Genomic DNA, 72,089 nt, shown 5'->3' with positions numbered 1-72,089 from the left:
ACCGTAGCGGGCTGGGTTGAGATTTTACGGCCCAGGACCGGACCGTGAAATTCATGGGTTGGGTGGGCTGGTCCGCGGGCTGGCATGAGATATTTTTTTTCAAAATTATTTAATCATTGAAATTATTCATTATTGTTATATAAAATCTTTAAAATGAATAAAAATATATACAATTATTAAAATTAATGAATAATTTCATTATTTTAAAATTTGATTGAATTATAATATATGCAATTTGATTAAAATATATATACTTTGCTTAAAATATACACAAATTGGTTCAATAATAACTTGGACTGAGCTGGTCTGGTTCATGGGTTGGTCTGGACCGCTTTCGTGGTCCGGATTGGGCAGTTTTAGTAGCGGGTTTTAGTGGGATGGGATCAAGAAATCTGGCCCACGGCCCACCCACCAATTTCACGGTCCGAGCTGGGCTGGACCGGGCTTTTTGCGAGCCCGGCCCACACGGCCCACGAGGTGGGCTGGGTTGGATGGGCTGGATTGGCCCGCACTGTTGGCCATCTCTACTAAAAAGGCTAATACCCACCTATCAAATTTTTATTCTGTATTTTAGATTTGAAACTTTTAAAAGTTCGTGTCTAACTCACTAAAACAACAATTTTGGGACAAAAACTAATTATAAAATACTTCTCTTTTTTAAATTGCACCATTTCATTTTTCATGTTTGCCGAGACGCTTTTGTGAACGTCAATATCTCTAATTATGTAAAAATGAAAAAATTATAAAACCTTGATATTTGGAATCCCTTGCCTTGAGAGAATATGAAAAAAAAACCCACTTAGCTATGTTTTTTTTTTTCCTTATAAGTGATGAGAAACATTTAACAAAGTTGGTTGATTGATATTGTCAAAAATGAAATGATGCAATTAAAAAAATGAGGAAGTCTCTAAATTCAATTTAGGATGACGTTGTAAGGTGGGTTATTTTTTCCTTGGTTTTACAAATATTGTAACACTTTACTTTTATACACTATTTATATTCTTTGATCATATCTTTTACTTGTTTGCAAAATAATAATGTTTAAAATTGTGCATTAATAAATTTATAAATATATACTTAAAGGTGTTTCTAAACAAGGAGCAGCATTACATGACACTCTTTCTTAAGTTGCTGCTTTACAACATGTAATCCATATACAACAGAACAAAAAAGATAAGAAGATGGGTTGGATAAGATATGATCTTGTGAATTAAAGTTTATATACGACGCTCTTAACCACTAAATTATATTTATAGTTATCATTTCAAAGTAAAATATTAATAAAGGAAAACTATAATTACATAATAACCGGGGTGAAGCATAGTTTGCACTAAACCTAGGTATGGGCCGAAGTTGGGGAAATGGCGGGTCGGGTCGGACCTGAAATTACCAGATTTTGTCCACGGCCCGTCCCAGCCCAGGTCCACGGGCTCGTGCCACCTGCGGACTGGCCCGTGTTTTATGTTGGTTTTTTGGATTTTTGGCAGTTTTAGGCTAAAAAACAAAGTAAAGAAACGTTTGCGGCCCGCGAGCCAGCCCACGGACCATCGAGGCGGGCTCGTGCCCGTGCGAGCTTGGAATATAATTTCTTGACCGTGAGTCCGTGACAGGCCCGCGGCCCACGTAGCGGACAACGTGTCGGGCCGGGACGGGCATCAAGCGGGCTCGTGCCGAGCCGAACCGGTCCGCGTGCTAGCTTGACCCATGTCCACCTCTAGTTGGGACCTAAGAGGGCCATGACCCCTGCCCCCTACTAGAAGCCCAACTGTACCTATAATATATACTTCCTCCGTTTCAAAATAAGTGCAACATTTGCATAGTGTTTACTATTCACAGTTTAAACTTTAATTAGCTTTGGTGATTTACATTTTAGGAAAAACATAGTCATGTGGGATCTTGTTAGATTCGTCTGAATGTGAATTTTTTTAATATCAACTTTTTATAATTTTTACTTATTGATAATTGAAGATATTAACGGTTAAAATAATGCATTGGCAAACGTGAAAACAAGAAGTGTTGCACTTATTTAGAAACAGAGGAAGTATATAAGAGGTCTAAATAAAAGAAAATTAGAAACCCTAGTAAAGTGATCCCTCGTAATGTAATAATGTTTCAAATTTTTATTAGACGTTGCTATCCTCCTTAACTAAGTCTGGCTTCGTCCTTAATTACAATTAACATGTTGTAATATTTAACTAGTATTTGGTCCCAGGCATTGATCCTGGTTGGTACTGTTTCACGAACTTGATATGCATTTTTTTTCATTCCCATTAAAATATCTTAAGGAAAACTCAACATTTAAAAGGTACAAATATAATAATGTGAACACTTAAGCATGATTAAAAGTTGGTTGAGATGGTAATAGTGTCTTGTATAATAGCAAGAGGTCATGACTCATGAGTTCAAATCTTGTCGGAAGTTAAATTTTACTTTTGTTAATTGACATGTTATGTACACATTGAACAATTCTAATGAAATAACAGAGGTATCACGTGACGTGTATATATTGTCATATATGCCTTTTAATACATATGTATAGATTGTGAAACAGTTAGAATATTTGTGAACAACAATAATACTTCCTCCGTTCTGTTTTAAATGAAACATTGGATGAAATGACACTATTCATTGATCAATTTTAACTCCAATTTATCGCTATTATATAAAGAAAAACATAGTCAAGTGGGATCTTGTTAGATTCGTCTCGATGCATACTATCAAATTATAACTTTTTTATATTTTTTACGTGTACACAACTAAAGATATTAATGACTAAAGAAGCGCGTTGGGTTGCGTGAAAAAGCAAACGTTTCATTTAAAACGGAACGGAGGAAGTAGAAACATTTTAAGACAATACACTAGTCCAAACTTGAAAAGTGGCCACTGGACCGATTAAGTGGCGTACAAGTAACAAAGTACCAACGAACTGACAAAAAATTAATCCAAACAAGCTTATTGCAGAGTCTTCTTGGAATCGCCATTTAAAAACTTTTAATTGCATTGTTAAGGCCATAATCACCACATAATTGGGGTTATTGTAACGTATGCAATGACGAACTTTGAATTTTAGGCCGCATTTAAGTAAAACATGGAAAGATATTGTAGCCACATGCTTGACACGAGTCGGGATTACTTTTGCATTAAATACTTAAGATGCGTATCATGATGGATATGTCTAGATGATCGTAACATGTATTCTAATTTCTAAGTGCAACGGCAAGCGAAAGCTTTTAAAGTTCGTCTTGAGTGTAATATATCACTATATCATAACTTGTTGTGTTATATAATTAATCTTAGAATATAATAGTGTTTCTGGTAAAAACATGTATTAGGTGGGATGGATCGACATTAGGATTACAGATGGCCGGATACTCGGATACAGCTAGAAGGCCTGCACAAGATGAGAGTTAGACTACCTCGGGGGTGGATCCGGGATCGCCTTTCCGATGATCAAGTAAGTTGATATGAATTAATTGGGATTTGTGAGGTGGATTGTCTAGAATTCCTTACCTTAATAAATGAGGATCTGCCCAGTATTTATAGGCGTTGAAATGTGTGAAGATTATCCCTGCCATGCTAGCACGGAATTTAAGGCAGGTGAGTCCCACTGGGGGACTTCCATGCTGGCAGGAGGACTTAGAGCCTTGGATCATGCAGTGGCCCACCAGGCAAGATTGGCCCCAAACATTAGCCCCACGTGAAATATATGGGAGGGGCTCCTTAGTCGATGCCATGTGTTTTGGGGAAACCACGAGGCCGTTGTTTTACTACGAAGGGATAGAGAGGCCTGGCTCGGAACCATTCGGGGATACACGAGCACTGAGTAGCTCAAGGTGGCCTTGTTCGAGGTTACCCTGAGCCCTAGGTAACTCGAGGAAGTTAAGTTACCTTGCTCGAGGTTACCTAGGGGCCAATGAACCCCAGGTAACTCGAGGAAGTTAAGTTACCTTGCTCGGGGTTACCCAGGGGCCAATGAGCCCCAGCTAACTCGAGGAAGTTCAGATACCTTGCTCGAGGTTACCCAGGGGCCAATGAGCCCCAGGTAAGTCGAGGAAGTTCAGAGACCTTGCTCGAGGTTACCCAGGGTCCAATGAGCCCCATTTAACTCGAGGAAGTTAAGAGACCTCGCTCGAGCTTACCTAGTGGCCAATGAGCCCTAGGTAACTCGAGGAAGTTAAGAAACCTCGCTCGAGGTTACCCAGGGGCCAATGAGCCCTAGGTAACTCGAGGAAGTTAAGAAACCTCGCTCGAGGTTACCCAGGGGTTAATGAGCCCCAGGTAACTCGAGGAAGTTAAGTTACCTCGCTCGAGGTTACCCAGGGGCCAATGAGCCCCAGGTAACTCGAGGAAGTTAAGTTACCTCGCTCGAGGTTTCCCAGGGGACAATGAGCCCCAAGGTAACTCGAGGAAGTTATGAGTCCCCGCCCGAGGTTACTCGGGGGCCAAAAAGGCTCGAGCAACTCGGGGAAGCGACCTCGCTTGAGGTTACCCAGGCGTCCCTGGTTCACTCGAGGGGTATGACACCGTAGCGCTTGACGGGTGTCGATCTTAGAGATGGTGGAGGCCGAGATATCCCCCACTTGATATGGGTGAGGTGCCTAGAAGTAGGTCTTCGACCTCCATCTGGGCGCGGATTCCCCAGGGAGTTAGAGCTCCGGCTAGGAGAGGTCTTCACGAAGGTGCAGCCGCACTCCAACACTGGATCCAGCTAGGTTCCAGTTAGTCCTTAGGAGGGCTAGAGGAGACTGGACCAGGAGGCGGGCTTTTATTGGTGTTTTTGATAGGCCCAATGACCTGGTGTCTTGAGGTGGTTCTGAGTCCGTCGGGATATAAACCGTCCTTTTCAGGCAATCTATATAAACGAGGGCAAGTACTTTATTTTCTGATCCTTTTGAGAATCCTCCTTTCTTTCCGTACCATCTCGAGAGCCTTGAAGGTCGATTGCTTCCCCTCAAGCCGTGGACGGACCTCGAGAGTCTTTTCTTAACAAGAACGATCTCTCTTCCTTTATTTCTTTCCTTTTCTTCCTTATGGACCTCTCTAGATGGAGCCCCCCATCGATAGACCTGGGGGGCACCTCTTCTAGCTCGGGGACCCCGCCTCCCTTGCTAGAACCATTGTTCGACGGGATCCTGATTGGAGGGATTCCGGTGGTGTCAGCGACTTTCGAGTGCCTGAACCTTACTCAGGTCCACGATGTCATACCGTACTCGAGCGACGGTGTATCCGTGCTTTCTGGTGGGGAGGGAGAGTTAAACAACCCCCTACTCTGTTACCATTGCTCAACCCCGGGCCGTTAGACGTTACTTAGATGATCTTCTCGATAACCAGGTTATTCGAGTGATGGAAGGGAGCAGTGAGGCTAACTCTGTCACCGCAAGCACGAGTGTTAGAAGTGAGGATGTAGTAGATCTGCCTCGAGGGATAGCCCACTTCCACCTACGAGGGCCATTCATGGACTTTGTATCGGGAAATATCCGGTTCCTCAAGAGCTCTTACTTCGTCAAGCACCCTTATGCCCTCTATATACCAGAGCCTAATGAGACTGTTTGCACCCCACCGACGGGTTATATAGCGTTGTATAAGGCGCACCTCGAGCTAGGACTGATGTTTCTTTTTCACCCTTTTATAGTCGAGGTACTGTCCTCTTATGGCCTGACTCTATGCCAGCTTATGCCCAATAGTGTGGGCTCGATGGTTTGGTTCCTGGCAATCTGCAAGATGATGGTCGTTCGACCGTCCTTAATTCTTTGGAGGAACATGATGAAGCTGGTCGTCATGTTCGCAACCCCGAATGGAGAAGGTTGGGGGAGTTTCGAGGTTCGATACCCTTACAAGGTCGTGGGGTGCTATGCCTAAGAACCATAAATTCTTCCGTACTGAATTTATGTACGTGTATCGAGCAGAACAGTGGGATTTCCTCGTGGTCCCTCTACTCGAGGGTCATAATTTATGGTTGAACAGATACGTGCCTCGAATGGTAGAGGACGAGGCTAGGGTAGCCATTTACTGTCAATGTCTCACCGTCCTCGAGAGGGGTGACAAGAAGCAGGTCCCTCAGTTATAGAACCCCGCTGCGGATGATCTGAGCAATGAGCACTTCCTGTCGGCGATGGGGTTGAGCCCAGCCTATCCCCAGGGTAGGGACTTTTGCATGCTTAAGGCACTCGACCACCATCCTCTCTTTCAAGGCTTTTCTAACTAACCATCTCGTTATTTTTGCAGTTATAACCCGACAAGAACTGAACGAGGAAATGCAGAAGCAACTGACCGCCAACCAGAGGGTTCAGGAGCAGCTCAAGATGAAGCTGTCAAAGGGTGACACCCTGGTCTCTCGAGCCCCAAAGGTAACTCTCGCCTACGAGTGGTTGTGCTTATTATGCTTGTTTCTTTCTAACTCGATTTCTTCTTTTTGCAGGACCCTTCGAAGAGGCCGAAGATCCGACCCCAACCAAATCTGCCATCGTCACCCTTCAGGGGGAGGTCGACAGGAGGACCGTGGGAACGGGGGACACTTCTCGATTGGTGAGGGACACCTCGAAGGCTAAGGGGAAGTCAGTCGCAACAACGGAGATAGAGGGTACTTCTTTGACTCGAGCAGAAGAGCCCCACAACTCGAAGAAGAGGAAGGCGTCAGAGCCCGAGACTGATGCTCGGGACTTCACGCAAAAGACTACTCTCGAGAAGGCCGACCTCTTCGATTCAGTGGTCAATAGGATCATCTTGAAGCCCGACTTGAGGCTGATCCGGGGCTTTACTGAGGAGGAGGAAGTCGAGCAGCTCCACTCCTCTTGGATTGATGTAAGTTACTTCTTCGACTATTAGTTATGTATGGTCGTTGGCTAAGCCGAGGCATATTACTAACATCTCTTTCTTGCAGCACTCGATTCGCATGGCGGTGATGAGCCATCGACGCACCGCCGGCTTTCGCAAGCTCTGAGTGGGTTTGAAGGAGAAAACTAAGCTGGCCGAGGAACAAGCCAAAGAGAACTAGGAGCTAAATAAGGGCTTCGAGGAGGAGAGGCACTCTGGGGCAAGGACAAGGCCATCTTTGAGCAGAGGATCAAAGACTTAACGAGCCAAAGGGACAGTGTCCTGCGAAATCGGGACGAGATCATCGAGGAATGGAAGACCTTCAAGGCTGGTCTGGAGTTTGAAGCCGACATGGGCCTGGAGGCATCCGAGGTGGCCGTTCGACAGGCTATGGAGAGGCTTCATGATGCCTCCAGGAGGGTGTATCCCTAAGCGAGCTGGTCCCCAGTCGAGGCGGAGTACAATATTTTGGTTGAGGTAGCTCTCCACGAGGGCGGTGGGACCGACCCCACGCTCGAGGTGGATGACGCCATCGATATCGGCGAGATCTTTGGGGGAGAGCCCGAACAGGCCGAGAACCCCCAAGCCTCTAGGGCGCCCATTGCTCAAGAGGAGGCGGTCTATGAGGAGAGCTCGAATGACCGGGTGGCCTCGAGTGACAGCTCCTCGGACAGTGAGGACGTCGAGGCGGTATCTGAGACCTCGGAGAGCGACTCCTCGAGCAGTTCTGCTTAGCTTCTTGTATTTAGGCTTTTGGCAGCTTTTTGTTTTTTGTTCTGTACTTAGCCATGCCCTGCGAGGCATTTAGGTTGTTGTCTCTTTTAGGTAGAAATGAAGATTCATTTTTAGCTAAGCCCTGAGCAGCTTTTAGGATGTATTTCGTTCTTAATGAAAATGAAGATTCATTTTTCGCTCATCTTTTGCCTGCTACTTTTATGTCATTCGATGTTGTAAGACATTCGATGTTTGAGGGCCCTCATGGTTAGGACCAGGAGACCAATAATCAGGGCGCGTGAGGCCTCCTTCTCGGCCTTGCCACGTGGGAGCCCATTAGAGGGGAACAATTAATGCCTTTTTGGGAAATTGTAGTCAGTACTGCTTATAAATACGGACAATTAGCCCTGCAGATATCACAATTCTGCTTCCTCTTCTTCTCTCTCTAAACTTGATCCCCCCCATCTTTGTTAACTTCGACCCACGATGTCTACGCCCTTGATAACCGTCGAGGCCCTTCGAGCGGCCAAACGTCGAAGGCTGGCAAAGGCTGGCCTGGGCTTATCCTTGTCCTCGGGGGGGGGGGGGCATAGGATCCCCCGTGGTGAAACTCGAGGCTAATCCCCCCCGTCGAGGGGGGAAGCAACTTCCTTCCTTGACTCCTAAGCTTGAGCCAAAGGAAGTTAAGGCCGAGGCCCTGGGCTCGGTCAAGATCAAGGATCCTCCTACCCCCCTCAGCGCCTGCTACCTCGAATGCTGCCGCGGTTGCGGCGACCTTGCAGAAGAGACTTTGGCCTGAAGAGGCCATGAGACTACCCTTTTCCGCCCTCTCGAGGGCCGAAATGGTCGCGCGCTTCGACAAGGCCTCGGAGCACTTGGTGACGGAGCTGGACGAGAAGGCGTGCCTGACGCCTGATGGCCAGGAGGTCGAGGCTGTTAAGGCGACCATGACCGAGGTATGGTGACTTTCCTTGTTTATACTTAGTCATTTTGGCTTTCGTCTTTCTGTTTGCTAACGTCTTCTTTTATCACCTGTCAATCAGGGTGCTGGCCCTGGCTCGAAAGTCTGCTCCCGGGACAGCTTCGGGGGAGATGTCCTGGGATGAGAGGCAGACTCTCTTCAACCGCCTATGTCTGGCCGAGATGCGGCTCTTGGAGACCGAGGACTCGATGACCAGGTCTCTTAAGGCCTTCGAGGAGAAGAAGATGGAGCTAGAGCAGGCCCTCGATGATGCCCTTAGGCAGAGGGACTCTGCTAGCAGAAGGCATAGGGAGGCGGTTAAGGACCGCAAGAAGGCCGAGGAGCGGGTCGAGAAGGCTCGGAAAGGCGCTGAGGAGGCCATTGCCAAGGCTCGGGAGTGCTGGGAAGCCGTGGTCCAGTATTGGAAGGACTTTGAGGAGGGGAGGGCCTTTCTCGAGGACGCCTCCCTTCAAGCCTCTGAGATAGGGCAGGTTGAAGCCCTCCGCAAGGTGCGGGTGGTCCTCGAGAGGCTTGCCCCCAATCTTCCCTGGTCCGAAGTCGAGGAAGGCGTCAAGGCGCTTTCCCAAGAGGAAGGGTCTGCTGAGGCGGGCCAGGCCGAGGACCAAGTTCCTTCCCCTGCCAATCTCGAGGGGTGACTTGGTGGCTCTTCTCTTCTTCTTCACGGCTTCAGCAGTCTGAGGGGTGGACCGTGACTCTTCTTCTTTTCATGTTGCTCCTCCTTTCTTCTTGTCTTCTTTTAGGTTTTTCTTATGTCTCCTACTAGGGTTAACATTAGACCCTTTAGGCTTTCTTGTTCGATTTAAGCTTTTCCTTTAACTTGTATTGTAGCGACTTCGATAGCTTGTATTATGAGTAATGGAATAAAACTTCCGATTATTTGTTGCTTCATTTTATGTTTGTCTGTTCGAGCTTTTATGCTGTTCATTTTGCATAAGGATTATCGTTATGCCTGAGTAATCTCGAGGCGTTTTACGTTTGTGCTGTACGGTTGCTAAGTGAGCTTGAAGCACTTTATATCACAAGCATTTCACACGAAAGGCAATTTGTTGTAAATAATGCCAAAAAGACAAAAAAGGCAAGTGTCCTGTTATGTTTACAACGATCAACATGCATTTTCAATGCCTTACAAAATGATTACAGGAGTGCCCATATCGTATGCCCCCAAAGCTTGAGGGACAAACCATTTCGACATAAAAATTATGGAGGTTGTCCGCGTTCCATGGTCGAGGAAGGGGACGTCCATCCTGGTCTTTAAGGCAGTAAGTGCCTGGACGGACGATTGAGGTCACGCGATATGGCCCTTCTCAGTTGGGCTGCAATTTTCCCAAACTAGGCTGTCGCCTAGTGGACTCGAACTTCCGGAGCACCCAGTCGTTGACCTGAAAAGGTCGCTGCTTGACTCGACGGTTGAACAACCGGGTGATCTTCAGCTCATAGGAAATGGCCTTGAGGAGGGCTGTTCCTCGAGTTTCTGGGAGGAGGTCGAGGTCAATCTTCTTTTCTTCGTCGTTTATGTCTTGATCATAAAACGTGATCCGGGACGATGGAATGCGTAGCTCGACAGGTTTGACCGCTTCGCTCCCGTATACTAAGTTGAAAGGGGAATGACCTGTTGCTTCTCGAACAGTCGTCCTGGTGGACCAAAGAATTCTTGGTAGGTCATCGATCCACGAGCCTTTTGCTCCTTAGAGCATTGTTTTGAGCCCTTTCAAGACAACTTTGTTGGCTGCTTCAGCCTGCCCGTTGGTCTAAGGTCGACTAACAGCGGAAAATCTGGTCTCAATCCCAAACCTCTAACAGTAGTCGCGAGTACGGCTGCTATGGAACTGTCTGCCGTTGTCTGATATGAGTACTCGAGGGACCCCAAACCGGGTGATCAAGTGTTGCTAGATGAATTGTTGAACTTGCCTATTAGTGATGGAGGCCAGAGGCGCCGCCTCGACCCACTTTGTGAAGTAGTCGACAACAACCAGTAGGAACCTCCGCTGCCCAGATGCTGGGGGGGAAAGGGCCCAGGAGGCCCATTCCCCACATGTCGAAAGGTAAGGGGGCTTGGATAGTGGTTAAGGTGCTTGCAGCTTGATGGGGTAAGTTGGCATGCATTTGGCATTCTTTACATTTTCGAACCATAGCCGAGGCATCTTCCCTCATGGTGGGCCAGTAATACCCTCCTCGAAGTGCCTTGGCGGTAATGGTTCGTGCCCCTTAGTGGCTTCCACATGACCCTCGGTGAGTTTCTCGAAGGACATAGTCCCCCTCGTGGGGAGTGAGGCAACGGAGGAGGGGGTGAGTGAATGATTTTTTATACATTGTCCTTCGTGATAGGCGAACCAAATATAAAGTTAGAACTTATACTTTCGTAAAATACTTGGAGAAACTTAAGGGTATTACCACCAAATATAAATATATTTTGGCAATACTATAACTTGATACAAAATATGCAGCGGAAACTTCTAACTTTATTTATAAAATAATGTTATTATCCAAAAACCACAACACTAATATGAAAAGTCTAAAGACTACTAAAATAGTGATCTAATTATAATGATCCCAAAAGGTTCCTCCCATGCATCATGAATCATCAATAGACCTGCAAACTACTCCCCGTAAGGAAAGTAGGGCAAAGCCAAAACAAATAGGAAATACGAGTTAGTTGAAATACTGAGTACAATTGCGTGCAAGACTTGTAAACTTGTAAATATATAATTCACATACTTTCATAACCATGCTTTATTTCACAATTCTAGTGATAACAAAAGATAAGATCAATCCATTATTAAAATTCACGTTAACACCAAAGAATATACTCCTTTAATAATTCTACTAAAAGTGGAAATTAATATATAAGAACTTAACTTAAACCCCTTTCCTTGATCCTCGGATCCTAAGTGTGCACACCCCCCCAAACTAGTATCCCTTTATGAATACAAAGACATTGGAGTAACCTTGATGCCAACTAGTGGACTTGGAAGAACCCTTCTTGAACAAAGCCAAGTGGTAATTGTAATAAGAATAACATAGGGGTAAACCTTTCCTTTAATTCAAATAAAGAATTAATAAACAAACTTAATATAGGGAATTAAAAAAAAAAGATAATTTAAACTTTTAAAACTAAAACTCATGCTAATATTTTTGAGTTACTCAAAGCCACTGATTTGCAAAAGTGGATTCCTTCACAAAAAAAAAAGGATTATACATGCAAACTAATTTTTTTTATTTACTTTTCTAAAACAAACAAAACAATATTTGGTTGGTTTAGCATATCTACGAGTTAACAAAGCAAGAGAAAATACAAGCTTTAATTTTATCTAGCCTAAATGATAAGAAGGTTTGATTAAACCAATTGCATATACCAATTCATATAATTTATACGAAAACACACATAACTAATGTATACATAATAATTAAAGATCAAGCCACGTAAACGTACCTTGATAATTCACGAAACAAGAAAATCAACTAGTAAGGGAATGTTCACGAACGAAATCCTCCTATTAATTATAAACTAGTTCTAATCAAAACGATGAACAATATATGAACTCTAAAAGAAATTTATGCTAAACTAACTAATTATAGACATGATTATTCATGCTCAAACAATTAAAACATGTTTTTATAAAACTCAAAAAATCAAAAACTAGGAATTAAAACAATTTTAAAAAAATAGAGTACTTACAAAATCTCCCGCTAAAACTCCTCGGTGAAAAACTTAAACTACTCAAAGAGACCACTCAATTTAGGGAAAACTTTATAAGAAACTCTCAATATTTTTTTGTGAAGAGAAAGTGAAGGATTAGAGGGGTATTTATAGTGTAAACTAGGGTAGAAAAGAGGTAAAACATTCCTAAATTATTAAAATTAGGGCAAAAGAATTTAAAAAGTTTTGCAACATTCTACAAAGCTGCCGTGTCAGCAGTTAGATGCAGCAAAATTTAATTTTTTTTTTCTTTTTTTTTTTTTTTAAAAAAACTCTTCCCTTTATTTGTAAAAATTCTTTCCTAAAATCAATTTTGTTTGATTTTAAAGAGATTGTTAAATCTTCCCAAATTAATTAAAATTCCATTCTTTCTAACTCAATATAAATCTCATAAAAATCTGATTTTATAAGATTTAACAAAATATTTTAAATATTTAAAGTTTTTGGTTTTATTTAAAAGAATCAATTTTTCAAAACAACACTTATAAAAAAAATCCGAAAATTACATACAAAAATGTATAATCTAGTTTTATTACCCAAAAATGAATTTTGGATTTTATAAAATTATTTATCAAATATTTGTTTAAATAACTAATGAAATAAATAAGATAATGACAAGAGCAACTATTGTTAAAAAATACTAAAATAACCTTTAAAATTCAAACTATATTTCCCTCCAAATGATTCCCTCCAATGTGATTTTAAAATAGTTTGAAATGAGTTTTGAAGATAATTTTTTTTAAAATAATCTCAATAAATGCCTAAAAATACGGGGTATTACACGGTTACCGTTCCTTAGGTAACACTCATTGATCACATGTTGTGCGTCCCCTTTGCTGGGGGCAGCCTGAGTGGCGCGTCGAGACACCCGTGGTGAGTTCGGGGGATCGAGGGCTATAACCTGGGGTTGTACGAGGTTCTCCGCTTGATTACGGTCGAGCACAAGGTGAGGCATAGCAGGTAGAGGAGGCCTATTCGAGGTACCTTCTCCCCCTACTCGGAAGTTCAGTATCAAAGCTCAGAGGCCACGCTCGAAGTTGTCGCTGAGGCGGTCGACCAGCTGCTGAAGGTCCTGCTGGATGACCGGATTTGGACTGGTCTGCTCAAGTCACGGAGGACCCACCGGGGTTGGAGCTGTCCTAACTTGAGGCGCTCCAAGGTTAACTGCACTTGCAGCCTCTCGAGGGTTGATCTCCTCGAGGATGTGCTGGTTGCGGGCCGAGAGGATAGATGCCTGTCGGGGGTTACCCGCTATCTCGTCGGCCACCTCAGGAGATGGCGCTCTCGAGTGATTAGAGGGGACGTGAGCCTTTGTCTCCTTCGGTCTCTCCGGGTGACGGCCATGGCCTTTAGTTCGATGTCCCCACAGACGGCGCCAACCTGTTTCAGGTAAAAACTTGTATTAGGTGGGATGGATCGAGATTAGGATTGCAAATGGTCGGATACTCGGAGACGGCTAGGAGACCTGCACAAGATGAGGGTTAGACTACCCCGGGGGTGGATCCGGGATCACCCCTCCGACGATCAAGTCAGATGATATGAATTAATTGGAATTTGTGAAGTGGATTGTCTAGAATTCCTTACCTAAATAAATGAGGATCTGCCCAGTATTTATAGGCGTTGAAATGTGTGAAGATTATCCCTGCCATGCTGGCACAAAATTTAAGGCAGATGGGTCCCACTGGGGGACTTCCATGCTGGCAGGAGGACTTAGAAACTTGGATCATGGAGTGGCCCACCAGGCAAGATTGGGCCCAAACAAATAGTATATATTCTAACAAAAATGACATGAACTATAAATAGTGAAATGAACTTATGTGATCATTTTGCTATATATTTTATGTCATTTGAGTTTTTTACATAAAAAAAGGTAGTTTTTGGATAGTTACACCATATAATTTGTAAAGCTTCAATTATTGGAAGATATCTCAGGCCTATTTCATATATATAGATGACAGAGAAAATTATGTTCTACTAAAGCACCACTAGCTACAACTACTCATAAAAATTATCCCCCTTCTCTCTAATATTCTCTCCACCTTAAAAACCTTAAGTAACACAGAGTCGTGCACAGCAGGATACTAGTGACTAACCTGAGAACGCGTTGTTTATCGGTTGTCGGTGACCTACTCCAACACCGCAGCCACCCTCGCTTTTGACGCCCTAGAATCGAGATCCCAATGGCATTTTAATTAGTTCGTTGTTTTGGTTTCTCTGAAGATTTAGTGTGTTTCTCTCCGTCGGCCAAGAAGAAGCTAGAATGAGGACTCTTAGCGATCTTTGTCTCTTGCTTCATGTTAGCTTCAGGTTCTCACCAGGTTTTCGTGGTCTTTTTTCTTCTGTTTTCTTCGGTAGAGAAGAAGGAAGGAGGGGACTTAGCGCACCTTATCTCTCGCTTCACATTAGTCTGGGGTTCTCGCTGAGTTTTCCTTTTAGAGTTTCTGTCAGTTTACCATGTCGTGGTAAGGAGGAACTACTCAGATCTAGTGTTACTTCCTTGGGCAACCTCTCTCCAAAGCTTACCTGAACGTTGTCGTCGATCATCTCGCTGTAAAGGTAAAGTTCAGGGTTTGAGTTTCTTGTTTGTGCTAGGAACACTAGTGCATAAGTGCCCTTAGGTAATACCCAGTAAGTGCTACATAGTAGGGTTAAATGTGTTATTATAGACTATTGGTAACACTTTTGTGGGTGATACATCTGCTCGTGTCGCCTATGCTCTTAGGTATCACTTTTGTAAACCTATGATAAGACTTTTCCATGTGATACCTGGAGTGCTCTTAAGTAACACTTTTAAACACTTATTGTAACATTTTAAAGTGTTATTATAATATCTAACGTAGCACTTTTTTTTTGTCATTAGTAACACTTTTGAATCAACTTTTTTGCTAATAAGTAACAGTTTATTAGACCTTATATATCATTGTCAATTACCTTATGTAACACTTTGTTGTATAATATGTATCACCTTTTTTTAGGTAACATGATAGTAATAATAATAATAATAATAATAATAATAATAATAATAATAATAATAATAATAATAATAATAATAATAATAATAATAATAATAATAATATAATAATAATAATAATAATAATAATAATAATAAAATATAAAAAATAAAAAATAATAATAATATAATAATAATAATAATATAATAATAATAATAATAATAATAATAATAATAATAATAATAATAATAATAATAATAATAATAATTGATATTGTTATGTAGTGCTAAACTCGTAAAACAATACTACTATCCCCAACAATAGGTTCTTTTAATAAGAGACTTGTGCAACAACACCTGAAACCAAACCCGGACCTGAGCTCCGCTTCCGGACCTGCAAAAATGGACCCACCTTGGAGGTTTGGGTGGTATTTGCCCCTCCGAAGCTTAACTCCGATATCAGGAGTAGAAATGAAACTTTTTAGAGCGAGAAAGTATAGGAAGTGAGGGAGTTTATGGCAGAATAAGAGTACACTGCTCTGGAAACCATATTTTTTTTCCTGATTTCAAGGACTATTTATAGTGTCTAAAGTAATTGTTGTACCCTGATGTCACCCTAAATTGGGAGCATCTGATTGGCTGAGCAATAGTTTTATGACACGTGTCGAGCATTGATTGGAGAGTACACAAATCCATTTTACAATAATGCCTCTTGTAGATGTTGGGCCCAAGTATAGATTGGGCCATAAGGTGGGCTAGTACAATTTTTTTATTCAGAGAAGAGTAGTTTAGGCCATACACCTTTTTGAACCCTGTACTTTTATGCAGTAGTGAAGGGACACGTGTAGGAGCAGGATGGAGCCACGTGTCCTATTTATAGCCGTTGATTTTTAGGCTGCAAGATTTGCCCCTGAAAAGAGAATTTTTACCATTAGGCGCCAAGACGGTTGGAATTCTCTTTTAACCAAAGAGAACTGTCCTAACCTTTTCAAAGTCAAGAAGGCGCCAAATTGCCGGTCTCAATAGGTCAACCCATAGAGGTTTTTTGAATGCAACGGTTATCTTCATCGGATGGGAAGGTCATATTTACCTCCCTATAAATACAGACCCTTGTCCTTTCTGGATTCACTTTCACACCTTGAGAGAATTTTTCTAGAGAGAGAGACTTTGCTGAATTTTTTATTGAACTTTTAGAGAGAGAAAGAACATTTGTCCAAGATCTCGATAACCTTCTTCAACCGTCAAAGTAATTTTAACAGGTATCCCTTTCTTATTTTAGTTCTCAATTTGTGTTTTTATTTTTGTTCTTTTTTAAGAAAAAATGGATTCGTCCTCTTCATCGAACAATCTCGACCGCTTAAGGGTTGGCCTTAACCCTACAACGGAGAGCCTTCATCTTCTGCGCATTCTATAGTTGGGCTTATTCTGGCCGGACAAGCATTTTATTTTTATGGACATGGACGACAAAGCTAGACGACCCAGTCTGTACCTGTGCAGGGTAATCTGGCGCGCGTCCGGCAAACTGCTCGCATAAGACGTGGAGTGAATCTCTCGACCTCAAGCTTAGAAATGGAGGCGTCTACAGGCCGAATCCCTAACGAAGGGGGGCGCGAAGTTCAAATCGCTCGGCCAGCAAACATAACTCCTTCTCCTGAAGCGTCTAGGAGGAGAGAACCACTGAGAGGTCTTCCAAGACTAGCCCGTCCGGGCAAGGCATGGCGGTAGACGAGACCAATGAGGCAGAGGCTTCATCTGACCCGTCCAATGATTCGGACGAGCCTTCTACCACCTCTTCCGAGATAAGACGTCACCTAGGTCCTCTGTGAGACCCTAGGTTTATTCTAGCTAACAATAGTTGGTTAGGACGACTAGGTTCAGACCTCAGGCATTTCTCCTCGGCAATACCTATGCCGAGGTATTCCTTCGTTCTGCCGGGCGAGGATACTATTGTTAGTGCCCTGTCCTGCAACTTCACTGTTTATCGACTATCTATGAACGCAGGGTTGCGATTTCCCTTGCACCCATTTATTAGCCACCTTCCAAGCTCGGCCACAACAAAGTAGCCCCTAACTCTTGGCAAGACATATCAATGTCCTTGGCCGTCTGTGAGTTAAAGGGTGTTAACCCTTCTTTGGTTGCCTTTACTCAGATACACTATGTATCGAAGGTCCCCAAAACGGTAGTCAGAGCTTGGTTCAGCGTATGCAACCGTCATGGCTACCTTCCGTCTTGGGATAAAACTTCAAAAATGCACGCATAGAAGGCGAAGTTCTTATTCGTCGAGGCCCCCAACGAAGCAGTGGCCAGATGCTGCCGGTATTCTAGCCGGGCTCCTACCAATACTGGACAGACGACTTCCTACTTAGAGCTGGAGGATAACTCAGCTGAGGAACTAAAGGGAATACTTCCGAATTGCGGAGTATTCCACTCCAAACAAGTCGTCCTTTAAGGGTCCGTCCAACTGGATTCCCTTCAAAGAGATGTTTTATGATGATAACTTTCTGGTTGTCGCGGGCTTGCGGCAGGCCGGGGATAGAGGTATACTTCTCGATTATTCTAGGTAATGGCCTATTCCAATGACTGTAACTTACTAACAATACATTTTTCCTCTATAGCTGCGGCCAAAGCCGTCCTGAAAAAATCTTGGACAGGAGACATAAGCTTTTTGTAATTTTCTAATTATTATAAAGTTTTAGAAGTTGATTTACTCAAATTCATTTTTTCTCATTCGGTTTCAGAATATCCATTCACTCGAAACTGATCCGCGTCCATTTCGACTTTCTTTAAGCGAGCCCGGGCTTTTTCCAGCTGTTCAATGGCCTTTTCGCGTAGTTCTTCTGAAGTTCGAATAGTATTCAAGATCCTTTGTTTTCGATTATCTAATAAATCATTTAATGAAAGTAGATTATATTTCCATTCATTTCAAAATGTCCATGATCCCTTCCCGAACCAAACTTGAATCTTTCAATTCATTTCGCTCTCACGCTCAATTACTTCAATTATTTCAATTATATATGGAAACTTTTCATATCCTTTATTTGAATGTAATGAACCTATCCTCTCTTCTATGTTTATATTCGACAAAAAATGCAAACGGATCATTAATCAAGACTCGAGTATTCGGAGGACTCTTTTGACCGAAACAAAAAAATAGAAATATATAAGTAATTGTCAGCAAAGTTTTTTTTTTCTTCAAATCCAAAATTTTTTCTTACTTTATACGTAGTTAGTTGACTCAGCCTTTAGCATTTATTTACTTAATATTAATAAAAAAAAAGGATAAAAATTTTCCAATAAAAATAAATAAAGGATTCAAATCATTTTATCGACATGAGTGCTATATATCGAAAATTTATAACTATTTTTTATTTAATTTTGAAAACGTCTCGGTATTAAGGATTACGCTAGTGGTAGAAAGAATACCCTGTTGTGCCTGGACTTCAAGCAATTTACGTTTTAACCATGTTAATAATCCTACATTATTGGTTGATAGAGAATCAAAGTATATTTACCAACAAATCAAGAAATGATATGGTTCTTACATATGATTTCTTTATTTATTATTGATTCAGAAGTCATTCGTGAAATCATGCACCTTTCGCCCTAATTATAAAGAAAAAAGAGGTACAGTTGATTGAATCCAACCTATTCTTGAAATAAACAACCCGCACACACCGCCTTTCCAAAAAAGATCAATACACCAAGCACTACACTGAGATTTATTACATTTGTTGCTAATATATCGGTATCAAACCCGAAACTCTCGGCGGATGGCCAGTGACCCAAGAAAACGAAAGAATCGGTTACATTTTTCTTATGATCTCCTCTTATAGATAAACTCCGAAAATCGTTGTATTATTTCACTTCTTTGCTCCTTCTAAATAGAAAAAAAGTTTCAAAATGAATTTTCTTTTTTTTTAATTGAGATTAAAAAATTCCCAATAAGAATAGTACTTAACTTATTGGAATCGAATTACTAATTAGGTACTAGGTTTTGATGTAAATTGTGAAATACCTTCCCTTGTTGCAACACTTCTCCTTCGAATTAAAAAGGGGAAGGAAGGAAGAAAGCGAGTGGGTATGTCTAAGTTCACCAGCTCGTTGTGGAAAGAGTACAGTAATCCGGCTCTGAAAAGAGGACGAATACCTTGGTAGGTTATTGAGTTTTTTTTTATTTTTTTTAAGCCTCTAGACGGACTAGGTTTTGGCAAGCAAGCCGGCTAAAATCCTTTGGCCGACTAGCTTCCTTGAGCCACTTCTGTCCAGAAAATGCAATAACCTCTTATGGACGGACCCTGCTTCAAACCGTATGGCGGCCAGACTTCTTAAGACCGGTCTTCTTCTTCGTGTGAGGTTCGTCAGAGAATTAGTATTCTAATTGATTCTTGGACAAACCCTCCTTTTGCTTTTTATGGATGGTCCTCGCTCCAGGATGGGAGGTGGCCAAGCTATTGAGGCCGGCTTCCTTCTTTGACCAGGCTTCGTCTAGGAACAAATCTTTTGTTGGTTCCTGGACGAACCATTTTTCCTTGGTTAAGTCGCCCTCTTTCTTTAGGCGTGCTTCGTCCTGATGTTATGTTTTACTTTTCTTTGGACGAATCTCTTCAATTGGCGCTTACGTTCCTGACTTGCCCTTTTTTGGCTCTCAGAAAAATGCTCCAACATCCAAAGCGTTGGCGGAAAAGGCGGCCACCAAGAAGAGGCCGACCATAACAGGAGATGCTCCTCCTCTAAAGGAATCCAAAGGCTTCACGGCCAAAAAGTAGAAAGTAGATCTCCCACCTTACCGAAGGTCGAAATTCTACTGACGATAGAGGAGACGGCAATGGTACCGTATGCCGGTGAGATCGGCTTGGCGCCCCCTATAGCCTCTGAACAACCGGACGCAGTTGTAGTTCTTGACGAAGCCGAAGGGGTTCGAAAACAGACTTCTCAGCCGGAGGCGGCTAAGGACGGCTCGTCTTTCTCCGGGCGGGTAGCAAGGTTGGTATCCCAGATGCCCCCTGCCTATAGATCTTCATCTCGGTCTTCTGGTGAGTCCTACTATTTCAACATCGTTAGAACCCTACGTGTGGGTGGACGTCCAATGAGTTCGTCCAACATACTAGCACTGGTCATACCCGTCCGGAATACTGATGACTCTCCTCTTTCAGAAGGCAAAGGGGCAGCTAAAGTAGCTCCTAACGCTTTGCCGATTTTATCGGACGACGAATCCTCGGCCGCTTTTGCGAGGATGACTTCGGCCGATCGCGAGAAGCTCAAACAAGAGCTCTTCAAATACTTTCCCAAGCGTTATATTAAAGGCTCGAGAGGTGCTTCATCTTGGCATGTAGGCTACATGTCTCAACTGGCTGCTGAGGTAGAACAGTTTTTTTCTATGTCGTTCTTCTTTTATACTTGTAAAATAATAGGTCTTTTTTATGATCGTCTTTCACATTTTTAATCTTCCTTCTCTTTTTCATCTTTTTGCTTGCAGCATAATAACAGAAGACTAGGCAAGGGTTCTCAGAAAAGAAAATAAGCAACTCGTCCGGGATGCGACGACGGCTGGAGACAAGACTATGCACGACATGGCTGAGCAGGAAATTTTGCATCGCCAGTCGAGGGAGGCCTGGGAGAGGCGTTCAACTGAACTGGAGTCGGCCAACAAAAGGTATCTCATCTAGCTAACTAAGCTCCTCGACGAGAAGGATGCTTTGAAGTTGGCCCTAACGGATGATCAAGAGAGAAAATAGTTTTCTACGAGCTAAGAACCATGAACTGAAGAAGGAGGCAACTGAAGCCTTCGAGTCTGCCAAAGGGGCCCTGAACGAGGTCATTGATACCTCTAAGTCCTGGGCTGTGAAGGCGTTCAAAATGCTAGCCGAGGCTGACGACGTTCCTCGATACGAACGTCGTCTAGAATTCCAAGAAAGCCTTCACAGAGCTACAATGGCCGGCGAAGAGCTTCCAGTTTTTCAAGAGTCTTAGGACGACGAAGAAAAGGATGAAGTGGTGGACCCAGAGACTTAGGCTAACGACACCAACATTCCTCATGAATAAAGTGTTTATCATTGGGGCCTATAATCGTTGTATCTTGGTCGGAGGCCAATTTGCACGTAGTTTAGTTTTTCTCTTTTTTATAATCTAGGTTGTAATCCTCTTTGAATTTTTATAATAGAATCACTTTTCCAATTATTGTCTCTGCCTCCAAATTTTTCTTATAAAGTGCCTCAGTGCTTTATCCAGTTTAAAATAATCATGCACGAACTAGAATCAAAAATCTATTAACCATCCAAGTGGAAAAGTCGCTCGTATTTGATTGAAGAAACAATTAACGTATAACCAAAATCTGGACGTTCTCCAACTTGGACGAAATGAATCCAAAATTTAATGGACCACCCAAGTGCCTAAGTCATTCGTCCTTGGTCCAGTCACTATGTATTGGCTCTCCCTCCCCCCCCCTATTTCTTGGACGAAGTGAATTTGCTAAATTCTCTTTGTTTCGAGAAGGAGAACGGCCATGCTTAATAGTGACACGTTTTGCAAGGTAAAGCATTCTTATGATATGTGAAATCTGTCTTGCTTTCCTTTATAATAACTTATTCCTTTACTAAGGTGGTTATTACTTAAGTGGCCTTTTGACGGAAAGTAAGATCCCTTTACTAAGGTTTCTTAATTCTGGTCGTCTTATTTTTAGGAGATTGATGTCTACTCTTTGGAGTTTTATCAATTGAGGGCATTCGTCATGTTTCAAACCTTATAGATTTGTAACATGTTTGGTCGATCTTCTAATAGAAGCCTTTCAAGGAAGTTGTCCGTATAGTGTTTATTACTTTTGGATGTCCACGTTTCTTTACACTATTACTTATTATTTTATTTTAGACCACTGTTTGGCAGTTGGTAAGTTGCCCCTAATTAAATAGTAAGCCATAACAGGTAAGGAGACAATCATGGAGCGAAAGTAAATTTATATTATATGAATTTTGCTTGGCCGAGAGCCAAGATACATGTATACATATCTACTTTTTCATTTATGTGCTGTAGCTCTTTTTGGTAGAGAGCAACAAGCTTCTACTTTAATTACATCAGCCATTGTATTTCTTCAAGGTATCTCAGTTCCAAGTCCGAGGAATTGGCCGGCCATCAATGGTTTAAGGACGAAAGGTGCAACTCTGAACTTCTTGGACAATCTTGTAAGGTCTTTCCCAGTTTGGCGTGAGTTTGCCCATTTCTTAGGCTCGACCTACTTTTAGCGGTTGTCTGGCCACTCTTTAGTTAAAGTCTCGCGCCATTCGAAGCTTATATAATTGCATTCTTAATAGACCATTGCCCCTAACTTCTGGAACCTATAGTCCAAGGCCGTGTGAAGGGAAGCCAAGGAGGCTTCCTCTAAATATAACATGACTCTCAAAGTGGGCTCTTCTATATTGAAAAGCAGGACGACTTCAGAGCCATAGAAGACCATAAATGGGGTCTCCCCAGTTGAGTTCTTTGTTGTAGTTCTGATAGACCAGAAAACCAACTGCAGTTCCTCAACCCACAAGCCTCTCGCATTATCCAACTTCTTTTTTATGCCACTTGAGAGAATCTTGGTAAATGCCTCTACTTGTCCGTTTGTCTGAGGGTGAGCTACGGCCGCAAAGTGAGCTTTGATATCTTGCTCGGCCAACCAATCCTTGAGCTTGGGCGTGTCAAATTGTTGTCTGTTGTTGAAGACAATAGACCGAGGCATGCCAAATCTTGTTATGATGCTCTTGTAGATAAAGCCTTTTACAACATTTATGGTGATCCCTCTCATTGCCTCAGCTTCAATCCATTTACTGACGTAGTCCACTACTACTAACATAAACTTCTTCTGGCCGGCTGCCATAGGAAATGGCACCAAAATGTCCATCCCCGACTTGGTGAAGGGAAGTGGGAACAAAATTAGGGTCTGGTTGTAACAACCCGAATTTCCCGACCAGCTTCCAACTCACCGAACAAAATTAGGATTAAGCACAGCGAAAGAGACTCTAGTCGAGGTAACTCGGACTATTAGCATCACACTCACCGAACTATATCGGAGAGTGTGGAGCTCAATTCCCAACTCTATTCAAATAAATTCAACGATTATAACTACGCTCTGATTCTCAGACTCTATTCCCATAAATTTCTATAGAAAATTCGGCAGAGTTTCATTTGAAAATAGGACAACGTTAAAGCAAAAATTTAAACCAGTTTGCCAATTCAATTTATAAAATATTTTCAAATCCCAAAGCTCAACAACCTCAACGCTTTCGCGGAGCAACAATCAATAGAGAATCAGGAGCACTAACGACTCTTAAATGGAAAGATATATTATAAATAATAAACGACTAACTATTACAAAGTCAAACGTCCTCACTTCGATAGCAACTATAATACTGCTCCAGCTTGTATTAGCTTCAACTTGCAAAGGTTAACTTTCGGCTTCACCCTGAAACATTTAGGAAAACTGCCACCCACCAAGTGACAGGCCACAGAAAGGACAAAACAACATATACACATCAGCAAAGCTAAGTACTAACCCATAAACAAGAGTAACACATGCTTTGGTGGTTTTTTACTTGAAAACGACTCTCACACAATCAACATAAGTTCAACAATCACACTAATCATCGCATACTTAGCAGCAAAATTCTTGTTGAACATACATATTACATTTCCAAATTCCACGTTCCATAATATATCATTAATTACATAGTAACGTACAAACACAATAAGGTGGCTCTCAACAATGGCATGTTCCTATATTCTCATTTAATCAACTTTTCAACTCAATTACTATATTTTCACAAAATCAGATCATTTGGCATGAACGTGAGTGGAGAGGGGTACCACGCAGTACCAGCTGTCTCCAAACTACTGAGGGTCGTCACCCTACCTTTTATTGCTCTGCTTGCAAGACTTACCCGGACATGTCCTATAACGCCAGGAATTCGCCCTTCCTGGAAGGCAACAACTACGGACTCTACCCGCCCTAACTCGGGTTGCCTGTTCATGCCTCACTTTCATATTTATAAAATAAGATATTTAATGATTCATACTTGAATCCTCAATACTCATAACATAACACCATATTCGACCTTATCTGGTCTTAACTCATATCTGAATCATTTCCTCATTATCATACCAAATCATATTTTAAGAAACATAGTATTTTTAAAAAACTCCAATGACTGAACAAAAAGAATACTTTTATAATAGTCCAATAGCAATTCACAACTAACTCATAGAGATGCATCTATAATCATGGGCATTACTATAAATGATATATGATATTTAATATTCATATAACGCACACAAGAGCATTTAAATATATATTGCTGAACATAAAGGTTACATCCATTCTATAACAATCATGTGAAACCTCCAAGCATAATGACTTGATTTCCCATATCATCTTGAATTATATACGTCTACATAGCCATCCTCCAACAACCACCTCAAAATAACATCGATAATCAATAACCAAACTTAGACTAATTTGAACTAGAAAACATAATCATAACTAATTCCCGATTTAGAAATTATTAACCTTCAACATCCCAATTCCATAATCATAACTCTAAATTATATAACTAAACCAACTAAACATAACTCACAACCTTACCTAAATGAAGAACATAATTTGGCTACCAACAAATATATTGAGAATATGAAGCTAGCTCGACTCATAAATAAACCTCAATAGACTGATTTCTATCTTGCACTCAAATCCTTACCAATCGAATAACAATTCCAATAGTATAATCTTCTTCATAATTCCGAATAATACTCCATCCCAAAATCATCCTCCAATAATCTAGACTATTAAAGTAATTAACAACTTGTATCCAACCTAGTGATTTCCCCCATAGATAACCATAAACATTTAACATATAACTCTTATAAAGACATATTTCAAATCGACACATATATGCTTTGCAATTCCAATTACCAACATAAACACAACTGCTAGTAATTAATCATGTCAACAAATATCCACAACAATATTACTAAGTCTCTGTTAGAATTAACTAACGAGAGTTAACCAAAAACATACGACTCAAGTTTTATTGATCGTAGGTTGATTATAAGTAACAAAATATGATCCAAGTTATACTCTTAGCTGAATTCTTATTAACATAATCAGTAATAAAACCAAGTACAGATCATACTCATGGTCATACATAGCGAGTTTATCTCATTAAAACAATTTCATTATCTAAGTGGAACTTCTTCAAAGTAATTCATAACTTACTTTGATTTATGTAGTTAAACACACACACTAATTCGCTTTAGTGAGTCACTAGTCAAATAAGCCGACTTTATTATCTTATTCCGTTTATAGTTATCAAACTAAAATACTTTATTAACCACATCTTCATAATCGAATCCATAGTTAATAAAACTAACTCAAGTACTCTTCACATTACTACTAAGGACTAATTAATTCTCTTTCTAACTTAATAGGAGAAAACTAATTAAACACATGAGCATCATACACTTCTTAATTACTATTCTTTTAACTTATACTTCAACCACAAACTTGGATCACTACCACATTTATTGGTAATTTTCTATCAACATTAAACTAAAGAGACTTGAACTACTTCTTACTAAATCATATCATCACAAGTCTAGTCAACCTCCCATATATAATTCATCTATCACTTATAATAACAACTTCTTAATATATAAACTAGATTGCAACTATTAATGGAATTATTCCTTCAATACACATGAGCCTAAATTTAATAATACTAATAACATTTCGTTCGTAGAGATCTGCACGCTTATGTAACTCAGTTGCGTTAAGAGTTTCAATTTGCATCTTTCTTTTCCTTCTCAAAGTTAAGGTGGACACGGGTTGCAAATAAACTATGTTAAAAACTAAGAGACACAACTCAATTTAGAGAATAAAGCTCAATTCAATAACTTATTTCAATTGTAATTTAACCAAAACAGAACTATAATTAGATTTAATCATAAGAGGACTCAAAGGGAAACTTGGGCAGTGTTAAAATCGAACCCACAATCAATAACACATAATCATACAACTACAACCTCAACAACAAATCTTGAAATGAAACAAAATCCAATTCTAGGTTAACTCACTAAAATCTGATTTAGTTTCAACTTGAAAGAAATTAACAACGTAATTAAACTTGTATGTAATCAGAATTTTAGGGGGAAAAAATACAGAGGTGCGGGTGTACCTCTGCTCTTGTGAACAGCAAAGAACAGAGAAGCAGAAGGATGGAGGGGTTTTCGAGCTTCGGCACCCAGCGGTGGGGCACCGACAAACTACTAAGCACCAATGAGAAGAGGAGAACGACGGCAACAGGAGCACCAGCGACGGCAAGGTGGCGCGGGATGACGCGAGGGCAGCGTTGAGCAGCGCGAGCAAGGGAGGGAATCAAACCTTAAGGAGAGCGAAGAAAGGACGCAGCAGCATCGAAACAGAGAAAGGAACGGCGCGAAACTTCGGCAGGCTCAGAAAACGCCGGCGAGGCGCGACGCAGGTGAGAAAGAAACTTAGGGGTCGAGGTTTCACCGAGAGAGGAGAGAGAGTGTGAGGTTTTTGAAATTTTGGGGTTTCACAGGTTTGGGTTTTGGTTTTCGTGGGTTTTCTCATGGGAAAATGACGAGGAAGATCAAGATAAGGATGGGTTTTATTTCTTTTTGGGTTTGCACTTATAAACCGACAAGGGAAAGAAAATTGAAGAGAAATCGACTTTGACTTCCTATTTGACTAGATACCACACAATTTAATCGCACATAAGACCCAAAATAATTTTAATAATAATAATAATAATAAAAATAATCTCATATAATTAAATAAATAAATACATTATAGCACGACAAAATAATTCATACTCCAACTCAAATAAAATAAGAATTTTCGAAACATAATTAACTTAATAAATATAATTAATATTTTATAAACGCTCTTAAAAATAGGGCTATTACACTGGTAGTTGGACGACTTTTGATGTATATTGCCATGCCGCTGACAACTGTCGCATTTCTTGGCATAAACTAGGGCGTCTTCCTTTAAGGTGGGCCACTACTACCTAGTCCTTAATACCTTCTCTCCCAACGCTCTACCCCCAATGTGAGAGGCACAAGCTCCTTTGTGTAATTCTTTTAAAACTTCCAACCCATCCTCGTTGGTGATACACTTAAGAAGTGGACGATTAGACGCTTTCTTGTACAGGGTCTCGTCGAAGAGCTAAAACCACTTGTCCCTTGCCTTCACATACTTGGCTTTCAATAGGTTAGATGGCAGACGTCCTGTCTTCTTGAAGTCAATAATGGGATCCATCCAGACGTTTCTTCGATTGAGAAATAAGACTTGTTCTTGATCAATGCTTTTTGTTGGTTTTACTTCCCAAAACACAGTTCGTGGCACATCTCCCTCGGCCGAGCTGGCTAATTTTGAAAGAGCATCAACCTGATGGTTCTCAAATCTTGGAACCTGGTCGAGCACAAACCGCTTCAAGGTTTTGATTTCTTCTTGAATTAACTGCATATATTTACTCATCGAGGTTTCCTTGCACTCAAAATCTCCATTCACGTGATTGACGACTAGCGGGAATCTGTCTTGGCCTCAATCTCCAAAGCCTCCACTGCCTTGCACATTCTAATGCCCGCTAGAAGTACTTCATATTCGGCTTCATTATTTGATGCCTAGAATTTAATCTGAGAGCATACTCAAACTTGTCCCCTTCTGGCGATTGGAAAATTATCCTGGGCCCGCAGCCATTACTAGTGGAAGATCCATCGACCATGAGTGTTAAATTTCTTTAACCCCCAGATGGATCTTGGACGGGTTGAACTGTAGGCCGAGTAAGCTATATGATGAAATCAGCCTAGGCTTGTCTTTTGATCGCTTTTCTGGGTTCAAATGCTAAATCAAACATGTTCAGCTCCACTTCCCACTTGAGCATTCATCCAGAAGCATCTATCTTGTGCACAACTTGCTTTAAAGGCTGGTCGGTATATATAAGTATGCTATGAACCAAAAAATATTCCCTCAATGTGAGAAGCGTAAGGCCGAACTTCTCTACTAATGAGCATCTGAATTTCGCATCCTTCAACACATGGCTTACAAAGTAGATGGAGACCTGCACCGACTCCCTTTTAGCCAGGAGAACTACGCAAACTGCTGGCGGCGAGACAGTTAAACAGTTTCACCCCCTCAGCCGGACTGACCAAGCGAGGCAACTACCACAGATGTTCCTTTACTTGTTGGAGAGCTTGCTCTGCTTCTTCCGTCCACTCAAATTTTGCCTTCTTCTTGATAGTTGAGAAGAAATGGTGACATTTGTCCCCAGATTTAGAAAGAAATCATCCTAAGGCAGCCAAACACCCTGTAAGACGTTGAACTTCCTTGACTTTGGACGGTGATGTCATATTTAGAATTGCTTGAATCTTGTCAGGGTTTGCTTCAATCCCTCTCTAGCCGACCAAGAATCCCAAGAACTTTCCTGCCACCACCCCGAACATGCATTCTTTAGGATTTAACTTTAGCTTGAATTTTCTAAGTGCTACAAAGGTTTCTCGAAGATTATCAATATGATTCGACTCCTCCCGGCTTTTGACAATCATGTCATCAATATAAGCCTCCATGTTTTGCCCCAATTGAGGCTGAAAAACAATGTTTATTCGCCATTGCAAGGTAGTTGGTGCATTATGAAGGCCGAATGACATCTTCAGCCAACCATAGAGCCTCTTCTGAGTGATAAAATATTTCTTATCTTGATCTTCTAGGCACATCGGAATTTGATGGAAACTAGAATAGGCGTCCTTGAAGCTTAATAGAGCATGCCCATCTGTGGAATCGACTAAGCAATCTATTTTTGGCAGAGGAAACTGTCCTTGGGACAAGACTTATTTAGATCATTATAGTCTACACACATCCTCTTGGTTCCGTTCAGCTTGGGGACCATGACCACATTTGTCATCCAGTCCGGATAAAAAGTCTCTCGGATGAATTTGGATTTTAACAACTTCTGCATTTCTTGGTGTACGACTTGATTTTTGGCCGGACCCAATTGTCTTTTCTTTTGCCGAATTGGCTTTTGATTAGGATCTATGTTCAACTTGTGAACAGCAACCTCGGGATCAATTCCCGACATTTCCTGTACGGTATATGCAAAAACATTTTCAAATTCTTTCAACAGCTTAACCAGGTCGTCCTTTATCTTTGGATCTAGGACAGACCCAACTTTCAGCGTCCTCTCAGAAAGTCTTTCATCCAAGCAGATCTCCATTGGTACTTCTCTCGGTTCTGGCCATTCTAGTCCAATTCCTATGATGGCCATTACTTCTTCCGATGAAGCTTTTTATTCTTTGAGGGCCATACACTTCCTCTTCTTCCTCGGCAAGATAATGGACAGTTTGCTCATTTGAGGGACATTCGCCTGAGATCTATGCACCATAGTCTCTAGATCATCTACCTTGCGTTTCATTATCTCGGCTGCTTCATTATCTACTGCCTTTGGCTGTTCTGATTTTGCTCCCTCCCATGATGAAGGTTTTAAAGTAGTGAGGTTGCATTCTCTTGCTGCTTGCTGATCTCCATATAGGGATCCAAATTTTCCCCCCCATCACACTCGAACTTCATTAGCATCAAATGAGTAACAATCACTGCTTTGATGTGGTTCAAGGTGGGTCGCCCAACAATGACATTGTAAGCCGTAAAATATCGTACCACCAAGAAATTAACGAACAACGTTCTGGATGCTTCCTTGTCCCCTACCCTGACGGGTAAGGTAACAGTTCCTATAGGGTGGATTACTCCTCTCTCAAAACCATTTATGGGGTGATGGAGCGGGACCAAGTCATTCTCATTGAACTTCAATATTGACAAATAGTATGCGCTTATGATATGCGTTGAGCTCCCGGTATCAATCAAGATCCTTCTTACTCTCAAATTCGCAATCTTCATCTCCGCAAACAAGGGGTCGTCATTAGGGGTTCTCAATTTCCCACGATCCAGCTCGTTGACAACTACCTTTGGAAAGGGATCAGACTCTGCTTGATTAGTAAGCATGATCTGGCCGAGTTCCCTCTAATAATTTTTTATGCCCCCGGCTGGTTGGACCTCCTGCTGCAAAACCTCCAGATATGACAAGCACCATATCCTCGTCAGTACTTTCACTTTATTTTCTCTTGTTTTGACGATCATCCCTTTTCTAAAACTTTCTTTACCCTTGGGGCAGGAATGAATTCATCTTCCCTTTGTGAGCCAAATCTTCCAGGCCACTCTTCATATGCTTGCATTCATTTGTTTCATGGCCACAATCTTTATGGAAGTGACAATATTTGTTCTTGTCACTATTCCGATAAAGGAGTTTTCATTTCAGCTGACGCCTTTAATTCATGCTGATTTTTATCTCCATAAGAATGGAGTATTGATCTTTACTTAATTCTATAGGTTTCGCCGATGCTGCTGGTTCACTTCTTTTACTTCTCCTAGAGGTCGTCATTGAAGTCAACAACCAAGTTTCAGCTTTCTTGGGATTGTTCTTTTTTTTTTGCTGAACTACTTCTTCAATCTTTTTTGTTTCCGGATGTTTTGCCTCTGTACATACTTATGTTGTGTGGATGAATGCTTGTGCCTCCCGGAGGGCTTCGGCAAGAGGGGTGATTTTTTTTCTTTACCGGATCAAATTTGAAACTTCCTGGCCTCAGACCCCTGATGAAGGCATCAAAAGCAACTCATGCATTCAGATCTTCAATCTGCAATGCCTCTAGATTAGATCTCTTAACAAAACTTCTTAAAGCCTCCTTTGGTCCTTGGATAACCTTCCAAAAATGCATGCTAGTTTTATGCTCCTGCCGATTTGCTGCAAAATGGCTAGTGAACAGAACACTAAGCTCCGTGAAATTATTCACTGAGTTAGGATGAAGATTATTGAACCACTTTTACGCTACCCCTTTCAAAGTAGCTGGAAAAGTCTTACACTAAGTAGCATCGTCGACTGTCTGAACATACATTTGATGCTTGTATGCCGATATGTGATCGTCTGGATCGATAGTTTCGTCGAAGGGTTCTATCGTGGGTAGCTTAACCTTTAGGAACGGAGGAGACTCCATCATTCTGGCCGAGAATGGAGTCGGCCAGTTAATCTTGAGTGCTCCCGAAGGTCCCTCGATGGTTATGTGCTCACGATGATATTCCCTTAGCACAGGATTATAATAGGTGTTAGATAGGCCTAGACGCCTATACAACATAGGTTACAATACATTTTTTTCTTGCCTTGGCTGGACAGGAGATGGTCCGTGACTCCTTCCTGCAGTTTTGGATGGTAGCCTTAATGGAAAATCTCTCATGTAGGGTGTGGACCCTGATGCTGAGCGTTGTATAGCTGCTGACTTCTTTGCCTCTAGATACTCCCTAGCATCGTCTCCATTTTATGACCACTAAGAGGTAAGTTGTCCCCCTAGCCGGACCACCAACTTCTAGGCCATTTTCCTCCGCTGCTCACTAACTGCCGCATGCTTTCCTTTTAAGACCCGTCTGGACACTTCCTACCGAGGAGGCCTGCTTGGCCCTGGCCGGCCTTCTTGCGACTGTCCCTTAGGTGGAGTTACAACAGCTACATCAAGATTGACCTGGAAAAACAGCATGTTATTCTTGATTTTCTCCTCAACGACAACAGCCATCCTAGTACGAAAATCATTTAAAACGTTTTCTAGATAGGGAGCTGTCACCGGACACTCAAGGTTTTCCTGAATGATAGGCTTCCTGCTTCGTACACAGAGGTTGGCAAAAGCAACAATAGGGGGTCTATCTCTTCCTCTTGCTGGCCTTTCATCGTCCACCGTATCTTCCACCCGAATCTTAAAACTCATGTTGGTGACAACATTGGATGAGTGACAATCAGTCATTGTTACGTCTCCCACAGACGGCGCTAAATGTTACGTAGTGCTAAACTCGTAAAACAATACTACTATCCCCAACAGTAGGTTCTTTTAATAGTAGACTTGTGCAACAACACTTGAATCCAAACACGGACCTAAGCTCCGCTTTATTTCAAGTTCAACTTTTGATTAAAACCAAGGACAAACACAAGGAGAAATGAGAAGAATAAATCGATTAAAACCAAGGGAACTCGCCGGACAACTGTCAAAAACCTACGCGACGCTCGAACTCTGGTGAGTTCCTATGGTTAGGGTTTTGCGAAAAGGTTGTGTTTAGAGAGAAGGCAAATTAAAGCTTTTTTAGAAAGAGAGGTTGTATTGTAATTTTTGCATTGAATATTCGTGGAGATGTAGAAGAAAGGATAGTGGCGCGTTTTAATTATATGAGCCATGGTCATAAAAAAGAATCAATCCAAAATGATGTAATCTATAGAAGAAAGAGGATAATTTTCAATATTAATGATTCACGAACGACAGAATATTGTAGGCATCAAACTCAAAGTTGGGTGTACCACAGAATAAAAATTAACTTAAAAGTTTATATTTAGAAAAGCCAATACTAGAAGCCATAAGGGTAACATCATATGACAATTTGTCTTAGTTAATTAACTAGTTTTTATGATTTGCTTTGGTCTTCATATTGCACGACTCAAATAAGAAAATTAATCTATTATTACCAGTGATTTAATTTTTATAAACTTATGATAGATTTTTGCTATATGATTCCTATATATAATCAAGTACTGTTTAACATTATATTATATTGTATTTATTTCAAGTTCAACTTTTGATTGTTAAAAATCCTATTGTGATGAAATTATAAAAAAATCAATAATTCTTAAATAATATATCAATTAACGAAAAAAATTAATTACTTAAAATAGAATTTCTAATAAACATAAATACATAATGTTCCGACATAATATATATGACAAATGAAATAAATTTTTAGACTGAATAGAAGATTAAACATGAAACATTGAATTGATTGATGCATCATATTGACTAAACACGTTCGACGTACCACCATTGGAAAAGTTTGTATGTGAAAAGCAATCTATATACTTCCTGTCTTTTTTAAATAGATGCAGCATATTGACTAACACAATTGACGACGCACATATTTGACTACCAATATCTTTAATAATATATTATCAAAACTTATATAAAAAAATATTTTTAGATATATACATCGAGATTAACCCATAAGCAATTAAAATTATGACATTTATCTTTATAAATTAGTAATTAAAGATAGACAAAGCTTATATCCAAATAGTGTGAAAACTCAATATGATGCATCTATTAAAAAACAGAAAAAGTATATTATTAAAACGTGTATGTAAGCATTGTACACAACTAGATATTATCCCACCTCATATGTTGATATGCTGACATGTCGCCACTTTACCACATCCATATGCTAACATGACATCATCTTATAAAATATTTTTAAAATATATAGCCATACCATTTTAATTTATAATTTTATGATCTTATCAATTAACTACGACTCGTAATAATTGTGATATAATATCAACTCTAACTATATATCTTTTTTATCTTATTTTTTTTTATCCATATGAACCACGAAGGGGGTACAAAGTACAAAGAAGGGGAGGGGGGATTCGAACCTGTGACCTATCGTTCACAGTACCTCAATCTTCACCACTAGGCCAAGACACCTTTGGTTATTTTTTTTATCTTATAAAATCGAGACATTGCCGATGACAAAACAACTAGTTTTACTTGAAAAGCTGATGTAATAAGTTACGTTACATAAAGTGTTCTAACTCACTATGGGAGTTGGTATAAATTAATCCTTCTGAGATAGCAGCTGGCTCATACACTTACGACGCTGGCGGACTACTTTCAAGTGCATTGAGACATCAGTAGCCTCATGCGGCCTCACCACGTTGGCTGGCCGCTGGCATGCAGGTGCAACCGTGCAACCCCTCCCCCCCAGGCCCCCACGCCCTATTTTCATTTGTACGTATAAACCGAGTTCGTGTCATGTTCCCATTGAATTTAGATATCAACCTTACATATTATAATGTAATCTTTTTATTAGTTTTATTGACAATATTATTTATAATTTTATTGTACTCTTCTTTGGTTACCGCCCTTATCAACCACCACGTAATCATGATAAAAAAAAACACAAATTCCTACAATTTCGGCGCACAAGAAGGAATAATTTATAACATTCCATTTCCCGCCCTCTATTCTTGGATCATAATCGAATAATGGACACCTGCCACCAAAAATAGCCACAAAAATTTCTTGGAATTCAACCATAGGTCTCCATTTTTCTTCCCCATGCTTATATGTTTGTGGTCTGCTTTTTTCCAAGGTGGCTTTGCCTTTTCCATTTTTAACAAGGCGGACAAAATAAAGCACCTATATTCTCTAGAGACTTCTTCTGTTTTATCTTGGTCTTAGTCCTAGGCCTGATACATCATATGTACTTATAAGTTATTATAATGGAACTTATAATTGTGTGCTGAACGAATATGATGATTGGAATATGCATCATGAAAGATACGAAAAGTATGATGTCACTACGTTAGGCGGTAGAAATTAATCATACTCCATATCGATCTTAAGTATTAGCTCCATTATTCCTAGTCAAAAGCAAATAACATTAACAAAAGCTTATTCTATACCTAACTGGGTGATTATCTTGTACCTAAAGTAATTACAAGATAGGGTTAGTATTATCTTTGTGTTTGAGATTTGACTGAACTAGTGTTTGGGCATATATTAGGATAGACCAAGTTTTGGGTGAAAATACTAAAATATATATATACATAAAATATTAAGAACATGATTCTCTCTATGCTTGGTAGCTAGGTCATTTGTAATTTAGATTTTCTCTCACTAATTTCTCATTCTCAGTACAATCATTTTTTAAGTATCATATTTCTCTACTAAGGTATAGAAGAGACGTTTATAGGCATACCCTTGGGCCAACTAATTATTTTTTCTTACACACTGCTGGATCCTACGTGATGTGGATGTTGACTCAATGCAAGCTATAGTTTCTTTAATGTACTCCCTCTGAGTTTTTATAGTTGCTATATTTTGGCCTTGGGCATTATTCTCATGATAATTTTGATTGCCTTTTAGTTTATATACATGTGAAAAAAACATAGTTATGTTGGTTCTTATTTGATGATTATCAATTTGTATTTTTTAAAAATATAATTTTTATAATTTTTTCATATATGTAGCTCAAGATATTGGAGTTTAATGTTGCATTTCGTTTGTGAAAAAGTAAATGTTACAACTAAAAAAAAGATAGGAGTATATCATTGAATTATTTAAGTGTTACGTGTGATGAAACAACCGTAATGTATTCTTACAATTATTGTTTGTCATTTAAAGTTGTGTCAAAATATTTTACCCAATATTTTAAGCGAATTAGGTCCACTTATGAAAAAATTTAGGATTTTTCTACATTATACCCTTGTCTTTTTACAATTTTTATGTTGTACTCTAACATTTAAAAATTACACACAGTATCCTCAAACTTATCTTTATTAATGCAGGATGCCCAAGCTTTTTTTTTTTTTTTTTTTTTTTTTTGCTAATGTGAGAAATATATATTGCTTAACTAAACATCATACGACCTAGAGCAACATCCAATGAGAACAAACCAACTAGGTTGGACTCCCCTCAGAAGATAGGCTCACAGACACTAGTTACAAACTTCTAGAGTTAGTTCTCTTAGCCACTCTTTATCTCTTCTAGTTACAGACTTTGGTAGAACAGCATAACACCTTTCTATGATACATATCTTGATTCTATGAACCAGCCTCATACATGTAATGACTCTCTGATTCCACAAAATATCATTTCTAGCCCACCAGATATGATAGACCATAGCAGCAACACTTGTAGTATAGGCCTGCTTTCTAAAAATGGAGACTCTACTCTTGAAAATTCTCTGGATTATCCTCTGAACAGATATGTTGGTGTTAATCCACCCAAGCCAATTACCAATTTCCTGTAAAACAGCAGAACTAAAGCAACAGCTAAAAAACAAGTGCTCTTGAGTCTCATCTTCAGAGCCACATATCAGATGTCTTGAACTTTGACAAACTCCAAATCTCTAAAGCCTCTCCCCAGTTTATATCCTATTATGCATTACTAGCCATAGAAAGAACCTGTGTTTTGGAATAACCAATCTAAACCAAATGAATTTATCCTAGTGAACCTTATCATAATCTCCTGTCAACTTTGTGTATATATATTCCTTTTACAGAGTATTGATTGAATAAACCAAGTTGAGCTTCATTCACAACACTTTTCAATTTGTCTTTCACTTCACAAACTTTTTTCCAATACCAACTACTATCCATAGGTGGTTTATATGACCACCAATCTTACTCCTGTATGTACACTGCATTAACCCATCTAATTCATAAATTATCTTTCTTTATTGAGATTGCCCAAGTATATATGCCCATGGCTGCAATATTCCACTGAATGATGTTCAAGATCCCCAGACCACCAGCATATTTAGGTATACAAACCATTGGCCAAGCAACATAACCACCCTTTGAACTGAAGTTTTCACCTGTCCAAAGTTAGGATTTACAGATCATCTCTATCTCATGTAGGACACTTATAGGTAAGATAAAATCTAAGCCCAGTAAACATGAATGCTACACAATACTGAATTTACCAAGACAAGCCTTCCCTGATATGAGAGATTCCTACTACGCAAGGTTCATACCCTTGTTGTCATTTTCTCCACCAAAATCATACATTCTTTAGCAGATAACCTTTTGTGACTTATTGGAACACCAAGGTATCTAAATGGTAGTTTACTAATTTTAAAACTAGAAACATCTACTAATCTTGTGACTTCCTCTTGCTTCATCCCAGTGGTGTACAATTCAGACTTACTTTCATTTACTTCAAGGCCAGACACATCAGAGAAGTGTTTAAAACCTTGAAGCATCATATACACTTATCTGTACTCTCCCTTGCTGCACATTATGATGTCATCAGCAAAACAAAGATGATTTAATTTCACCCCCAAACACCTAGGATGGTATCTGATTAATGAGTTATTCCCCACCATTAATCTCAAAGTTCTTGTTAGATACTCCATACATATGACAAATAGGAATGGTGACATTGGATCACCCTGCCTCAAACCCTTTTTCCCATGGAAAAAACCACTACAATTCCCATTTACTAGCAAGCTAAATCTAGGGGTCCTCACACATTCCATAATAAGCTGCACCATCTTATCAGGGAATAACAAAGCTTTGAGCATATCCTCCATAAACCTCCAGTCTATTGAATCACACTAGGGAAAAAAAGGAAAGGCTGCGCAGGAAGGGTTGCGCTTTCTTCAAAACGCAACCCTTCTTTATTGTAAGGTTGCGATTTTTATTGTCAAAAGAAACTTCATGTCTGGATCTCAGACCTTCACAAGCAGGGGTTTATTGTCAAAGAAATTCAAGTTTCTTGCCAATATCTTGTCTCGCATCTCCATTGTCAAGAATCGAACAATACACACTCCCTTCTTCAATAAAACTACCTTCTCAACATTATTACTTTGCCAAATTCTCCTAATATATCCTTCCATAACCATTGGAGGAGGATTAGCTCCTACAACGTAACAAACAATCGAGGACTTCCAGAAATCAACCTCTGGTTGAATATCTTCAGCATCAATTTTAATCACAGTTCTACCAATATTTTCACCACCATTAACACCGGACATAGATTGATGAGTTTGTGGATTTACCTCTTCATCATCAGAGAACTGGAGGATTGGTATTGGATCCACCATTCTTCCACCTTGCGTTCTATCAGCCCAGCTGATCCTCATACTCTCTTGATTACTTGCCAGAGAGTGGATGGATGATAACCATTCAGAAAACATTCGATGTGTTTGTTGACTCTGTTTCAATTCCCTAACATCATCTTTTGGTGATCTCACATTCGCATCCAATTCCATCGCTACTACACCAAGCAATTCATCCATGGATTTTGTCTTCTTTGCCTTAGAATTCGAAAATGGACCTTTAGGCTTGCTATTAGACTTATGTCTCTTTGAGTTTCTTGCCACGGCTACGAATTTCTTCGAGAGAGAACTCTTAGAGAGAGAAAGCCTACTACACTATTCACTTCTCCCTTTTTTTCATGATGTCCAAGCTGTTGATTATATGTCATTATGTCATTTATTTTTTTTTAACTTATTGGAACTAATTTGACTTATACATAGACTATGTTCTATTCACCTTATTTTTGCTTATTTCAGATCTAATCAGATCAGATCAGATCCAGAAAAATAAGTTCAAATAAGATTAAATCAGTTCAGATCAGATCATGCTTATACTTAAAAGCTCATTATTACTATTAATACTATACTTTACTAGTACATTTGTTCAAAAGGATTATTATTGTTGTTGTTGTACTTATTAATTATTAATATTGGTAATTATTATTAATCTCGTTGTTATCATTATAAATGTCATTGTTATCATTATTTTAAGTTATTTTGTTGTTCTTAAATAATAGAAAATTAAAAGCCGCGTGTTCAGAACATAAGATTGGCGCAAAATAAGAAATATATAAAATATGATAGCTCAAATTCTTGACAACGAAACTACTAAGTTTGGGTCATATTTCAAAATAAGCTAAGTGCGAGATACAAATTATAAATTTAGATCTGGTATGCCTTTTCCTACCGAATTCCAAATCTCTCTAGCTATTGGAAGGTGCAAGCTATCCATTTCTTTCTTGTGCAAGTCATAGTTTTTTGCATATCTTATCTTATTTTATACTTCCTCTGTTTCTTTTTACTTGCAACAGTTTGACTTTCACGCTTGCCAATGCATAATTTCAACCATCAATAAGTGTAATTACCGATAAATAAAAATTATGAAAAGTATATATTTAGAAAATATATATTCATACGAATCTAACAAGATCCCACATGAATATGTTTTTCCTTAACTATAAATCACCAAACATAAACTAAGTAGAGTTGGTGAATAGTGCAAAAGTCAAACCGTTGCAAGTAAAAAGAAACGGAGGAAGTATGAAAGAAAGAGTTGAGTCTGCCGACTTCTCAAGTGTGAAACATTTTTTTAAAGGGAAAGTGTGAAACATTTTATAAGCGCTCTAACAAATTAATGACTTGGGTTATATAATTAATTTTAGTAATAATAATAATTATTATGATTATAATTATTATTGTTGTTATTATAATAATGATAATAATAATTATTATTAATTGATAAAAAATTGTGTAAAAGTTGTGATAGAAATAAAATGATAATAATAGTAATACTAAATAAGATATTATAATGTATTGTAAAATAATGAATTACAAAGTAATAATATAATAGTAATAATATATTTTATAAAAGATAATATCTTTTAAATCAAATCAGATAAGACCAGATCAGAAAAAATAAGTTCAGATCAGATTAGGAAAAATAAGTTCAGATCAGATCAGATTAGATTAAATAAGTTCAGGTCAGAGAATTTCAGGTGAACTAAACATAGCCATAGTTTAACCCTTAAATGGATTAATCACTAATTAGATTCGTTCCAATGGATTATAAAAAGTAGACGAAATTAATGATGTATAATTAGCGTAGGGGCATTGTGTATTAAAAAATGTACGCTTGAGAGTACCATGTGGAATTTTTAAAAGCTTGAAGTACAACGTAGAAATTGAAAAAATTACAAGGGTATAACGTAAAAAAATCCAAAAATCTATAATAATAAATCCAAAATTTCAATGTTTGTCACACGAATACATAATAATACTTACACTAGGACTTGTTAAATTTTTTGTAGTAGTTCCAACAATATCGCTACGCCAAAAGTCCACCTCAACTACTATAAGCTATTCATTTTGTGTCAAACCAGTTTAGTAAAATATTGAGAGACCAAAAAAATCTATAATGGTAAATCCAAAATTCAAACTTTTGGGTGGATACACATAGATAGTGGTGTCAGAAACAGATCTTAACGCTGAGTCAACCTGATTCTGACCTAACTTGAACCTGGTTCGATATGTGATGGTCAATCCCCAGTCCTGACCGAAACCTAACCTGGGATTACCCAGACCTGACCGGCACCTGACAAGGTTATATGCTGACCTGACCAGACAGACCTGCATTTAAACTCGAACCCGACTGTACTCAACCCGATATTACTAAAATTCAATTATTTTTATATCTATAAAATCATTTAAATATATAAATTTATAAATTTTCTTACATTTATAATTAATTAAATAAAAAAATGCATTACATTTAATTTAAGGGTTAAACTTTAGATATCATGTAATTGTTATATTTTCATTTAATTACCTAATGGCCCCATTTTCAAATAATATGAAAAAAAATACAAGATTAAATCCTATACTCCAAATTTATTATCCTATTTTAATATTCTACAAAATTATCCGCATTTTTTCTACCATTTTTTCGACCAAATATTCTACCAAATTATCCCATTTTAATATTCTACCAAATAATATCGAAAATGCTCGTAACCTTATACTAAACAACAATATATGAGCTCATAAAAAATTTGCAATTATAATATAGTACACAAAAAATAAAGATTTAGTGAAATTACATAAAAATCACAAAAAAAGAAATAAATGTGGAATTATATAAATTACACAAAATTTAATAAATCTGGGGACCAAATTGAACAATATTACACAAAAACAAAATTAATCAACAAAAAAATTAACAAATTAAACTAAAAAATGGAAAAAAAAATCTTGATCCTTTTTAGATTGAGACTATGGTCATTATGCATATGTATCTAAGATACGTGCACGAGTCAGCGATACTAAGGGCTAAGAGAACCACGACGAAATAAAATTGTCAAATCAGAAGAATAAAAATGAATCAAATTGAACAAACAATATAGGCGCAACACAATTATGATACATAAGTTCTTTGTCGGACTACTAGTTGCCACCAAACTATAAAACACACAGAAACAGAACTTAAAAACTATTCACAACATGTTTTGTTCTTCTTCACAACTAACAGATGAAACCAGTCAAAATGTCCAAATACCAAACAAAAATTCGACGATAGATGGAGTGGAAGCGGGTAGTGCAGTCTTCGACGACCAATGTCGTGGGGTGGTTGAGAGTGTGGCGAGAGAGGAGTGGGTGGTTGAGAGTTGCCGAGAGAGGAGTAGGTGGTTGAGGGGGTGGTAGGCTGAGGAGAGAGAATGACAGAAGGAAGAGGAGATGGTTGAATGAGAGAAGGATGGAGATTAAGGATTTTGATCCTTCTCAAATAAAGGGTTCTAATTCCAAGATATTAATCTTTGGCCAATAGGAAAAGAGAATGATTTAACACATGGATTGATTACTTATCACATGATTTATAATCTTATATTTTTTTTATCCTACTAATTCTTGTCTTGGTTTAGTAACTTCTAACTTTAATAATTAGTCAATTATTTTATTAATTTGAAACTTTGGTTATTTTTATTGAAATTATTATGGTCAGTGTTTAAGTATTATTTAATTAAGAGTTATGAATTGAGTTTCTAAATTTTGATTAGACTCTTTACATTGTTACTTATACAACTATCACTCTATTACTCAATTAAGTAATAGTATAATTATATTTGCTTAAGTCAACTTATATGAGGAAATTCTGAGGTGAATGTGTGTCTCCGGTTCAAGACTTACTCATTAGGAGTGGTGAATGTGTGTCTTTTTTTCAATTCTGAGGAAATTCTTGGCTTATCATTTCTCTACATTGTTCTCTAGGTACATATGTAGATAAGCAATTATCTACATTGTGTACTTGGAGAAATGTAGGGAAATGCTGCCGGTTTTTCCTTAGAATTGAAAAGTTGGCATATATTCACTAGTTAGATTAGACGTCCAAGGATGGGTTAGGTTGGAGTGATAAGGACCTTCGGCTGCATGCATACAATTGAACATGTCACTATCTATTAGCTTGCTTTATACGTGTGTGATTTCAATATGTGAGTGTATGTACTTTAATCATGATTGATGCATTATAATGAATGGATGTGTTTAATTATTAGAGATGGTCTTCTTGAATGAGATGGATCGTACTTGGATGTATGGTAGTCGTGAATCGATTGAGTTTGTGAATGGGGTCTCGGAATTCCGTACAACTGCATTAGAATATCAAACATCCTCTGGAGCAGTCGACTTTTATTGTCCTTGTTTCGATTGTAGAAATGTGAGCAAGGTTAGTAGTATACATGTGGTTAGGGAGCATATCTTTCGCCGTGGGTCCCTCAATACCACGTATGGGTTTGGCATGGTGATCAGGGGAGGTATATAGGAAGCTCTAGAGTAAAGAATGAAGTATGTGAAGAAAAGAAGGATGATGATGAGTTAGGGGATGAGAATATGGATGATGAATTTGGAGATGACGATAGAGATCGGATAGACGAGATGATACACGAAGTTGAAGATCAATCGTGTAAAGACCTCGTATTTTTGAGTCTATGTCTAAGGCTGCTGAAAAGCCGTTGTATCCAGGTTGTACAAAGTACACCAAACTTTCCGTGGTAGTAACACTGTTCAACATTAAGTCAAACGCTGGTTGGACGGACTCTAGTTTCACATCGTTTTTGGAAGTTTTAGCTGAGATGCTCCCTGATGGAAATGAACTGCTAAAGTCGTACCATTATGCGAAGAAGCTGGTGTGTCCTTTCGATTTAGAGTACGAGCGGATCCATGCTTGTCTTAACGATTGTGTGCTTCATCGTAATGAGTATGAGCATTTACATGAGTGTCCACGTTGTGGATTGTCGAGGTACATGTGTGAAGGAGCTGGAGGTAGTGAAGGACCACCAACTAAGGTGTTGTGGTATCTATCCATAATACCTAGATTTAAGCGCATGTTCTCTATTAAAGAAGATGCGAAGAATTTAAGGTGGCATGCAGATCATAGGAATAAAGATGGTCTGCTCAAACATGCGGCTGATTCGCCTGAGTAGAAAATTATCAACAGGGTGCATAAGTCATTTGGTAATGAGGATACGAATCTGAGGCTTGGATTATGTACGGATGGCATGAACGCTTTTGGCAATCTCAGTTCGCAGCATAGTACATGGCTAGTAGTTTGGCCAAAACAACCTGGAAATGACATAGATGTATACCTCCAGCCGCTTGTTGAAGATTTACAGACGATGTGGAACGAAGGAGTGTTAGTATTTGATGCATATGCTAATGAGATGTTTACTCTGCGTGCCATGCTTTTTTGTACTATGAACGATTATCCAGCTTATGGGAACTTATCTGGGTATAAGACTAAAATAAAAAAACATTGCCCGATTTGTTTAGATGACATGAAATCAACACACCTTAAGGGCTGCAAACATGTGTATATGCGCACACGAAGGCTCCTCGGCCGCGACCATCCCTATCGGTTTAAGAAGAAGGCATTCGATGGGACGGTTGAAGAAGAAGTTGGTCATCGACCATTAACTGGTACTGAAGTTTATAATCAGGTGAAGGGCATTGAAACAATCTTTGGTAAACCTGCTAGTGAGGTTGATCGACCTATAGGGTTATGGAAAAAGCAGTCCATTTTTGGGACACTCCCATATTGGAAAGATCTAAAGGTCGGACATTGTTTGGATGTCATGCACATAGAGAAGAATGTTTATGAAGCTATTCTCGCGACACTTATGAATATTCCGGGCAAGACAAAAGATGTTAAGGCGTCACCACTTTACATGGAAAAACAGGGGTTTCCACTAGAGTTGTGGGCTCAGAAAAGGGACGGAAGGAAGAAGAAAAATAGCAGAGGTGTATTTTGGCCTTTTCGCTCCTAAATCGTACTTATCGAGTCATTTAACCCCAAATTTTCTTTGAACAAGATTAAATGAGGTATAATGTAACTAGTATGTAGAGTTATAGGCTTTCATTTGTTGTTGGTTGCATTTCGGGAACGAAAAGGCCATTTCGGGCCTATTTTGGCCTTTTCGCTCTCAAATCGTACTTATCGAGTCATTTAACCCCAAATTTTCTTTGAACATGCTTATATGAGGTTCAATGTAATTAGTGTGTAGAGTTATAGGCTTTCATTTGTTGTTGGTTGCATTTCGGGAACAAAAATTCCATTTCGGGCCTATTTTGGCCTTTTCGCTCCCAAATCGTACTTATCGAGTCATTTAACCCCAAATTTTCTTTGAACATGCTTATATGAGGTATAATGTAACTAGTGTGTAGAGTTATAGGCTTTCATTTTTTGTTGGTTGCATTTCGGGAACGAAAATGCCATTTCGGGCCTATTTTGGCCTTTTCGCTCCCAAATCGTACTTATCAAGTCATTTAACCCCAAATTTTCTATATGAGGTTCAATGTAACTAGTGTGTAGAGTTATAGGCTTTCATTTGTTGTTGGTTGCATTTGGGAACGAAAATGCCATTTCGGGCCTATTTTGGCCTTTTCGCTCCCAAATCGTACTTATCGAGTCATTTAACCCCAAATTTTCTTTGAACATGATTATATGAGGTTTGATGTAACTAGTGTGTATACTTATAGGCTTTCATTTGTTGTTGTTGCATTTCGGGAACGAAAAGGCCATTTCGGGCCTATTTTGGCCTTTTCGCTCCCAAATCGTACTTATCGAGTCATTTAACCCCAAATTTTCTTTGAACATGATTATATGAGGTATAATTTAACTAGTTGGTGGAGTTATAGGCTTTAATTTGTTTTTGGTTTCATTTCGGGAATGAAAAGGCTATTTCGGGTCTATTTTGGCCTTTTCGCTCTCAAATCGTACTTATCGAGTCATTTAACACCAAATTTTCTTTGAACATGATTATATAAGGTATAATGTAACTAGTGTGTAGAGTTACAGGATTTCATTTGTTGTTGGTTGCATTTCGGGAACGAAAAGGCCATTTCAGGCCTATTTTGGCTTTTTCGCTCCCACATCGTACTTATCTAGTTATTTAACACCAAATTTTCTTTGAACATGCTTATATGAGGAATAATGTAACTAGTTTGTAGAGTTATAGTCATGCATTTGTTGTTGGTTCCATTTCGAGAACGAAAATGGAATCATGGTCTATGGCTAACTTTTACTTTGTTTAAGTTTTAATACCCCCCCTCCCCCACTTCTGCCCTCCCCTCCCCCCACCACTACTGCCCTCCCCTCCGCTCCCCACACCCTGCTGCACACCTTCCCCACAGCCTGCTGCCCCCCCCCCATACTTTGCTGCACAGCCACTGCACCTCCCACTGCCCCTCTGCGACCCTCCCACTGCCCCCTCCCACACCCCCCGTCCACTGCCCCCTCCACTGCCGTTGCACCTCAAGCCCGCCTGCCCCTCCCCTGCTCCCCCTCCCTCTGCACACCCCCTCCCACAGCCCCCCTTCTACCACCCCTCCCACTGCTGCCCCTCCCCACTGTCCTCCTCCCACTGCTCGCTCCCTCACCACTGCACAGCCCTCCCTCCTAAATGTGAATTTATTTTTATTAATGCGTATATTTGTACAATTTCAGGGACATGGCGGAGTGTATACGGATACGAGTGCGGAATCACTCGAGGTGAGTTTTCATTACCAAAAGGAGCGGGGTAAATTGGTTAGCTCGCCGTGAAGAAAAAGATGCACAAAGGGATAGGAAGTCATATGGCGACGAAAAAGAGAAAGGAAGGGGCCTACAAAGTCACTAGGGAAACCCACCTAATGACTTTGGAGTACGATCATTTGGGGCAACTTGTGGAAAATGGCGTCAAAAGTATGCCATGCAAAGTTAGGATTTGCATGCATAAGCTCTCCATTCTCCACTCATGGAAAGAGGTGCCCGAGTCTTTGAAAAAGATGATTTGGGAAGATAATATGGTAAGCTTCGCGTACAATTACGTTTAATTACTTAACAGTTTAGTTAAATATACTATGTAATATTTACCAATTTGTGAAATGCGTTTTTTGTAGAATCAATTCAATATTGAAAATGATGAAGCCAAGAAGAATGTGTTTCTATCCGCGGTTGTCCAGAGATTCAGAGATTTCAAGGCCAAGTTAGTGTCGGGGTGGATACTAAGCAGAGAAAGTCGTGGGTAAAAGAAGAAGAAAATCTACGGCGGAGAAACACAACCGGTTCTGAGGCTTCACCGGACACATCATTGAGGCATCTCCAAGTTACCATATCAGATATGGAGGCATATCAACCTGAGGAGTGGCAAGCATTTGTTGCACAAAAACAACCCCGAAGCTGTTGTAAGAATATTTTATAGCTAAGATTTAATACTCTTAGATCCATATTATTGTATAACACATACCTAACCTTTGTTTATAATTGTGTGTTTCAGGCACTCGTGAGAAAAGTAGCGCGAATGCAAAAGCTAGGAAGTACTATCACCATCTGGGTGCTCAGTCGTACGGCAGGCGAGAGATACGTGGATGTATAGCCATTACCCCACGATTGGGTCGACAACGGCAACGGGCACTAGCTCTACGACGACAGTTGCCAGCCTCGGCAACCAGATAGAGTGCTCGATTAGTGGTGTTCGATGCATGGGGTTGATGCAAAGGGACAGAGAGTCTTGCCTGATCCGGAACAAAACAAATAGCTAATGCCATTGTAAGTACATATTATAAGTTTTTGATAAGGTATATATAATATAACTTGTGCGCTCACGAGCATTTCTCTCTTATCCTTATGTAGATTGGCTTGAAGGAAAAGGAGGCAACTGGTGAGTTCACTCCTAAAGGACAATTGATGCCTTACACGAGACTTTAGGAGGGACCAATATGGACGTGTGAGGGGCGTAGGAGGTGTCCGCCTCGGGGTGAGAAAGGTGTATGGTGATAATACACTCTACGTCAAAATCCAGTGCCCAGTGTGAATTCGGCAGCTTCATAGATGTGGAGGCTATGAAAGCTGCAATTGGGAGGAGCTCAGAGAGGAGATGACTCAAATTTCAACGCCTTTTGGCGCAAATGGGCTTACCGACTTTTGGTGCTTTCAGCAGGGCAGTGTTTTACACCTACGCACCTGATCCAGTTCCGGAGTTCACGGTAATCACTTAATATCACAACTATTGTTCTTAAATGCATGAAATTCTTACTATATATTGTTGTTTCATAGACTAACTATGAATAGAGTTTTTTTTAAAGGAAGAGACACCATGTGAGCTATTAGCTGAGAGATGGTCATGGCAGTTTCATTCTCGTTGCTTATGGCCAAGCACAACCCCTAGGGACCGGGTACGATTGCACAACCAGCAGTGCTGATATTCACTATGTGGTCAGCGTTTCAGAGATTTGCCTGGTTTCGAAGAACTACCTCTTCCGCTGCCGAAGTTGGTCTACATTCAGTGACTGATGCCCTTGGCAGTTATGTTCTATGGATGCGTGCATTGGTGCGGTTATCAGATGAGGTACAATGATTAACATAATATATATATATATATATATATATATATATATATATATATATATATATATATATATATATATATATATATATATATATATATATATATATATATATATATATATTATATTGTTTTGTTTTATAGTTCCTATATATGATTGTCAGTAATATCTTTTAATTTAACTAATTACTAGGTTTCGGGGAAGGCCGACAAGAAGGGAAAGAAGGCATGTTCACCTCAGGAAGGCCGACGTGATGAAGTGGAGAAAGAAAATGTTTCTATGGCAAAGTGTCCACTCATTACGGAGATCGAGGTGGTGCAAGGCCTTAGTTCTCCGGCTTTTGGCTACATGAGTGCGCTAGCGATGTAGCGATGAAGCAATATTGAGATTCAGTTGTCGCACCACAATTCCACTACTTTGAGGATACATCGACCTTCATTTCTAAGGTTGATATTAAAGAATTCTTAGTGGGGAAGAGTTGAATGTTTCCATGATACAAACATTCATGAGGTAATACTTTAGTATATAAATTAAATATCATTATATATACATATGCCTTAAGTATTTTCAATTCAACTAACTTCCATAATAAGTAAGTTTTCTTTTAATCAATATGATTTCTCAGGTATTATACAATAATTGATTGCATCTAGTGAGCCAATGTTTGGTTGGTTATGTCCAAGCATAGTACGAGATACAGTTGCTTAAGAAACAAAAGGAGTTGAAAGAGTATCTCAAGCTTCTTTGAAAGCATGTTCTCGTCTTGGATATAAGATCATTCTTCTTCCTTATATTGAAACGTATGCTTCTTAAACTCACTTTACTTTAATTAAATTGACCTATTATTGTTCTACGATTAATAATAACTATATTTTATTATTGTAGGAATCATTGGACACTAATTGCGATATGTTTGTCACGTAACGAAGCCTACCACTTTGATTCTTTGCGTAAACAACCACCACGGCCCTTACTAGTCAAATCATTGTTAAATAGGTAGCCTAATCGAAACTCAATATATGCGCACTTAATAATATTAAATGTATATCTAATCTTATAATAATGTATTGATGTAGTGTGATGAAGGATTTTAATGCAATAGGACTTCGATCACCAAATTCTCCTGTTTGGCATTCAGTCAAGGTAATACACATCTAACATCAATGTCATTTATTGCATCCTTTGGTGAATTTAGTGTCCGCAACAAGAAGGTGGACTTGCGTGTGGGTATTACGTCAAGAGGTTCATGTTCGATATCGTCAACCGTTGCACTACAGTTGATGATCTTCAAAATGTATGTAACTTATTAATTAGTATATATGTTAGTTTCTGCCTATTTTTGCCTTTTACGCTTCCAAATCGTATTTATTAATTCATTTAACCCCAAATTCATTTTGAACATGATTATATGAGGCATAATGTAACTATTGTGTAGATTTTTAGGTTTCCAATTGTAGTTTGTTGCATTTCGGGAACGAAAAGGTCAATTTAGGCCTATTTTTGCCTTTTCGCTCCCAAATCGTACTTATCGAGTCATTTAACCCAAAATTCTCTTTGAACATGTTTATATGAGGTATAATGTAACTATTGTATAGAGTTATAGGCTTGCATTTGTTGTTTGTTGCATATCGGGAACGAAAAGATCAATTTAGGCCTATTTTCGCCTTTTTCGCTCCCAAATCGTACTTATCGAGTCATTTAACCCCAAATTTTCTTTGAACATGATTATATGAGGTACAATGTAACTATTGTTTAGATTTTTAGGCTTGCATTTGTTGTTGGTTGTATATCGGGAATATAAACGTGATTTTAGGCCTATTTATGTCTTTTTGCGTCCAATTCCTATTTCTCGAGTCATTTAACTTCATTTTCTTTTGAATATGATAAAATGAGATATATTATAACTAGTGTGTAGAGTTTTAGGCTTGCATTTGTTTTTGATTGAATTTCGGGAAGGTATAGGTCATTTTTAGAACTACTAACTACGATAAAATGATTGAATTCTTATATATGTGTTTATTCCTTGGTTGTTTTGCAAGGTTTATAAGAAGAATTCCACACCAAGTTCGAGGAACTTCACCAAAGAAGAAATAGATGAAGTTCGGGATAAGTTGGCGTCCCACATTACCGATGATTGCTTATGATACATTTTAGCTCGAATCTACTAGTTTGTATCAATTCTATGTACACTTTTTACATTATTAAATAATGAAGTTATTAATTATTACCTTTCTCCACTTGTCATATATTATTGCATATTTCATCGGGTTTATTTTTGTGTCGAAGGGAGGTTTTGGGTGGGGGGTGGGGGCTGCTGGGTGGAGGGGGTGTAGCTGGGGTGTGGCAGTGTGGGAAGGGGGTGTGCAGGGGTGGGCAGGGGGTGGGCAGGGGTGTGCAGGGGTGGGCTGGGGGGTGTGCAGGGGTGGGCAGGGGCGTGTGTAGGGGGGATTGGCAGGGCTAGGCAGGGGGTGTGCAGTGGGGGTGGGCAGGGGGTGTGCATGGGTAGGATGGGTGGGCAGGGGGTGTGGAAGGGTGGGCAAGGGGCTGGCAGTGTGGGGGTGGGAAGGGCTGGGTGGGCAGTGTGGGGGTGTGCTGGGTGTGGGGCAGGAAGGGTGGGAAGGGCAGGCTGGCAGGGTGTGGGGGTGGGAAGGGCTGGGGTGGGCTGGGGGGTGTGCAGGGGTGGGATGTGAATTAATTTTCAAAAAAAAAAATTAAAACAAGAAGGGTTGCGCGTTTTTCAACAAGCGCAACCCTTCTAAGCATGAAGGGTTGCTCTTGTTGAAAAAGCGCATCCCTTCATAGTAAGAAGGTTGCGCTTGTTGAAAAACGCGCAACCCTTCATGCTTAGAACGGCTGCATTTTTTAAAAACGCAGCCCTTCAACCTTAGAAGGGCTGCACTTTTACCTAAAAAGCGTAGCCCTTCAAGCTTAGAAGGGCTGCGCTTTTACCTAAAAAGCGCAACCCTTCTAAGCTTGAAGGGTTGCGCTTTTTAGGTAAAAGCGCAGCCCTTTGTTGTGAAGGGCTGCGTTTGAAAAGCGCAGCCCTACTTAAAGGTGAAGGGCGGTTATTGAAGGGGCTGCTGTCAAAAAGCACAGCCCTTCCTTATTTTTCCACTAGTGTCATAGGCTTTTTTCATGTCCATTTTTATTATGCAACCAGGGCTTGAGTTCTTTCTGCCATAACTTTTAACCATATCCTGACACACCATCACATTATTAGCAATGAATCTGCCATGAATAAAGGCCCCTTGATTTCCAGCTATGAATTATGGCAAGATGTCTCTCATTCTATTACAAATGATCTTTGTAATACATTTATATGTAAACCACATCGCAACAAGCAATTGGTCTGAACTCAGTCACACTACTAGGACATTTGACTTTTGGGCTTAAAGTAATTAAGGTGTTATTTACTTCTTTTAAGAGTTTCCCATTAAGGAAGAAATCTTTAATTGCAGAAGTAATATCATTACTTATTACCTCCCAAGCTTTTTTGTAAAATGCAGTGCCAAAACCATCCGGACCTGGGGACTTGTCTTTAGGTATTGAGAATAAACCTGCTTGGATTTCAGCATCTGTGACATGTCTCATCATTGCTACGTGTTGATCAGAGTTGAGGCAAGGGCCTTGAGCAATAATATCGGGGCATTTTTCTGCTGATGCTCTCTTTTGCTGTTCCCAGGAGCTGCTTATAATATTCAATGAAAGCATCTGCCACCAACTCACCTCCCTTCCATTCACCATTCACATTATTGATACCATACACTGTGTTATGAAGCCTTCTCTGCTTAATTGCTTGATGAAACATAGCTGAATTTGTATCTCCCTCCTTTAACCAAGCAATCTTGGCCTTTTGTTGTAAGAAAATATATTTAGCATGCACCACCTTAGACACCACAGCAGCATATCTTTCATTTGCACTTGTTACCTCATTATGATTTCCATGAAGTTTCTTTTGACATTCAATCAGTTCATTATAAGCTTTTATGTCAGCTATATGAATATCATTGAAGCCCTCCTTATTCAACTTCTTCATGACTTTTCAACCATTTTCAGCTTTTGCATCACACAAAACATTGTTGTACCTCTCAGATTACTTCCCCAGACCTCACTAACTTTCTTTAAGAAATCAGGGTCTGAACACCACATCTTATAGAACCTGAAAGGACTAGCCCCTCCACTTCTTACTTGGTGCACCTGTACTAGCATTGGAGTGTGATCAAACATTTCTTCTGGTAAGAACCAGGTTTCAGCTGTAGGAAACATGTCACTCCATCTTTCATTACATAGAGCTCTATCAATTTTGCAATAAACACGATGCTCTCCACCTTGCTTGTCATTCCATGTGTAGAAACATCCAATGGATTTCATATCATCAAGGCCACACTTTGAGACACATCTTCTAAAAGGAACAATTTCATAATCTCTTACTGTTGTACCAATTCTTTCCTCCTTATTTAACACGCAGATGAAATCACCAAGTACAACCCATGGTTCAGTCACACCCTCAGCTAGACCCTCCAGATCACTCCATAGATCTTCCCTCTAGGCCGCAGTATTATATGCATACACAAATTTACACCATAACTCCTTTTTGCTACTTATAGAGCATACATGACAATGTATCAATTGAGCTGTGATATAACAAATGTTCACTTGGAAAGGCCAGTCATTCCAAGCCACTATCACTCTTCCCCAGAATTAAACTGAGAGTTAGAGTAAAAGCACCAACCACTGAATAAGTTTTGATACATTTTCCCCATCTTATTTGTTTTTACCTTAGTCTCAAGGAGACTAACCAATCTTAGGGACCTAGTACCAAGCATCTTCTTTACCTCCTTTGCTTGCTTCTACTAGTGACGCCCCTGACATTCCAGCACATAATATTATCCATTTGCCCGAGGGGAGTTCCCTTCCTCACATCTTATCTCACCCACTTTTGCACATACCACATTTCCAATCTAAATACCTTCACCTTCCAAAGATCCTAACACCTCAAAAGTATTGTGCAGTGTTGAATCCGTAATTTGTGCCTGATCTGCATTGTCTCTATGAACCTGCCTCACCATTTTGTCACCAGCTACATCCCCAGTCACCTGAACAACTGGCAGCTGTTGTGCCTCAATAGACACATTTGCTTGTGGGAGGCATTCAGCCTCCTGTTGTCTAGGTTTCCATGCATACTTGCTTCCCTGGTTCCTTTTGGACCTTTCTCCTGCAATCATCCTTAGAATGCCCAAGTGTCTTACATTCAGTGCAATAGATTGGCTTCCATTCATAATGTATATCAAAGGTAACTTCAACACCTTTTTCATTAATGAATGTCAACTGATCTGGAAACTCCTGATTCACCTTCACTTCTAACAAGACTCGAGCATACGACAATCTATCACGTTTTGCAGTAGCTTGATCAACTCTCACAAACTTACCTATTGGTTCAACTAATTTCATCGAACACCTTTCATGCCAATATTTAAAATCAATTTTAAGCTGAATCTAGGTTGGGAGGACATTAGAATCCTCCTTCGTAACTTCATGTCTGGATCCCAGACCTTCACAAGCAGGGGTTTATTGTCAAAGAAATTCAAGTTTCTTGCCAATATCTTGTCTCGCATCTCCATTGTCAAGAATCGAACAATACACACTCCCTTCTTCAATAAAACTACCTTCTCAACATTATTACTTTGCCAAATTCTCCTAATATATCCTTACATAACCATTGGAGGAGGATTAGCTCCTACAACGTAACAAACAATCGAGGACTTCCAGAAATCAACCTCTGGTTGAATATCTTCAGCATCAATTTTAATCACAGTTCTACCAATATTTTCAACACCATTAACACCGGACATAGATTGATGAGTTTGTGGATTTACCTCTTCATCATCAGAGAACTGGAGGATTGGTATTGGATCCACCATTTTTCCACCTTGCGTTCTATCAGCCCAGCTGATCCTCATACTCTCTTGATTACTTGCCAGAGAGTGAATGGATGATAACCATTCAGAAAACATTCGATGTGTTTGTTGACTCTGTTTCAATTCCCTAACATCATCTTCTGGTGATCTCACATTCGCATCCAATTCCATCGCTACTACACCAAGCAATTCATCCATGGATTTTGTCTTCTTTGCCTTAGAATTCGAAAATGGACCTTTAGGCTTGCTATTAGACTTATGTCTCTTTGAGTTTCTTGCCATGGCTACGAATTTCTTCGAGAGAGAACTCTTAGAGAGAGAAAGCCTACTACACTATTCACTTCTCCCTTTTTTTCATGATGTCCAAGCTGTTGATTATATGTCATTATGTCATTTATTTTTTTTAACTTATTGGAACTAATTTGACTTATACATAGGCTATGTTCTATTCACCTTATTATTGCTTATTTCAGATCTAATCAGATCAGATCAGATCCAGAAAAATAAGTTCAAATAAGATTAAATCAGTTCAGATCAGGTCATGCTTATACTTAAAAGCTCATTATTACTATTAATACTATAATTTACTAGTACATTTGTTCAAAAGGATTATTATTGTTGTTGTTGTACTTATTAATTATTAATATTGGTAATTATTATTAATCTCGTTGTTATCATTATAAATGTCATTGTTATCATTATTTTAAGTTATTTTGTTGTTCTTAAATAATAGAAAATTAAAAGCCGCGTGTTCAGAACATAAGATTGGCGCAAAATAAGAAATATATAAAATATGATAGCTCAAATTCTTGACAACGAAACTACTAAGTTTGGGTCATATTTCAAAATAAGCTAAGTGCGAGATACAAATTATAAATTTAGATCTGGTATGCCTTTTCCTACCGAATTCCAAATCTCTCTAGCTATTGGAAGGTGCAAGCTATCCATTTCTTTCTTGTGCAAGTCATAGTTTTTTGCATATCTTATCTTATTTTATATGAAAGAAAGAGTTGAGTCTGCCGACTTCTCAAGTGTGAAACATTTTTTTAAAGGGAAAGTGTGAAACATTTTATAAGCGCTCTAACAAATTAATGACTTGGGTTATATATTTAATTTTAGTAATAATAATAATTATTATGATTATAATTATTATTGTTGTTATTATAATAATGATAATAATAATTATTATTAATTGATAAAAAATTGTGTAAAAGTTGTGATAGAAATAAATGATAATAATAGTAATACTAAATAAGATATTATAATGTATTGTAAAATAATGAATTACAAAGTAATAATATAATAGTAATAATATATTTTATAAAAGATAATATCTTTTAAATCAAATCAGATAAGACCAGATCAGAAAAAATAAGTTCAGATCAGATTAGGAAAAATAAGTTCAGATCAGATCAAATTAGATTAAATAAGTTCAGGTCAGAAAATTTCAGGTGAACTAAACATAGCCATAGTTTAACCCTTAAATGGATTAATCACTAATTAGATTCGTTCCAATGGATTATAAAAAGTAGACGAAATTAATGATGTATAATTAGCGTAGGGGCATTGTGTATTAAAAAATGTACGCTTGAGAGTACCATGTGGAATTTTTAAAAGCTTGAAGTACAACGTAGAAATTAAAAAATTACAAGGGTATAACGTAAAAAAATCCAAAAATCTATAATAGTGAATCCAAAATTTCAATGTTTGTCACACGAATACATAATAATACTTACACTAGGACTTGTTAAATTTTTTGTAGTAGTTCCAACAATATCGCTACGCCAAAAGTCCACCTCAACTACTATAAGCTATTCATTTTGTGTCAAACCAGTTTAGTAAAATATTGAGAGACCAAAAAAATCTATAATGGTAAATCCAAAATTCAAACTTTTGGGTGGATACACATAGATAGTGGTGTCAGAAACAGATCTTAACGCTGAGTCAACCTGATTCTGACCTAACTTGAACCTGGTTCGATCTGTGATGGTCAATCCCCAGACCTGACCGAAACCTAACCTGGGATTATCCAGACCTGACCGGCACCTGACAAGGTTATATGCTGACCTGACCAAACAGACCTGCATTTAAACTCGAACCCGACTGTACTCAACCCGATATTACTAAAATTCAATTATTTTTTTATATCTATAAAATCATTTAAATATATAAATTTATAAATTTTCTTACATTTATTATTAATTAAATAAAAAAATGCATTACATTTAATTTAAGGGTTAAACTTTAGATATCATGTAATTGTTATATTTTCATTTAATTACCTAATGGCCCCATTTTCAAATAATATGAAAAAAAATACAAGATTAAATCCTATACTCCAAATTTATTATCCTATTTTAATATTCTACAAAATTATCCGCATTTTTTCTACCATTTTTTCGACCAAATATTCTACCAAATTATCCCATTTTAATATTCTACCAAATAATATCGAAAATGCTCGTAAACTTATACTAAACAACAATATATGAGCTCATAAAAAATTTGCAATTATAATATAGTACACAAAAAATAAAGATTTAGTGAAATTACATAAAAATCACACAAAAAGAAATAAATGTGGAATTATATAAAATTACACAAAATTTAATAAATCTGGGGACCAAATTGAACAATATTACACAAAAACAAAATTAATCAACAAAAAAATTAACAAATTAAACTAAAAAATGGAAAAAAAAATCTTGATCCTTTTTAGATTGAGACTATGGTCATTATGCATATGTATCTAAGATACGTGCATGAGTCAGCGATACTAAGGGCTAAGAGAACCACGACGAAATAAAATTGTCAAATCAGAAGAATAAAAATGAATCAAATTGAACAAACAATATAGGCGCAACACAATTATGATACAAAATTCTTTGTCGGACTACTAGTTGCCACCAAACTATAAAACACACAGAAACAGAACTTAAAAACTATTCACAACATGTTTTGTTCTTCTTCACAACTAACAGATGAAACCAGTCAAAATGTCCAAATACCAAACAAAAATTCGACGATAGATGGAGTGGAAGCGGGTAGTGCAGTCTTCGACGACCAATGTCGTGGGGTGGTTGAGAGTGTGGCGAGAGAGGAGTGGGTGGTTGAGAGTTGCCGAGAGAGGAGTAGGTGGTTGAGGGGGTGGTAGGCTGAGGAGAGAGAATGACAGAAGGAAGAGGAGATGGTTGAATGAGAGAAGGATGGAGATTAAGGATTTTGATCCTTCTCAAATAAAGGGTTCTAATTCCAAGATATTAATCTTTGGCCAATAGGAAAAGAGAATGATTTAACACATGGATTGATTACTTATCACATGATTTATAATCTTATATTTTTTTATCCTACTAATTCTTGTCTTGGTTTAGTAACTTCTAACTTTAATAATTAGTCAATTATTTTATTAATTTGAAACTTTGGTTATTTTTATTGAAATTATTATGGTCAGTGTTTAAGTATTATTTAATTAAGAGATATGAATTGAGTTTCTAAATTTTGATTAGACTCTTTACATTATTACTTATACAACTATCACTCTATTACTCAATTAAGTAATAGTATAATTATATTTGCTTAAGTAAACTTATATGTAGTGTTGTTGTAGCCTAAAAATCAACGGCTATAAATCGGACATGTGGCTCCATCTTGCTCCTACACGTGTCCCTTCACTACTGTAGAAAAGTACAGGGTCCAAAAAGGTGTATGGCCCAAAGTACACTTTTCTGAATAAAAGAATTATACTAGCCCTCCTTTTAGTCCAATTTGTACTTAGGCCCAGCATCTACAAAAGGCATTATTGTAAAATGGATGATGTTTACTCTCCAATCAATGCTCGCCACGTGTCACAAAACTATTGCTCAGCCAATCTGATGCTCCCAAATTAGGGTGACATCAGGGTACAACAATTACTTCAAACACCATAAATAGTCCTCGAAATCAGGGAAAAGGTACGTTTTCCAGAGCTGTATGCTTTATTCTGCCATAATTTCTCTCTCTAAAAAGTTTCTTTTCAACTCCTGATACCCGACTTAAGCTTTGGAGGGGGAAATACCCCCCAAACTTCCAGGTTGGGTCCCTTTTTGCAGGTCCGGAAGCGGAGCTCAGGTCCGAGTTTGGATTCAGGTGTTGTTGCACAATTCTCCTATTAAAAGAACCAATTGTTGCGGATAATAATACTATTTTATGATTTTAGCACTACGTAACATCTGGCGCCGTCTGTAGGGAGACTCAACAACGGCTGATTGCCACTCATCCAATGTTACCAGGATCAGGAGTTTTGAGATTCGGGTGGAAGATATGGTGGACGATGAAAGGCCACCAAGAGGAAGAGGTAGCCCGTGCTGTTACTATTGTCAACCTCTTTGGACGAGGCAGGGAGCCTGTCATTCAGGAAAACCTTGAGTGTCCGGTGACAGATGCCCATCTGGAATGTTTTAATGATTTTAAGACTAAGATGGCGGCTATCGTTTAGGAGCAAATTTAGAAGAACATAATGTTTTTCCATGTCAATCCAGACCTAGCTACTGTAACTCCACCCAAGGGACAGTCCCGAGAACGCTCAAGATACGGCTAGGGGACAACTTAGCTCCTAGTGGTCATAAAATGGCGACGGATGCTAGGGAGTATCTAGAGGCAAAAAAGGCAGCAGCTCTATAGCGCTCAAGATCATGAGGGTTCACACCCTACAAGAGAGATCATCCATTAAGGCTACCATACACAACTGCAGGAAGGAGTCAAGGACTATCTGCTGTCCAGCCAAGGCAAGAAAAAGTTGTATTGCGACCTATGGTGTATAGGCTTCCAGGCCTAGCTAACACCTCTTCTAATCCTGTGCTAAGGGAATATCCTCGGGAGCACATACCCATCGAGGGACCTTCGGGGGCACTCGCGATTAACTGGCCGACTCCATTCTCGGCCAGAATCATGGAGTCTCCTCTGTTCCCAAAGGTGAAGCTACTCACGATAGAACCCTTCGATGGAACTACCGATCCAGATGATCACCTATCGGCATACAAGCATCAAATGTATGTCTAGGCAATCGATGATGCTACTTGGTGTAAGAATTTTCCAGCTACTTTGAAAGGGGTAGCGCAAAAGTGGTTCAATAATCTTCCTCCTAACTCAGTGAATAATTTCACGGAGCTTAGTATTCTGTTCACTAGCCCATTCTGTAGCAAATCGGCAGAAGCATAAAACTAGCATGCATTAGGGAAAGGTTATCCAGGGACCAAAGGAGGCTTTAAGAAGTTTTGTTAAGATATTTAATCTAGAGGCATTGCAGATTCAAGATCTGAATGTAGGAGTGGCCTTTGACGCCTTCATAAGGGGTCTGAGGCTAGGAAGTTTCGAATTTGATCCGGTAAATAAAAAGATCACCATTCTTGCCGAAGCCCTTCGGGAGGCTGAAGCATTCATCCACGCAACAGAATTATGTGCAGAGGCAAAACATCGAAAACAAAAAAGACTTAAGAAGTAGTTCAGCTAAAAAGAGCAATCCCAAGAAAGATGAAACTTTGGCGTTGACTTCAATGACGACCTCATCTAGGAGAAGTAAAAGAAGTGAACCAGCAGCATCGGCGGAACCTATGGAGATAAAAGATCAGCATGAACTGAAGGCGCCAGCTGAAATGAAAACTCCTTTTTAAAATAAGGATAAGAGCAAATATTGTTACTTCCATAAAGATTGTCGCGATGAAATAAATGAATGCAAGCATCTGAAGAGGGCCCTTCAAGATTTGGCTCGCAAAGGGAAGATGAATTCATACCTGCCCTAAGGGTGAAGAAAGTTTCGGAAAAGGGATGACCCACTACAAAAAAAAACTTCATATAGGGGCAATCTAAAATTGCATCTAAATATATATTTGTAACCTCTAATGGTGATTAGAAGCAATTTTCTCGCTGCCTCTAATTAGTCCGTCGCTAATTATAGGTTGCCCCTAATGCCACCTTTTAGTGGCAGACAAGTTATGGTGCCGCTAAAGACACTTCTGTTTAGAGGCAACCATATGCCTGTCGCTAATTGTTGGTTGCCCCTAATGCCACCTTTTTGGGGCACACATGTTACATTGGTGGTAAGGCCATTTATATTTAGAGGCAACCATAAGTTCGTCTCTAATTTTAAGTTGCATCTAATGCAACCATAAGTCTGTCGCTAAAGGATGTTTTTAGATGCAACAACAACTAGAATTTCCACATTTTCGATAATTTTTTTGGGATTTTTTGACGTTTATAAGCATCAAAATAAAAAATTATCGACTCCCTAAAGGAGCAGCGAACATTTAGCCACCGATAATTAACGACACTCATAGGTTTCGAAAATGTTGAGGCTTTTTAGCATCATTGCGATTGAAGATGTCAGAATTTGAAGCTACTATATAGACATTGTAAGCGTCAACATTGTGTTATTAGTACAGTAACAGTTACAAGCACATTCTTACATCAACAAGAAAAAATAACATTATAAATTAATGAAGGAAACTAGAAGTATAATCTTATTACTAACAATTTTGACGAATTGATACAAACATTCAGAAGAGGAAATTAAAAAAATAAAAAATATGTAGAAATTCCATCTTCAACCGACATTCAACCTTCACTGAATCTTCAACATAAAACTTCAACTTGAACTCAATTCAATTTGCAAATTCAACCCAAAAAAAAGATCAATATGAACACAATCCTAGGTTATTATGGTATTGAAAGAAGGTTACTTCCCTATATGAAAGCAAACACCACGCTAAAAAAACAACAATAACTTAGACTCGCTAAAAGAAAAAAAGGAAATAATGAACAGCAAAGTAATAGTTACCTACTATCGGGACCTTCCTAACAAAAGTAACTCAATTCACTGCATTGAGTAGTAGTAAAACAGTAGAACCCCTCAACAATAATGAAAAGACAGGGTGGTTCGAGCTCGACTGCATAACTAAGCTATAACAACGCTTCAATAACGTTGCTATAAGGTATAAAAACGTTGCAAAAGATCAAATACTAAAAAGTTACCTTGTACAAAACCATAGAGTTGCAAATGCATCATTGAGCAATATATATTCACCTTCTAGAAAGGGTACCATCAAAGCCCTAATCACTTGTAGAAACACCTGTAAAAAAACAACAAAGACCAAGAGACAATAGACTCACATACAATCAGCTAAGCCAGAGTACAATTGAACTAGTCCTTATCTATGCAGCTGGATTTTTAGGCATTACAGAGCTAATTCTAGCATATACATCGTGTTTAACATTCTGAACTAAAATATCAGGGCTGCCGACAGTAGTCTGGTTCCACTTCGATTAATTTCTTTAGCTCTAAATATGATATAGCATGGCTATACTACAACATCGAATAACACTCTTCTTGAAACTACATCTAGTAGGTTTACACAACTATCTAGAACAAGAATTAAGTGATTGGAAAACATAGTCAATCCACAACATATTAGCAGATCATACTCCCTCACTTCCATAATTTTCAGGGCATTTACTGTTTGGGGAGAAAACTAGGAATGATGTATTATATTGATAAAAGCATAAAGCAGAAAAATTGAGCAGGAAAGAGAAAATATATTAACAAAATTAAGTAAGGTAATTAGCACAACTACTAACACCCATCCCATTGACCAACCACCAGCAACACCACCTCACTGCCACGTCTACCACCACCGTCTAAACACCACCGTCTGAACACCACCGCCGCCGCCGCCACCAACGTCTGAACACCATCGCCACCATTGAATAGTTAGAAACAGTTAAATAATAAAAAAAAAACAGAAAATCAAAGAATCACAACCAAAACTCTCATACAAATCCCAAGAAATCATAAATCAAACAATCACCACCAAAACTTACAAAAGATAAAATCGAAAACAAAGAAAAACGAAATTTGTTAAAAACGAAAATGATCCCAGATCTTAAAAAACTGAAAATGAAAATTATAAAACAGAAACTCAGAAACTGAAAATGTTAGTTCTTAAAAACTGAAAATTGAGAAAATGTTGTTAGAAACTGAAAATGTTGTTAAAAACGAAAATGATCCCAGATCTTAAAAAATGTTAGTTCTTAAAAACTGAAAATTAAGAAAGAGAAACTCAGAAAAAAATCGAAAAAACAAAAAAGAACATGAATCAGATATGGAAATGAAATTAGAAACAAAAAAGCGAAAAAAAATCAACAAAAAAATTAGAACCAAAATTCGAAGAGATAAGAAGAAAAACTCGAACAATCAAAGCAAAATATCGAAAAAAATCACAGCAAAATTTTTGAAGAAAAAGATAAGAACAAAAATTTGAACAACAAATCAGAATAAAAGATTGAGAAAAAATTCTGAACAAAAATTAGCCTAAAAATTCGAACAAACGAAAATCATAGTAACATACCTTACATCGAAATTTATTCAAGATCCATAGACATAATCCAACGGTTCTTCAGAGATAGATAGTGAAGAAGAAATGAGAAGGAAGTGAGGGGGAGAGAGAAAACATAGGAGAGAGAGAGATGAAGAAATGAGAGTTAAATGAAAACCAGAATGAAAAATCAGAATGACATGAGGGCGGGGCTTTAAACTTTTGACGAAAATTTTCAAAATATTGAAGGGCGGGGGCTTTAAACATTTTTGATGAAAAAATGTATAACTTCAAAAAATCAAATCAGATCTCATTAAATCCTTTAAAAATATTAAGTTTTAAAAATTATTATACTTTGACCAAAGAAGTCAACTTAAATATGTAATAGGGCACAAAGGAAGTACTACTATAATTTTGTTTGACTCAAAATTGTTTTAATTTAATTTTTAGCTTTGATGTCTTTGTTTTCCTGGTTGATAGTACAAGAGTTTCCAATGAACTAGGGGCTGGACGACCACATTTAGCTCGATTAGCGGTATGCGTATCGACAATCATGGTGGGAATTAGAAGTATAATTATTTATTTTATTCAAAACTCAAATTATCTATATTTTTATTATGAAATTACTCGATAATTTAGATGTTATTAGATTATGGGAAAAAAACAACACAAATTTATCTTTTTTTTTTAACGCCCAACAATACAACTATCATCAGGGAGTGAGGGGCAAGAGATTCTGCCAAAATATATAATTCTTCTGTATCTAAATCACTACAACAGATTGACTTTCATGTTTGCCAATACACAATTTTCACCATTAATATTTCTAATTAGGTAATTTGTAAAAGTTATATAAAATTGATATTATGAATATATTTATTAAAACAAACCGAGCACCTTTATATCATATTTTTATGGAAAAATTGTGAACAACCACCTGCTAGATACCCTTGTTTCAAAATAACCACCCCAATTTCATTTGCATTTAAATAACCACCTCTACTTAGTTTCACGTTTTTAGATACCCACCTCTTAACAGAAAAAGGTGACTCCGTTACAGTGGGGCCCAATTATTTTTGACTGACCTAATCTCCCTCCAACAAACCATGCATTTTATACTTTTCTTCCTATTCTCTCTTTCCTCTCTCCTCTTTCTTCTTCAAACTTCAATTATTGTTTCACCTTCCCCTCCCCATTTTAAATTCTTCATTCAATTTTCTGGACAAGATTCTTTCTCTCTCTAATCTGCAACTCAGTTTTTTACAGTGAGAAGAAGGTGTGAGTTATGGTGGTATTACTGCATTGTGTCGTGAAGTTTGGGCCCAGTGAAGTTGATTATATGCCCTAAACAAGGTAAAAAAAACTAAAACTTTAACCTTTATACTATACTAATCTATGTATAAATTATTCAATTAAGTAATTAGAAGCTTGGTTAAGCAATTGCTTTTTCGTTTTTGATTGATTTTTAATTGATGTTGATTGCCTTATGAAATTGGTAGAATCCTAATTTCAGTTTTGCCCTTGCTAGAATGTCAAAATCACAGTGGAATTGAAGTAAATCATTGCCAAATTTGTTTAGATTAGGTTTGTCAATGTTAGAGATATATATATAGGTCAAAGTCAAGGAAAATTGGCGGGAAATTTAATGAAAAGCGTGTCAACAGGCCTCAGAGGTAACAGAGTCACCTTTTTCGGTTAAGAGGTGTGTATTTAAAAACGTTAAGCTAAGTAGAGGTGGTTATTTAAACGCAAATGAAATTGGGGTGGTTATTTTGAAATAAGGGTATCTGGCAGGTGGTTATTCACAATTTTTCCTATTTTTATTTTTATATATTAAGAAAAAAATAGAGTCAAAGTATATATGTGCATAATAGCTAGCAAAATCAAAGTATTACACTTAAAAAGAAACAAATGTGGTAGTTATCACTTGCAGAAATGATAGTTATCACTGTTGGTGTAGAAAAGGATAGTGTTTTTATTCCTAGCTAGTAAAGATGCACACTAAATACATGTTTTTTATTTGTGGAACTTGTGAGTGTGTCGCTATGAAATATTATATGACACTAAATACATGGCTTTAGAGACAACTAACTAAATATGATGCTAAAAATATTGGATTTAGAGACAACTAAATTCATGTGATGTTAAATACATCGCTTTAGAGACAACTAACTACAGTTGATGCTGAAAAAATATCTTTAAAGACAACTAAAGTCATGTGACGCTAAATACATGGCTTTAGAGACAACTAACTACAGTTGATGCTAAAAAAAATGGCTTTAGAGACAACTAAATTCATGTGATGCTAAAAATATGGATTTAGAGACAACCAATATTCATGTGATGCTAAAAACATGATTTTAGAGGCAACCAACATTCATCTGATGCTGAAACGTATCTTTAGAGACACCAGAATATACTTGACACTGAAAACCATATACTTTAGAGGCAACCATGTTTATGTGATGGTGAAAGGGGGTTTTAGAGGCAAGTCGGCCAAATGATGTGCCTCTATAGCCAATTTTTTTTGTAGTGACCATCAAAGCAAGGGAACAGAAAGTGAAAGTACTGATGAGGATGTGGTGCTTGTCATATCTGGAGTTTTTGCAGTAGGAGGTCCAACCAGTCGGGGGAATAAAAATTACCTGAGGGAACTCGGCCAGATCATGCTTACCAATCAAGTAGAGTTTGATCCTTTTCCAAAGGTAGTCGTCAACGAGCTAGATCGTGGGAAATTGAGAACCTCTCATGACGAACCCTTGGTTGTGGAGATGAAGATTGCCAATTTGAGAGTAATAAGGATCTTGATTGATACCAGGAGCTCGACGGATATCATAAGCGCAGACTATTTGTTAAGATTGAAGTTCAATGAGAATGACTTGGTCCCAGTCAGGGTAGGGGACAAGGAAGCACCCAGAACGTTGTTTGTTAAGTTCTTGGTGGTATGAGAGTTGACGGCTTACAATGTCATTCTTGGGCGACCCACCTGGAACCGCATCAAAGCAGTGATTGTTACTCATTTGATGCTAATGAAATTCGAGTGTGATGGGGGAAAATTGGATCCCTATATGGAGATCCGCAAGCAGCAAGAGAATGTTACCTCACTACTTTAAAACCTTCATCATGAACGGGAGAAAAAACAAAACAGCCAAAGGCAGTAGATAATGAAGTGGCCGAGATAATGAAAATGATCTGAAGATTGTAATGGATAGATCTCAGGTGAAGGTCCCTCCATTGAGCAAACCATCCATTCTCTTGCCGAGCAAGAAGAGGAAGTGTATGGACATCAAACAAGAAAAAGCTTAGTTAGAAGAAGTAATGGCCCTCATGGGAATTGGACTAGAACGACCATAACTGGTAGAATTACCAATGGAGATCTGCTTGGATGAAAAATGTCCGGAGAGAACGCTGAAAGTTGGGTATGTCCTAGAACCAAAGATAGAGGAAGAGTTTATTAAGATGTTGAAATAATTTGAAGATGTTTTTGCATATACCGTAGAGGCAATGCCGGGAATTGATCCCGAGGTGGCTGTTCACAAGTTGAACATAGATCTTAATCAAAAGCCAATTCGGCGGAAGAAAAGACACTTGGGTCTGGCCAGAAATGAAGCCGTCGACCAAGAAGTGCAAAAGTTGTTGAAATCCAAATTCATCCGAGAGACTTATTATCCAGAGCGGATAGCAAATGTGGTTATGGTTCCTAAGCCGAACGGAACCTGGAGGATGGGTGTAGACTATACTGATCTAAAAAAGGCTTGTCCCAAGGACAATTCCATTCTAGTTTCCATCAAATTCCGATGTGCTCAGAAGATCAAGATAATACCTCGTTCATCACTCAGAAGGGGCTCTATATGGATGAGGATGACATTCGGCCTTCGCAATGCGCCAACTACCTTCCAACGGCTAATAAACACTATTTTTCAGCCTCAGCTAGGGCGAAACATGGAGGCTTATATTGATAACATGATTGTCAAAAGACGGGAGGATCGAATCATATTGATGATCTTCGAGAAACCTTTGTAACACTTAGAATTTTCAAGCTGAAGTTACATCCTCAAAAATGTGTGTTCGAAGTGGTGGCAGGAAAGTTCTTGGGATTCTTGGTCGACAAGAGAGGGATTGAAGAATTCCCTGACAAGATTCAAGCAATTCTAAATATGACATCACCGTCCAAAGTCAAGGATGTTCAACGTTTGACAGGGTGTTTGGCTGCGCTAGGATGATTTCTTTCTAAATCTGGGGACAAATGTCACCATTTCTTCTCAACTATCAAGAAGAAGGCAAAATTTGAGTGAACGAAAGCAGCAGAGCAAGCTCTCCAACAACTAAAGGAACATATGCGGCAGTTGCCTTGCTTGGTCAGTCCGGCCGAGGGGGAGAAACTGTTGGTGTACTTAGTTGTCTTGCCTGAAGCAGTAAGCGCAATTCTCCTGGCTGAAAGGGAGTCGGTGCAGGTCCACTGTCTACTTTGTAAGCCCTATGTTGAAGGATGCGGAATGCAAATACGCATTAGTAGAGAAGTTCGTCCTAACCCTTCTCATGGCTAGCAGGAAATCGAGGCCATATTTTCTGGCTCATAACATACTTATTTATACCGACCAGCCCTTAAAGCAAGTTTTGCACAAGATGGGTGCTTTTGGATGAATGCTGATGTGGCCAGTGGCGCTGAACATGTTTGATTTTAGCATTTGAACCCAAAAAAGCGATCAAAGGACAATCCTAGGCTGATTTCATCGTAGAGCTTACTCGGCCTACGGTTGAACTTGTCCAAGATCCAGCTGAGGGTAGAAGACATTATACGCTCATGGTCGATGGATCTTCCACTAGTAATGGCTGGGGGGGCTGGGATAATTTTCCAACACCAAAAGGGGACAAGTTTGAGTATGTTCTCAGATTTAAATTCCAGGCATCAAATAATCAAGCCGAATATGAAGCATTTGTAGCAGGCATTAAAATGTGCAAGGCAAACGGGGTTTTGGAAATTGAGGCTAAGACAGATTCCCTGCTGGTCGTCAGTCAAGTGAATGAAGATTTTGAGTGCAAGGAACCCTCCATGAGTAAATATATGCAATTAATTCAAGAAGAAATTAACACCATGAAGCGGTTCCAAGATCTAAGAACCATCAGGCCGATGCTCTTTCAAAATTGGCCACCGAAGGAGATGTGCCACGGACTCTGTTTTGGGAAGTAAAACCAACAAAAAGCATTGATCAAGAACAAGTCTTATTTCTCAGGCGAGGAAACGTCTGGATGGATCCCATTATTGAATTTAAGAAGACATGACGTATGCCATCGGACCCGTTGGATGCCAAGTATGTGAAAGCGTTTGAGCTCTTGGATGAAACCATTTACAAGAAAGAGTTCAATCGTCCACTTCTTAAGTGTATCACCAGGGAGGACGGGTTGGACGTGTTATTAATTGAATTGCACGAAGGAGCTTGTGCCTCTCACATTGGGGGAAGAGCGCTGGGAGAGAAGGCATTAAGGACTGGGTATTATTGGCACACCTTAAAGGAAGACACCCTAGTTTATGCTAAGAAATGCGACAACTGTCTGCGGCATGGCAATATACATCAAAAGCCGTCCAACTACGTGACCCCAATTTTGTTCCCACTTCCCTTCGCCAAATGGGGGAAGGGCATTTTGGAGCCATTTCCTGTGTGGCAGCCGGCCAGAAGAAATTTGTGTTAGTAAGAGTGGACTACTTCAATAAATGAATTAAAGTTGAGGCAATGAGAGGGATCACCACAAATGATGTAAAAGGCTTTATCTGGAAAAACATCATAACAAGATTTGGCATGCCCCAGTCTATTGTCTTCGACAACGGACCACAATTTGAGATGCCCAAGCTCAAGGATTGGTTGTCTGAGCAAGATATCAAAGCTCACTTTGCGGTCCTAGCTCACCCTCAGGTAAACGGACAAGTAGAAGCATTTAACAAGATTATCTCAAGCGGCATAAAAAAAGTTGGATAATGCGAAAGGCTTGTGGGTTAAGGAACTGAAGTTGGTTCTGTGGTCTATCAGAACTACATCCAAGAACTCAACTGGGAAGACCCCATTTATGCTCGTCTATGGCTCTGAAGTCGTCCTGCCTACCGAAATAGAAGAGCACACTTTGAGAATCATGTTATATTCAGAGGAAGCCAACTAGGCTGCCCTTCGCACGGCCTTGGACCAGGTTCTATAAGCTATGAATGGTGCAATACTTTAAAAAAGAGTGGTTAGACGACCGATAAAGTAGGGGATGTCCTAAGAAAAATGGAAGTGACAGGTCGAGCCAAAGAAATGGGCAAACTCACGCCAAACTGGGAAGGACTTTACAAGATAGCCCAGGAAGTTCATAGTGGCAGCTTTCGTCTTTAAACCATGGATGGCCGGCCAATTCCTCAGACTTGGAACTTACATACCTTGAAGAAATAGAATGTCTAATGTAATGAAAGTAGAAGCTTGTTGCTCTCTACCAAAAAGTGCTACAACACATAAATGAAAAAGTAGATATGTATACATGTATCTCGGCTCTTGGCCAAGAAAAATTCATATAATACAAATTTACTTTCGCTCCATGAATGTCTCCTTATTTGTTATAGCTTATTATTTAATTAGGGGCATCTTACCACCGTAAAACAGTGGTTTAAAACAAAATAATAAGTAACATTATGAAGAAATGTGGACGTCCAAAAGTAATAAATACTATACGGACAACTTCTTTAAAAGGCTTCTATTAGGTGATCAGCCAAACATGTTACAAATCTATAAGGTGTGAAACATGACGAATGCCCTCAATTGATAGAACTCCAAAGAGTAGACATCAATCTCCTAACAAGAAAACGACCAGAATTAAGAAACCTTAGTAAAGGGATATTACTTTCCGTCAAAAGACCACTTAAGTAATAACCACCTTAGTAAAGGAATAAGTTATTACAAAGGAAAGCAAGACGGATTTCACATATCCTAAGAACGCTTCACCTTGCAAAACATGTCACTATTAAGCATGGTCGTTCTCCTTATCGGAACAAAGAGAATTTACCAAATTCACTTCGTCCCAGAAGGGGTGGAGAGAGCCAATAGATAGTGACTAGACCAAGGACAAATGACTTGGGCACTTGGGTGGTCAATTAAATTTTGGATTTAATTCGTCCAAGTTGGAGAACATTCAGATTTTGGTTATAAGTTAATCGTCTCTTCAATCAAAGATGAGCGACTTATGCATTTGGATGGTTAATAGAATTTTGATTCTAATTCGTTCATGATTATTCTAAACTGGATAAAGAACTGAGGCACTTTATAAGAAAAATTTGGAGGCAGAGACAATAATTGGAAAAGTGATTCTATTATAAAAATTCAAAGAGGATTACAACCTAGATTACAAAAAAGAGAAAAACTAAACTAATTACAAAAAGGCCTCCGGCCAAGATACAACGGCAATACGCCCCAAGGCTAAACACTCCATTCAGGAGGGAGGTTGGTGTCGTCAGCCTGAGTCTCTCGGTCGGCCGCTTCATCCTTGATATGATTATCAAACTAAGAAGTCTAATAATCAGTTTATGAACACCAAACTTTCGAACCAAACTCAAAGAACTCGAACAAAGGATATGAATTTATCCAAGATCACTCCTGAAACTTGAATAAAGACTCTAAACACTCTTAAAAACACTCCTGAATTTAAGATGTTTAACACTAAGTATTCAACACTCCTGAAGAATAATTAATGGTTTCAATTGTAAGCACTAAGCACACAATCAAGAAGAAGAATTAACTCTAAAAATCTGTAAGTTTATTGATAAATTCGGCCCTTATATATAGGCTACAACTATTCTACTTCAACTAGGAAAACATAAAGAAAGTTATCCTACTCCTACTCTGATTTAGACTCCTAAAGATAACATGTACAAGTCACATGTTTATCTTTTTAACAACTTTACTACTTAATTATAAAACAATAAAGATAAACATAGCAATCCTAATTCAACTAGGATTCTATGTAGCAAGCAAGGAGTAATCCTAATTAGAGTAGGACTCCTCTTCACTTCCCTTCCACACGCCAAAGCTAATCCTAATTAGATTAGGATTCTTCTTTACCTCCTTTCCACACGCCAAAGCTAATCCTAATTAGATTAGGATTCCTCTTCATCTAGCTTCCATGTTAGCACACAAGCTAGGACTTGATTTTTGTTCTTGACTTGGAACCCTAAAGTCTCCATGTCAAGTCAATAGGCTCTTGGTTGACCAATGCCTTTGCATCCACATCATTCTCCCCCTCCACAAAAGAATTTGCCCTCAAATTCTCATCATCATAGTAAGGAGATAGATCACCCACATTGAAAGTAGCACTTACACTTCCATACTCATCTGGTAAATCAATCTTGTAAGCACTATCTCCAATGACTCCAACCACCTCAAATGGTCCATCAGCTCGAGGCATTAGCTTGTTTTTCCTTTTGCTAGGAAACCTTTCCTTCCTTAAGTGTATCCATACAAGATCACCAACCTTGAAGCTAGGTTGTTTGCGCCCCTTGTTTGCTCTAGTCTTGTATTGGATGTTCATCTTTTCAATCCTTGTTTTAACTTGCTCACAAGTTTTGTTGAATGCTTCCAATCTCTTCTTTGCATCCATATGTATCTCATGTTTAGGCAATGCAACAAAATCAATAGGAAGTAAAGGATTAATACCATACACTACCTCAAATGGTGAATGAGAAGTAGTAGAAGAATGTGCCCTATTATAAGCAAATTCAGCATGAGCAAGCTTGATATCCCAATCCTTTTGAGTCTTACTCACCAATCCCCTTAGCAAAGTCCCCAAAGTGCGATTAGTTACCTCAGTTTGGCCATCTGTTTGAGGATGATGACTTGTACTAAAGAGTAACTTAGTCCCTAGCATGCGCCATAAGCACCTCCAAAAATGACTTAGGAATTTAGAATCCCTATCCGAAACAATACTCCTTGGAATGCCATGTAGTTTGATGATCTCTCTAAAGTATAAATCAGCTACATGTGATGCATCATCAGTTTTATGCATAGGAACAAAGTGAGCCATCTTAGAGAAACGATCTACTACCACCATAATAGCATCTTTCCCTCTTTGAGTTCTAGGCAATCCCACTATAAAATCCATGCTCACACTATCCCATGGTTGATTAGGCACAGGTAAAGGTGTATAGAGACCTTTATGGAATGTACTCTTAGATTATGACAAGTAGCACAATGAGTAACTACTAAGTGAACATCCTTAACCATATGTGGCCAATAGAAGTTTTCTTGGAGTGTATCAAGGGTCTTTTGAACTCCAAAATGTCCAGCAACTCCTCCACTATGAACCTCCCTTACTAGAAGCTTCTTACACCACTTTTAGGTATACATAACTTGTTTCCTTTGAAAAGAAACCCTTCATGTAAGACATAAGCACCATCTGGTCGAATCATTTTCTCCTTGAAGTCTTCATCTTCTTTGTATAACTCCTTCAAATGTTCGAACCCTAGCACTTGTGCATCCACAATAGTTAACAAATATGAACGCCTAGACAAGGCATCTGCTACTATGTTGGACTTACCCTCTTTATACCTTGAAGAAAAAGTGAATGATTGGAGAAACTCCACCCACTTAGCATGCCTATGATTTAGCTTTTGTTGTCCATGAATGTACTTCAATGCCTCATGATCAGAATGAAGTATGAAAGGTTTTGGTCTAAGGTAATGAGACCAATGATCTAATGCACGAACAATAGCATAAAATTCTCTATCATAGTTGAGTAATTGAGTTTAGCTCCACTCAATTTCTCACTAAAGTATGAAATTGGCCTTTTCTCTTGCAATAGAACAGCTCCAATTCCTACTCCACTTGCATCACATCTACTTCAAAGAGTTTATGGAAATCAGGTAAAGCTAAAACAGGTGCACAACATAACTTACCTTTTATATCTTCAAACGCCTTTTGTGCTAAAGAAGTCCATGTAAACTCTCCTTTCTTCATCAATTCTGTGATAGGTACCATGATAGTAGAGAAATCTCGAATGAACCTTCTATAAAATGATGCCAAACCATGAAAGCTTCGACATTCAGAGACATTCTTAGGTGCTATCCATGTTGAAATTGCTTTGACTTTCTCAGGATCAACATGTACTCCTTCTTGTGACACAATGTACCCCAAAAACGCCACCTTGCTCACAAGAAACTCACACTTCTCTAGCTTTCCATAAAGTTTCTGTTCCCTTAATTTCTGAATAGTTGGCGCAAATGATCCAAGTGTTCTTCCACACTCTTGCTATAGATTAGGATATCATCCAAATAAACAACTACAAATTTATTAAGGAAAGGACGAAGTACCTCAGTCATTAATCTCATAAAGGAGCTAGGTG

This window comes from Beta vulgaris, chromosome 4 (assembly GCF_026745355.1).
Source record: "Beta vulgaris subsp. vulgaris cultivar EL10 chromosome 4, EL10.2, whole genome shotgun sequence".
Taxonomy (NCBI): domain Eukaryota; kingdom Viridiplantae; phylum Streptophyta; class Magnoliopsida; order Caryophyllales; family Amaranthaceae; genus Beta; species Beta vulgaris.
The sequence above is the reverse complement of the archived record's forward strand: the minus strand, read 5'-3'. Positions refer to the sequence as shown.